The sequence below is a fragment of the Phoenix dactylifera genome, chromosome 14, assembly GCF_009389715.1.
Source record: "Phoenix dactylifera cultivar Barhee BC4 chromosome 14, palm_55x_up_171113_PBpolish2nd_filt_p, whole genome shotgun sequence".
Lineage (NCBI taxonomy): Eukaryota > Viridiplantae > Streptophyta > Magnoliopsida > Arecales > Arecaceae > Phoenix > Phoenix dactylifera.
The window spans coordinates 14,437,215-14,509,303 of NC_052405.1; the positions used below are offsets into that span (position 1 = coordinate 14,437,215).

The 72,089-nt window shown below is 37.2% G+C and overlaps 2 protein-coding genes, 1 long non-coding RNA gene and 1 pseudogene across 6 annotated transcripts; 1 reads left to right on the forward strand and 3 right to left on the reverse strand.

The window, feature by feature from the left end:
* Positions 1-2,264: 2,264 nt before the first annotated feature.
* On the reverse strand, positions 2,265-4,108 carry LOC120113157 (annotated as a pseudogene).
* Positions 4,109-5,722: 1,614 nt separating this feature from the next.
* On the reverse strand, positions 5,723-10,738 carry LOC113461796. Of its 2 annotated transcripts, none has more exons than XR_005514912.1 (6): positions 10,275-10,738; positions 8,165-9,937; positions 7,757-8,068; positions 6,817-7,680; positions 6,204-6,559; positions 5,723-6,002 (listed from the first exon to the last, which is right to left on the reverse strand). It is a non-coding gene; the product is annotated as an uncharacterized LOC113461796 (long non-coding RNA). The 2 variants fall into 2 exon arrangements; XR_005514913.1 differs by having other exon boundaries at positions 6,204-6,688.
* Positions 10,739-14,548: 3,810 nt separating this feature from the next.
* LOC103711596 (protein RETICULATA-RELATED 1, chloroplastic-like) lies at positions 14,549-29,518 on the reverse strand. 3 transcript variants are annotated; one of them, XR_005514914.1, is made up of 9 exons: positions 28,968-29,518; positions 26,481-26,645; positions 26,305-26,397; positions 26,122-26,237; positions 23,732-23,805; positions 18,013-18,100; positions 17,624-17,932; positions 17,354-17,510; positions 14,549-15,125 (listed from the first exon to the last, which is right to left on the reverse strand). XR_005514914.1 is itself a non-coding variant. In XM_039133786.1 (9 exons), exons 1-9 carry the CDS (start codon positions 29,487-29,489, stop codon positions 14,849-14,851), a joined length of 1,809 nt encoding a protein of 602 aa, XP_038989714.1. In that variant the 5' UTR covers positions 29,490-29,507; the 3' UTR covers positions 14,549-14,848. The 3 variants fall into 3 exon arrangements, 2 of the variants coding, with proteins under 2 accessions (XP_038989714.1, XP_038989715.1); XM_039133786.1 differs by having other exon boundaries at positions 17,354-17,518; positions 28,968-29,507; XM_039133787.1 differs by lacking the exon at positions 23,732-23,805 and having other exon boundaries at positions 17,354-17,518; positions 18,013-18,111; positions 28,968-29,505.
* A 17,036-nt stretch (positions 29,519-46,554) lies between these two features.
* LOC103711621 (MA3 DOMAIN-CONTAINING TRANSLATION REGULATORY FACTOR 1-like) lies at positions 46,555-59,983 on the forward strand. The gene is made up of 3 exons (XM_039133987.1): positions 46,555-46,741; positions 57,885-57,979; positions 58,183-59,983. The coding sequence occupies exons 1-3, from the start codon at positions 46,555-46,557 to the stop codon at positions 59,977-59,979; spliced, it is 2,079 nt and encodes a 692-aa protein (XP_038989915.1). The 3' UTR covers positions 59,980-59,983.
* Positions 59,984-72,089: the final 12,106 nt, after the last annotated feature.

The following is a 72,089-nucleotide window of genomic DNA, read 5'->3' on the forward strand; positions in this document are numbered from 1 at the left end:
ATGTCTTTGTTCATTTGAATGAATCTAACCTTGAGATGCAACAAAGTGTAGATTGAGTCGACCCAAAGGATGATTGGGTCGACCCCGGCACATCAAGAAGTCATTTGGCACACTTCTGCAAAATTGGTACAGACAAACAGTGGTTGAGTCGACCCAAGGTAAGCATGAGTCGACCCAAACTTCAAGAACCTCAAAACATGAAAGAAATATGTTCTCTGGATTTACTGAGAGGGTCGACCCAAACAGTGGTTGAGTCGACCCAAGCTTGAGTCGACCCAAACCCTGAGAGGGTCGACCCAAAGGCAAGACAGAAAGGCAGACAGAAAATGGTTCTCTGGAATTACTGAGAGGGTCGACCCAAGAAGAAGTTGAGTCGACCCAAGTGAACTTTGAGTCGACCCAAAGAATGGTTGGGTCGACCCATGGGAAGGAAGGCTGAAATTCAAGTTTCTGTGTTTTCTGAGAGGGTCGACCCAAGGAATGTTTGAGTCGACCCAAGTGAAAGTTGGGTCGACCCAAGGACAGGTTGAGTCGACCCAAGCACGGGCAGAAGCATAACGGCTAGTTGTGCAGAAATGCTTTTTGGACTCCCAACGGCTATAAACGGCTAGTTTCTTCAATCCAACGGTCAGGAAGGACTATTTGGAGGTTGGAGAAGTATTTAAGAGGGAGTATTCATCAGAGGAAGTAAGCTTTGGAAAATACATCAAGTGCATTCAAGAGAGAACCCTAGCAAGGCAAGCTTCATCCAAGTGCTTCATTCAAGAATCAAAAGAAAGTGGTTGAGCAGATTCAAAGAGTCATCAAGAGCTCCATCCATCCTTGAAGAGTGAAGCATCCTTGACAAAGAAGAGAGAAGTCACATCAAGCGATAAATATTCTCTAAACTCTTCTTTGTAGATTATATTGTTATATTTGCTCATCTAGGAGTTTAAATCTTCTTCCTTTGTTTATTAAACTACTTGTAAAGGTTGGTTGGTTAGCCCGCAAAACCAACGGAATAGGTTGATTGGTGAACCCGGAAAACCAATTGTAAAGGTTCATTGGTGAGCCCGTAAAACCAACATAGGTTGTTGGTAAGCCCGTAAAACCAACGTAGGTTGTTGGTGAACCCGTAAAACCAATTGTATAGGTTCGTTGGTGAGCCCGTAAAACCAACATAGGTTTTTGGTGAACCCGGAAAACCAAAGTGTAAAGGTTTTTGGATTGTGAGCCCGGAAAACAATCCAACTGTAATCCGCGGGATTATAGTGAATTCCCAAGGGGTCGCTTGGGGAGTGGACGTAGGTGCTAAGGAGAGCACCGAACCACTATACTTCTTGTTGTTTGTATTGTGATTTGTTTATTTCACTAACTCATCAATTAACATAAGTAAGACAGTTAAAATCAAAGAGAAACCAATTCACCCCCCCCCCTCTTGGCTTGTCACCTTGGGCAACATTATTCATAAGAAAAGAAAAATTGAAAAGGTGCTATTCATGAAATTAAAGTAGGCTGGGTAAAATACAGAAGTACAACTAGAATATTTTATGATCAGAGGATACGTGCCGAGTGAAAGAAAATTTTTTATAAAATAGCCATATGACTAGTTATATTTTATAAGATAAAATATTGGGCAGCTGAAAATAATATATTATCATATGAGTATGGCAAAAATAAGGATATTGAGATGAATGCATGTGATAAAAGAAAAGATGCAACAATAAATGAGGTTATTCATAAAAAAGTAAAGGTAAGACTAACTGAGAACAAATTAAGAGGAGTACATCTTAGATGATTTGGACATCTACAACGTAGGCCAAGAGATGCATTAGTACGAAAAAATAATTTGATACAAATACAAGAAAAAAGAAGTAGAGGTAGACTATAAATTGTACGAGATGAAGCAAAAGGAATGACCTGATATCTATAAATTATTCAGAAATTGTGGCTCTAAATAGAGCGGAAAAAAGATTCATATAGCCAACCCTAACTTAGTTGAGTTGAGTTCCTCATGTATGTTGCTAGCGAAAATCGGTCATAATTTTCTTTGTCGCATAACTTAAAATGCTTTTAAACTTTAGTGTGATTAAATGACTAACTTAAAAGCTAAAAATAATTATCAGTAGTTGTAAAGCTTGGTACTAAAAGTTTCTTTTAAGAAGAAAAGACATTAGAAGTTCCTCTTTAGCATCCCCCTGATCCCAATTCCCTAAAAATAGAAATGATAGAATAGCAAAATCATTAAATAAGTCACTCTATTCCTGGGAAAACCATAAAGCATCTCCACTGTAACTCAGCCTTCCATAAAACGGGTATCATGTTGATACTTGAAAATAAACAAGTGAGGTTCTCATTCCATTAAACCATAATTTATGGAATGCAACTCTGAAACATCTCCACTTGAGTTCTACTTTACATGTAACTCCAAATCACATTACATTTAGAAGCTTGCAGAGGCAGCATAATCTTTGGCCCTGCACCTTCTCAAGAAGTTAGCTCGAAAGGCAACAAAGACAAAGCCCCATGGCCTACACCTTTATAATGGCGTGGCGAGGGCTCCCCATGACTTGGTTTCCTGACATTGCTCGCAACTTCATTTCCTTGATGGTTGGATCCTCTAACAGCAGCACCTTGTCCCTGTCCCTGACTCCCACCATGTGGATATGATCTCCATCCTCCCTCTCCTTTCTCCTGAACAAAAGCCTTTGCTCTCTTAGCTCCAGCCCTATCACCATGGATACAACCATCTTCATCACCCCTGCAGTACCCCATACACCCATGGATTATCAGATGCTTCATAATTAGGAAGTGGATGTTGATCTGGCTTTTAGCAGCAAAGAAAATTTACTCCTATTGCCTAACAATTTTAAGGCACCTTCAGGGTCACAAGGTCAGCATGTTAGGCTTAAGATAAAGATTTGAAATTTAGAGCCAAAAAAAAAATGAAGATTGTACAAAAATGTCAAAAAACAAAAGATATCTATAGATTTTGACAAAAATAAAGCACATAAGATAATTAATATATTAATGTACACATTTGACAGTAGGTGCCGAAGAAATAAGAAAAAAAAATGCTAGTAAAAACACCATTACCAATAACAACAAATATATTTCTTGAATAAACCGAGTCTGGACTAGTATTTGGAGAACCATTTGGATAAGGAAAAAATTGAGAATAATTTTACATTCTAGAAGTAATTTGGAGAATATTATCACGATGCTTCTATCATGTTGTAAACACATATTATGACAATTTAATGCATCATAGCTGTACAACTATATGATGTCCCCATTGTTGTTGCTTAACAATATAGTGTTACAATTTTCAACATAAGAATAAGTTGATGTTAGCTGTATGTAAAATATGTAGAGTGCTGTATTGCTGTTATTTTTTGACAGTTAGAATTTTTAATTTCTCATGATGATGGTTAGCAACAGTTGTTAAGACAAAGCAATATAATACTTATGGGAAAAAAGAGGTGGAAAATTTTCAGCTAGATCATAGATAGGAGCACCTTGTATCAATATACCATTATACAGTAAAATCAACAGGAAAATTTCCATGGTGCAACACTCAGCAACTAAAGCATTTTCTTACCAAATGTGGAGGTGGCTCCAATGGAGATGTCATGCCAATGCAACCCAGTGGAGACTCTCACAGTGATCACCCCTCCTCATCACCCTTTCCTCCCCCTCTCTTCTGAACTAGCATGCCCCCAGGCTGCAGCTCCCACTCAATGTTGCCACCCATGCCGCAGCCTCCAGCGACAACGCTGCTCGAATTGCTGCTCAATTTAGAGCTTCTCTTGAAGAGCCTCTTTGATCTCAACTTCATCATTCTTCCTCTCTTTGTCTCTCTTTCTTTCTCAATGTGTGCAGATTGTTTGGTGTCTTTGGGGAGTGCTGCTTTATAGAGAGGTTGGATAGGCTTTGGAGGCATCCATCAGGATAAAGACTTTATTAAGAGACAAGTGCTGCTTTATGTCTAAAGAAATGGGAAAGTATAGGCTTTGATAAGCTTCTTTTTCTAAAGGGCTTTGTTAAACACAAAAGAAAAGGAAATTTTATTACTTCTTGGTGAGTTTTGTTGGCTAAAGAGATGGTATGCTTTGAATGTCCTATTAGAATAGCAGTGCGAGTGGAGTTTCTTCTGGCGAGTTTTAAGGGGGATTTCAGAGCACCAAGAAGTTTTCATACCAATTCATGAATTAACTCTTTTAACATACTAATATACAATGAGGACCTTGAACCGTGAAATCCGATATGAACCGGACCACTATTTAGCAATTATTCTATTGCTTTGCATATTTTAACATGTTCCTCGATTTTCCCTTAGTTATATAGATGTTAATGAATAAAAATCTCGGGTATATTTGAATGCACCCTGTAGACCATCCCCATGGGGGCGGTGAAGGGAGAGCACCCAACTTGCTTAGAAAGACCCTATTTCTGAGCCTTCCCCTCCTCCTTTTGAGTCATCTTGGATGAGAAGAAAGAGACCGACTTCATCGACTTCCAATGTCCGTGTGGAATGCAACTTGTTCGCTGAAGTGGAGGCGCTTTCCCCCCATGCCGTGACTTTGACTTTGAGTATGATGAATGAGTGGAAAGATCTTTTATAGAAGTTCCCTGTCCGATCCAACCAATGAGTTCGTATCGAAAATATATCCCTTCTGCACTACAAACGAAACGAAGGGTGCCGTTACAACACAAGAACCAGACAAAAATGGAGTATGCTTACTTACCAAATTATTTGTCGGGTAATGAGTTTACTGACACTTTTATTGGACACAAACCCATTGTGACTATTTACTCATGTGTTCAATGTATTTCTAATTCTTCTTTATCACAAAAATCGTAGGCAATCTTAATGCATGTGTTACTTTGCATAGGAATCGTTAGCATTAGATGCTTAAATATATTGCACTTTATTTTCTATTTATGATAGGGATATATAATGTGAGGGATAATATACATACAAGCTTATTATTGAATAGATCCATTTTAACCATATTTTGGCATGTGTTCAACATGTCTCTAGTTTTTTCCTTAGTTAAATAGGAATTAATAATGAATAACAATTATGAGCATATACAAATTCACATGGTACTTTGCTTATGAATGGATGTCATTGGATGCTCAAATATCATGTTATTTCTTGATAGCTAGGGATACAATTAGGGATGGCAATCGGATCGAGTCAGACATAAACAGGTCGGGTTACATACAGATCGGGTCGGAAAATCATAAACCTAAACCTGACCTGTTTATTAAACAGGTCAGAAATTACAACCTGAATCCGACCTGTTTATTAAATAGGTAACCCGACCCGATCCGTTTAACTTATTTAATAAACAGGTAACTTATTTGCCCAACCCGACCCGACCTGTTTAACCTGTTTGCCCAACCTGACCCGTTTAACCTGTTTAAACCTGTTTAACCTGTCCAACCTAACCTGTTTAACCTGCCCAACCCAACCTGTTTAACCTGCCCAATCCGACCCGTTTAACCTATTTGGACCTGTTTAACCTGCCCAACCAAACCTGTTTAATAAAGAGGTAACCACTAACCACTTAGGCTCTTAGCCTTAGACCTTAGCCCAATCCAATCCGACCTAACCTGTTTTATACATTAAGCAGCACTAGAAAAAAAAGAAGGTAAATATAGAAAACATTACAAAAATCTTGTCCCAACATTATTGACATTAAAAAAGCATTCAATCTTTACAAAAAGCTGAACATAAGGAATACAAGTTATTTATTCATTCATCTAATACCAGCAATATTCAAAAAACATTTAATCTTTACAAAGACAAGGAATACAAGTCAAATCATCCAAATTTACATATGGAATAGCCCGAAAAGAAAATCTGCTTCACATAGAACAAATGTCAATATACATGATTGCCTCTGATGCTGGGAAAGCATGGTACTTCTTAGCAAGCTTTTTGACCAGCTTCTTGTTTTTGTTCATTTTTTTAGTGCTTCAACATCTATATAGTCAAGCCCTATTTTCTCTGTCTGCAGAAGACATAATCAAGCATTAGTATAATATTTTGTTGCTGCAAATTGCAGTTAATGAAAATGAGCTACTAGATGTTTTCATTTTTCTTCATACATTGTTGATCAACAAATATAATGCAGATGTAGTTTAATGATCTTGTCCCTAAGTTATTTAAATCAATAATATGTATTTATGAGCTTTACAAGTGATGAGCTTACCAGTATAGGCGAGTGATGAGTCGCAATTCCTCCGGTTCCAAGAATGCTTGTTGAATTTGAGCTCTGGCACACCTTTTTGTATTAAGAAAGGTCCAAGTTCCTCTGCCTCTTCATAGCCAATAGAAGAACAACCAGGCCCTGAATTCAAATGCATAGGACAAGTTATTTGTATGATGTTTGCCATTAAAAATTATATTAGGTAAACATAAGATCTACTGGAATGCTTATCTTTTTGGGGGTCATAGTTTTTCAGACCAATTTGTAGCTCAATGGTTTCAGAAAAATTGCGCTTCTTCTCCCGAGAATCATTTGCAATATGAGAGATTGCTTCCCTCAAAACATCACTCTGTAACTTACTGTAGAAATGGTGAAGAGAACAGATAGTCAGTTTTCAATCACAAGAATATAAACACTGACAAAAATGTGGTTGCTAAAACACGACATTTTCATAACCCAGAAAGCAGCAGCGTATCACAGAAAAGAGCCTGTATCGCAAAAAAGTTGATTAATACAACTTGATTAATACAAATCAAAGAGCCCGTATTGCAAAAAAGTTGCTTCAACAGATGGCAGAAAATTAATGAAAAGATAAGGAGAGAAAAGAGTTTGGTACCTCAATATAAGGGGACAAAAGTTATGTGATCGAACAGATCAAGTACCAGTTGCCTGCACCAACTTCAGATCACAAATTAAGTTCATATCGGGCACAAGAGAGCAATAGCAAAGAGCTGAACATCATTGCATACAACCAAGAATATCAAGTACCAGTTGCCTGCACCAACTCCATGCGTCCCTAACAAACAAAACCAGGCCAATAGAACTACAACCAAGAATCATAGACCCAGATCATCAGACCAACTGAACACCTAATATCTTCACCTCTTGCCCCTCCGATGATGGCTATTAGACTATTATTGAATAAAAATAAAAATAGCATTGCATACATCAAGATGAATTTCCTTTTGCTTGGCAATCTCGATCTCCAGATGAATTTTCTTGCTTTGTCCTAAAGTTACAAACTTACAATAGCAACCTGTGCAAAAAAAGAATCTAGCAAAAGAAACTATCAAATAGCTATATTGAATAACATAAGAATGAACATGTCTCATTATAACATAAGAATGATTTCAAGAAAACAGCAAGATTCATAGTTTCTATAAAGCATTCATATATTGAATAAGAAACTACCAAATAGCTATAAATATCAACTTAATATTGAATAACCACCATCATAAGGTCCATAACTCCATAAATCCAATGACACCATCCATAGTCAAAGCAAAACTAAAAAAAAGAGCGAAACAATAACAACATCCATATTTAAACCAAAACCAAAAAGGAGTATCCATGATCATGATTCATCTCACTATGAATTAGATTCAACATTGGCCGAGCATTGAGTTGATTGAGTTTCATTGTAGGAACTTGAGTTTATGACATCTTCTACAGTCTCATCTAAACTCGGCCTCCTCAACATCTACATTGAAATATTGCAATAATTAATAATAAATTCATTCAAAAAATAATAGAAATATAATTCATAAAACATATACCTTTCTTTTCAAACACCCAATCTCGAGTACAAATCAAGGCCTCGGCAATATCCGATTTAAGAGCACTATGATACTTATCAAGTACTCGCCCACTAATACTAAAAGCAGATTCAGAGGCAACCGTAGATATTGGAATAGTTAGAATATCACGTGCCATAAGAGATAGTTGAGGATAATGAGACTGCTTGGTTTTCCAAAAATCAAGGATATCCAAATTGGATATCCTATCAACTCTAGGCCCATCCAAATATAATTCCAATTGAGACTTCTGTACAGTAGTAGCAAAACCAAAGCTTTCAAATGTATCAAATCCTACATTATTGAAAAAATGGAATAAGTTATTTATAAGAAACAATACCATATACAAGCACAATACATTTATTTTAGATTTTAAAAAAAATATATTACCTTAAAAGCATCTGCTTTTCTAAATGCCTTAGAAGTTTCAGAAGAAGTACCGATCTCCATATCTCTATGAGTTGATGTGATAGCAGTTGGAGTTTTAGAAGAAGCAAGCATATACTGATTAAAGAGAGAAAACATACAATCACGGATGTGCATGCTCTCAGTAGAACCATACCCATTCAACTTCTTATAACAATACTCCACAAACTGAAATTTGTACCGAGGATCCAAAATAACTGCCATGGACAAGATTAAGCTATGATCCGACCAATACTTTTCAAATTTTTGATACATCTGCCGTGTCATTCTTTGTATGAAAGCATCTGCACTCTGCATCTCTTGAGGAAAATATTTAGCTCCGGAGAATACTAAGTAGCATCATAGAATGCACTCAACAACTTGCTAATCTTCCCAAGTTTACCCCACTCCTCTTCAGATGGACAATGCTTGTAATTAGAGTCACTTAATTTCAAATGAAGAAAGGCACGACGGTAAAAGAGAGCACTATCTAGCATCGAAAAAGTTGAATTCCATCTTGTAGGAACATCTTGCCTTAAGTCTTTTTTACTTTCCAAAGAAACTTGTCTAACACATTCCAAAATTTTTTGTTTCCGAACTTGTGAACCTCTCACATATTTAATACTTTCACGAATTTTAGAGATGGGTTCATCTATCTCCTTTAATCCTTCTTGTACAATTAAGTTAAGAATATGATCACAACATCAGACATGAAAGAACTCACCATCCGAGTAAAGTGCATTGTTCAAATTAAGTTGGATCTTTAGCATGTCAACAAAAACATCATTTACGGATGCATTATCTAAAGTCATGCAATACAATTTTTTTTCAATCCCCCAATCAATCAACAAATTGTAAATTATTTCACATAAAGTTATGCCACTATGTGGAGGAGGCATGAAGCGAAAGTTAAGAACTTTCTTTTGTAACACCCATTCATCATCAATAAAATAGGCAGTTAAACATAAATCGCCATCGGTAGTAATGGAGGTCCACAAATCCGAAGTTAAACTTATCCTAGAAGGAATTGAATATAGCCACAGTACTAATTTTTCCTTATCTTTTTTATATAATTTCAACAAATCAGCCTTTACAGTATTCCTTGATACTAACTTGGCCTCCTCACGAACATAAGCAAATAAAGATTTAATGCCTTCATACTCAACAAATTGAAATGGTAGATCATGCTTAATAATTGCAAGTGTTAGCAATTCACGAAATTTGTCAGGATTAAACTTAGTAGAACACATTGATATGGATCCTTGAGCTTGTGATAAGATCATCTGTCCTATGTCACGGTTCTTTCCGCAATTCTCTAAATAACGTTTTAGATTTCCGGTCTCAACCTTACCACCAAATGAATATTCTGCACCACACTTTATACACTTGCATTTTTTAGTTGCTTCATTTATATGATAATATTGATAAACAGGAGAAGTCAATTTTCTTTTACATTTTCCATGTGTGGAGTCACATACAACTGCATTAGAACCTAAGGGCGTCGATTCATTTGCCCTATCACCATCACTCTCTAACTCTATATTCACGAATTGTTTATCCATCTATATCATATAATTTAAAATTATATCAGAATACCAATTTAGAAAAAAATAATTTGAAAAGAAAATAGAAATATAAAGCATTGAGGTTGAAACCATTAGGTTATAAAGCATTTACTTTTGCTGAGTCAGATTTATCAAAATAATCTCCAATACTTAGATGTTCGACTGCTTATATTTTCCAACAACTGTAAATGCACTGCAAAAAAACAAAATAATAATGTTAAAAATAGTTAGAAAATCACTGTAAACGCACTGCAAAAAAATAAAATAATAAAAACATGAATCTTCGGAAACTCTTATCAAAGTTAAGGCCAAAGAAAGCCCCTCTTACTAAGAGGATCAAAGCTTTAAGCATAAATCTTACTATTATTTCCCCAAAAAAAGTGACGCTCTCATTCTAAGAAAGCTACAGGATTTTGTATAACATGACGACATGCATCTTGGGGTTTTACCAGCATTCAAAAAGAAAGAGAAGAAGAGAGGAAAGACCGAAAGATCAAAGGAAGAAAAAAGAATAGATGGATCTTTCTTACCTCGGTAGAGTAGAGGATCCGACCTCTTTATGAGCTCTTCCGTTCAACCTTGGTTCCCAGGACCCGTCGAGCCGCCGCGGTCGCCGTCGACGGGGAGGCCGAAGTTGTCGGCATGGGGGAGGAGAGGGCGGAGGTCCAGAGGAGAGGGCTCGGGAGGCGAAGAATTTGGAGGAGAGGAGAGGGGAGAGACTCGAGAGAGACTGAGGGAGGGAATAGAGCTCGGGTGGCGCACAAACCCGAACCCTAAGTCCCTAACTAAGGAGAAGTCGCGGACGGTGGAGTGTGGTCCTCAAGCCGCCGCGGTCGCCGTCGACAGGGAGGCCAAAGTTGTCAGTACGGAGGAGGAGAGGGCGGAGGCAGAGGTCCGGAGGAGAGAGGAGAGACTCTGAGAGAGACTGAGGCCTGAGGGAGGGATAGCCGAATTGAGCTCGGGCGGTGCAGCACAAACCCTAAGTCCTAACCCTAAGGAGAAGAGTAGAAGACGGGAAGTCGCGGACTGTGACTTGGAGACTGTGCGGACGCGATGAAATTGGGCTGACGCGGGGAGTTGGGCCGAGGCAAATAAAACGGGCTGAGGCGGGGAGTTGGGCCGACCCTAGGTTTTGTGGGTTGTGGCCCTTGTCTATCAGCCCAAAAAGTAAACGGGTTAACGGGTTACACGGGTCAGACATCTAAAATCCGTATCCGACCCAATTAATAAACAGGTTAAACGGGTCAACCTGTTTACGACCCGAACCTGTTTAGGCCAAATCCAAACCTATTTATGGCGGGTCGAACATGGGTTGGGTTGGCGGGTTGGGTCACATTTTGCCACCCCTAGATACAATTTGATGGTTCATAAGTATAATTTTTATTTGAGATAAACAAATTTGATTTTGTCGTTTAAGACAATACCTATGAGAAAAGATCGATGAAAGATTGTCTCTTAAATAAATTTAAAAATATAAAGAAGTGAGAATATTTTTCAAGCATGATTTGGTGGTACAAACCACACATAATACTTAAGCATTTGATATATGATAGAGATTGTAAATTCTTTTTACTGATGAATATTTCAAATTCACTATTGAATGTATTCTCCAATATGCAAGGATGGGAAAAATGATAGCTAGTCCAAATATTTCTTACAAGATGGAACTTCTCTTACATACACTTTTTTTTAAAAAAAAATACATATACTTTAAATTAATATTTTTTCTAACTTGCATAAGTCATCGGTGAGATTCTACACCAAGACACTAGCCTGGTCCATAAAGATGCATGCACTATTGAATACCTAATAGAAATCATTAACATAACTCCCTTATTGATCATTAGATGTCCACATTCTTCAAGTAATCCAATATTTACTCATAGTTGTGGTGGTAGTGGGGGTCTAGACTTAATCTTGAGTTGGATTACAATTTAAAAGAGGCCTAACTAAAAGGCTAACCCAGACCAAATCACATTCACTCCATATTATAGAAATGAGCTTTTATGCGCTAAGGTTAACCTATGTTCACACTAGCTCTGACCAGCCTATATTCAAACTACAACCTAGGATTACAGTTGACCTCTTTTGACTGGCTCTAGCCATAAAGTAGCTATTTGTTGGTTCCAACTAATTTTGCCAATTCTTTTCTCATAAAAATACTTGTTTTCAGAAAAAATGAATCAAAGAGCAAGTTCTCTCCACTAACGAGCTTGGATGAATGCAGAACTCTTTTGTTTTAGTGGGTTGGTGATGTAAAATCACTTATTTATCCCATTACCATGGTTCATTATGGTTTCTCCTTTCTAAAAAGATTTTACTATCATTTAGACTAGCAGGTCATGTTAGAAATCCCCCATTGCAAGGATAAAAATTCATGTAGGCCTACTTTTTAGAAAGCCGCTATCAACTTTGATTTCTATTAAGGTGAAACAGATTTGGGAGAGCATTGTTCTGGCCTTAGATAGCATTTGATTACAAAATAAAGTTTGAAGGGATAAAAAAATCTAAATAGTTTCTTATGTATTTGAATTTTATTATAAAATAAAATGGCTCTGCTATTTTCAAATATTTTTAAAAATATTTAAAAAGATGCTCTATTACCTACCAAGCATTTGATTTTATTCCATGACCCTGGTGCCATTTTAATCACCTTGCCATGTAGGTGATATTTTTCTTTGATGTCTTGCCAAGCTATAATATTATCTTGCTGGCCAAAAAATTGTGTCTAGCAGTATAATCATGAAGCTATGTGCCATGCCATGTGTTATATACTACCTATTAAACACTGCATTGGTTATCAAAGGATATTAGATGCATCCAAAGAATTGATTGATAGGATTTGTAGCATCAAAAGGGTTTAGCTTAGGGTGGAGCAAGAAGAGATACACACATTGTGGTACCAATGTACCCAACTATCTGAAAGAAAGAATTTCCTAATATCAACTTCGTAATTTCTAATGCTGATGCATATTTATTAGAAGCTTAAAAAAATTAAAAATGAAGAAAAAGAGGCACACCAAGACATTGCATGGACTTGGATAATAAAAGAGTTACATAATCATTCATTTCATTAAGTAGTAGTAGTTTGATCCTCAAATGCCATACAATTTGCCATGGAGAAGATATTAGATTTTCATACCCTAGAAATGGTGGTTATAATGCTCTTGAAGGTTCATACAGGATAATCATAAAGGCCTCCAAGCATTTTTCAATTAACACTTTTTTAATTTAGTAAACATTAATAATGGAACAATATTTGGAATTAGGTATTGCTTATAACTCGATTATCCATTAACAAGATATTAGACTTGAAAATAAGCAGTACATTTTTGTGGACTAGGAATTTCTCTACATTTGTGATTAATCTTTTATAGGTTGATATACGTTTGACTATTGGCTCGAATGAACCTAAAATTAATTAAATCTTGCACTCATTTTCAAGTTCATCTCTCGTTAAAGTGCAATCTAGTTTGCACCAGAAAACAAAAATTTTTCATTTTGAGATCAAGTGAGATACATGATGGTATTTAGGATCAGTGATCAGCGAGGATTTATTATACCCACTGTTGGCCATCTTGGCCAGTTCAAATAGATTTGGATGATCAGATAGATTTGGAGGAAGATTCACCATATTGAGTACTCAATCATGAACCAAGACTTCGGGAGGCTATAAGTTCTAATCCTGGAGGAAAATAATGATGCAACAAAATGCTAAGTAGATGGAGTCGAGATCTAACTTCTATCCTAATTTGAAAATATTCACTATTTTTTATTTTAGAAAAAAAATATTTCAACTAGAAGAGGAATCCAACCTTAAGGGCCTTGTACCATAATTTTGTATACATGATTAGGAGAAAGTAAAAAAGGGTATTACCTTGCACTTCCCTTTTATTAACTAGAGAAGAATTTCATTCAGATTTGGAACTCAAAACTCACTAGCATAAATAGATGATATGTTATTTTTTTTAATAAAAGTGAAAGGCTTAGAATCCTGCTTCCGAAATTCTATTATTTATTATTATTTTTTGAAAGGTCCGAGTTAATCCGATTGAAAGAATTGCAATTACTATTTACCAATTGCTGGTAGCCCTATAATTACATAGCCTGCGCAATACACCAGCCATCCTATGGATCATAATAACCTCGGTCATCCTCAGAACATGAAGATCGAACTTCTGGAGTACCGCATTTCTTTTTTATTTAATCCACCTAAAACAGTATTTATGACCATACGAAACTCCATCGAAACAAAGGTGCATTGGCTCTGTAAACTTTTGCCACCCATTGTAACAACTGGCTATGCACAAATTAATGTCATTTGCATTACTGAAGACTTGCAGAAATAGGCAGGTATGTCAACTGTGTTGTCATACATGCAGCAGAAGTCTTCTTTATACCTGTTTATCAACAATTTCCAGCATCCAGACCTCTGCAATCCAGGAACTGGAATGCCTACCGGAAGAAAATGATTTGAAACTCTGATTCTAAACTATCACCGTCTTGGCCAACCTATTACTTGGAAATTAACACTGCATCATACTGTCTGATACTAAATAAAAATGTACTCATTGAAAGCCAAAGAATAACATCATCTGTGTGCCTTGTAGGCAACCTAATTGCCTCCAGCTTTATAGGACCTGCAAATGGTCTCAAAATCAAGGAAGCATGTCCCAAAAGATTGAATTTAAGCCCGTATCAATGTTTCATGTTCTGAATTTTCCATCAATGGAATCTCAAAGCTAATGCATGGCTTTCCAAAGCAGTCATACTTCCCTGCACTCTGCTAGTTAGACTGTGTCAGTGAACAGAACAAATTTCAATCTTATTAATTTCTCTAACAAATTATATGTATACAAGAGACCAAAATCTGGAAGCAAAAAAAAAAAAAAAAATAATAATAATAATAAATCTTAGTGCTCAAAATTAAAGAAATCTAAATCTTTAAAACTCTTCATCAGACGCCTTGCAATTCCAAGATCGCATCTTGATAACACTGCCAAAGTTGGCAACAAGAATCTTCCCTGTTCACTTGCATGGCAGTAATCAGCATCCAGAATTGACCTCACATGCAAAATTGTTTCCAAAGTGATGAGAACCACGGTTATGCCGAAGTTGTGCTTGCTTTTTTCCTAACAATTCTCTTTCGGTGTGCCTTTGAAGGTTTAGCCTCCGGTTTCTCGCTGCCTTGCTTAATACCAAGTAATCCAAGGCCAGAAATAATGGTGTTCTTGGATATGAACCACTTTGCACTCGGACTATCAGTGGCCTCTGAGGGTCTGTTATATGCTTTCAACAGATTGTCTGACTGCAGCAGTGGATCAGCTTCCACCCCGAGCCAAGCAGGTCTGGATATCTCCCCAATCTGAATATTCAATATTCTGCACACAAATGTGAACCAAGGAACAACATATTAGTCGATTCAGCTACCAAACAGGAAACCAAGTTCACAGGAAGAAACAACATCAAACAACAAAATTTATGCAAAATGCAGGGGCACATACTACATGTCAGAATAAGCAAAATTTGAAGCATGTAACTTGCTTACCACACAAAAAAAAAATGCAGCTCACTCTCTCCTAAATTACTGACTTCCTGCACATGATTTATATTTGAACTATGGTTTATATTGTACAACTGATTTTGGCTAATTGATAACGGCATCCTTCTGAGTATAAAATTCAAAGCCTTTAAATCACGAACCCAAAATGAAAATAGAAGTGTTGCTTTCACTTTCTGCAACATATCAGGAAATTTGGAAAATCAGAATGGAAAGAAAATTTGTTTGATGAATATGACAATATACTTTTCATGTACCCAAATATAATAATTTTTGTACCATATAATATTCAGCTTTAAACAATCAAACATGGATTCTTCAAATGGTCAAGACCACAGTTTGCAATCTCAGTATCGGACCCCCTTACCAGTATCATCTTGGTACAATATCGGTACACTTAGTATGGGGGTCGGTCTAGCATACCGATACTCAATATGCCTCCTATATCGTATACCCGTTTGGTACTGGTAAGGTACAATATGACCGGTAAAGACCGGTACGGCATACCATTCACTCAAGGGTCCAAGTTCCATGAAGCATACATCAAGTCAAAATATTGAGTATCAAGCTAAGTGCTTGAATTACCTGTTGCATGCATTATCGGGATGATAGAAAAAGAAACCATGTGACAAAAGATAGATAAGACAAGGACATGGTGATGGCAAAATAGAAGTGGATTTGAAACTTTATTGGATATTTCAGAGGCAAGAGCCAACCTATTTAGCAGAGGGAAAATATGTTCGACTCAAAAAGTTAGCATATCCTTGCAGTATCACATTTGAAAATCCTGACATACAGACACCTCACCTCCTTAAAACATGTTACATGCCTTTAAGTCAAGGAGAAAATCTACTTCCCCATTGTGCATAAAGGCAAGCCGAGGGTCTTCCAAAGATGGAAAATATAGGAGAGTATCTTGGCATTGGTTGCAGTTCACATATGGTATTAACGATTAAGGTTGGCTGTATTGTCCTAAACCGCTTGGTTTGGGAAATACTGAGGCATATCAGGGGTGTAACGACACAATTCCACTCCCTGGTTTAAGAAAACGACGAGGGAGAAGGAAAGAGAGAAACAGTGAGAGAGACAGAAAGGGAGTTTGCTGATTTACTTAAAAAAAAAAAAAAAGGACCAAAGCCCTTGCTTTATTTTGAAATAGGAGCTTCGCCCCTATTTCAATGCTGCAGAGGGGAGAGGGCTTCGAAAGTCCTCTTCCCCACCTCCCTCCACCTCTCTCTCTCAGCCACCCTCCCTCCCTCCCATCCTTCTTCCCTCTCCGTCTCTCTCTTCCTCTCTCTCCTTCTCTCTCCCTCCCTCCACCTCTCTCTCTCTCTCTCTCACCGCTGCCCTCTCCTGCTCTCTCCCTCCCTCCCTCCCTCCCTCTCTCTCCTTCTCTCTCCCTCCCTCCACCTCTCTCTCTCTCTCGCCGCTGCCCTCTCCTGCGATCTCCCTCCCTCCCTCCCTCTCCTGCTCTCTCCCTCCCTTCCTCTCTCTCTCCCCCTCCCTTGCTAGTTTTCTTTTGTCGATATGCACTAGAATGGCACAACATAGTACCATACCATATTGTAATGCCAGCCTACCGGCATGGGTGTCACTTCTGGTATTGCAGACCTTGGATGGTATTTATGCATCTTAATAGCCAAAAGTTATATGGACTTGTCTTGTCGCAGTATGATTCAAAATAAAAAAAAAAGGGTGATTTGAATACTTATTGGGCTGATCACAAAGGGACATCATTAGGTTTCTCCCTCAAAAGTAGGGAATTGAGTACTAAAGATTTTGAGGCAAAACTTTCAACTAAAAGGACTCATCGAAAATATATAAGCCTCTCAACCATTGAAGTTAAAGCCACATTAATGAAGTAAGACCAAAGACAACGTGAATATTCACAATAAAGAAGACAAGAAGGTAATACAGGCTTCGTAGTAGTTATGGAAGACCACACCTAATGCATTAGAACAAGTTAAGATCTGATAAGGCTATGAAAATAAAATTTTAAAAAAAATACTGACCCTATAGAAAAGTTACACCAACAGGATGGCAACCTACCTCAGTGCTGTGCTGAAAAAGATCGGCACTCCTAGAACATCAAAGTGATTGAACATAAATCTATCAATTCCGCATAACAGCTGATACCGCAGGTTTGCATAAAGCCCCAAGAAAGAACCATAGCCAAGAGCATTGGTAGTGACAGATGGTATGGTCACTGATAACCTACGACACAATGCAATCAGTTGAAGGACATGCTGTAGGAGAAACTTGAAGCAACTCGCACAAGAACAATATTAAATAAGGAGACAAAAGGTGGTGTACACTAACCTCCCCTCCTTTTTCGAAGAGGAAACTTTTGACAAGATACCTTGAAGAGATCCAGCAATTACACCAACGAGACATAACTCTGGAACCTTGTAAAGGAAGAAAGATTGAATTCTTTTCTGTAAGTCAAACTCTCTCAGAGGATAAGATTTTTCAAATATATTATTCGGAAGTTTCTGGATTGTATTTTGCAAGTCAAAATGGAATGTATTCCCATAGGAACGACATGGTGCAAGCGACCAGACAATAAATGCATTGCAAGCCGATGCTGTCAGAACATTTATGAGTGCCAAATCCCATTCTTGTTTAATCCTGAAAACAACAAATCAAATGAATATAATAAACAAAATAATGCACATTAATCTTCTATCTCCATGTAATGGAATAAACACCTTTCTTTGCGATTCTTCAACTCCCACCAAACAGCACAACCAATAGTAGCTGCCTGTTCGAGGATTAATTTACATAAGAAAGAGGGATCTGCAAGCATCCTGCAATCAAAGTTGTAGTTAATGACATTTGAAGTAGGTTGAGCTCATATAGGAGAGGAAAAGAAGGAATTATGAGCATCATCTACCAATATAAAGTTATACTAGATGGATTGCAGAATCATTCTAACCAATTTAGCAGTAGTAGACAAACCGAAATAAAGGTTATGTTGAGATGCTAGCATGGTAAAACCTTTTTATGTGGAAAAGATCCGTATCAATAATTATGATCTTACATATGGACAATTCCTCAATAAATACGGTACGCGCTTTTTTGCAAAGATTAGGTTCGGGATTATTAGAAGAATTTTTTATGAAAAGAAGAACAGTAAAGGAGGGGGGCAAGGAGTGGTAATAGTTGACATATTTCAAATCTGAGAATAGTATATAATAGGTGCTTACAAATACACCTAATGTAAATATATTCTACATTATTGACTTGTCTCAAATGTTATAGGACCAGATCATTCTCACAAAACTCCTTGGGCACCATAATGCCCTAAGCATCCCAGGAATTATGAATAGATGCATTTCCTACTATTAAAACAGCTATACTTCATCTACACAAAATACAAACAGCCTAAATCGAACTCCATAAATAGGGCAAAAGGATTAGAGTCCGGCCACACACAGCTGGCCTCAAAAGTCCTTCAAATGGGGTTTTCTTCCTTGAGTGTTATATTTAGGGCTGTTGATGGACCGACCCTAGGCAAACCCATCATAACTGACCAGAATAATGAAAGAAAAGCAGGCCTGGCCAAGCATAGGTCCAAAACTTAAGATTTTCTTTAGGCCCAGGCCTGGAACAAATTTGGCCCAAGGCTCAAATGCTATTATAAATAAGAATGCATTTCCTTTCACAAGAGTCCCAGGGGAAAAAAAGGAAAAACAATCCTGAGCTATCACATCAAACCCTAACCTGAAGCATGATGTCAAATCCGACCCTTAATGCTACCATCTATCCTTCCTCCGTCGCTCACCCCCGCTCATCACATTCTCTATGCTGGTTTCCACCATCCACCAAGTTCTCTCCTCCACTGCTCTTAACTGCCTACTGTTCATTGTATCTTTTCTGCCGCTCATCATCTCCCACTACCCGTCGTGCCCTCTCCTCTTCGCCTCGCCACCCATGACGTCGTCCTTCCATCTCTCCGATAACATAGAACATGGTGATCAAAATGGCATTGAATGGCAGAGGCAATGGATGACAGACAGTGGTGGAAACTGAAGGCAACAACAAAGGACTCTGGTGACGGGCATTGGATGTTTGTGGTGACAAATAGCAAGGGATAGGCAGTGGTGTCAAATGTGGGGAAGAGAAGCAATGATTTTGGAGGAAAGTTAGGGTTCGATATTATAGACCCAATAGGGAGGGGAGGGGACTCATCACCAGCCCTAACTATAATGACAGAATCGCAATACTTCTCTTAGTGATAAGACTTTCTAATGGATGTGTCCATCACTGCAATCAACCATGGTCCCCCTCTTGATACTAACTTAGAAAGTAGCAGAAAAAAAAGTTCTACGCAAATTGGAATGAAAAGCACATAATATTAACTAAAAAACCATAAGCCATTATCCATACAAGCATCTCTCTGCTCATATGGTTTCACATACAAATACATACACATATACTATATATTCCTTTATACAAGTAAAGCATACAGAGAAAATAATATAAATTTCAATGTATGTGAGCTAAATGGCAAAGGTCAAGTGAGCATATCAGGGTAATTCACTTTGCATCCCAACTAATCATTATAAAAAAAACATCAAATAGATTTTTGCATCCCAACTACGTTATTGCTAGGAATCTAAAAGAATACATGTCCGGATTGTTAATATTAGTTAGAGGAACATACGAATCACAAACCTATATATCTTTTACTAATTAGTGGGAGTAAACTCCAAAAACAATGGGATTCTTATGGCTATATAATAAGTTGACATTCAAATCAGTCATAAACAAAGAATAAATAGGACCACCTCCAAAATCCAATTCTGCATGTGACTAACATCAGGTTACAAACATCACTAGTAAGAGAACTTAAAAATCAAGAATTTTAAAATTACAAACAACAAATTTAGGACCAATTGGTCCATTGTCATCTAGGTGTAGGTTTATAATTACTGACTATTTAGTCATGATTAAATCTCTACTTTGCAAAAGGGATGGGCTAATTAATGCAGTACCCAAGGTTACAATATATATTCTAGCAAATTAGAGGCCATCTTCTTTTATGTAACCACCCTTCTCTAGTCACGTGAAATTAGAACTATAACTTGTGTTATCGTCAAGTTCAAGCAAGAACAATAAAAGTTTTAAGCTATTATTGAGATAGACGATGATATTCTACAAAATAAGTTAATGGAAGTTGTAGAATACCATTGGGCTATTAAAAATTTTTATAAAAATAGTTGGAATTTGATCTCCAATACTGGGCAAACTTAAAATATGCTGAGACAAAACTACCACCATGTGAACAAAGGTTTAACTAGATTTACACTAATGACTATGAAGGTTGAGATTATCAAGCCTCTCAAAATTCTGTAATCAATCCAAAATATTCTTATAGCGGCTAGAATGCGGTGTTGGTAGTAAAATAAATTTTCCCATATGAAGTTCCAAATAGAAATACATACCCTCCCTTAAAAGAAAAAAGATGGATGACTTCATGAAGACACTTTATGGGTGATTGAATTGCAACAGAAGTTGTCGGAATTTGGAAGAACAACACAAAATTTAACATGAATTTAGGTGCCTCCAAAGGGCTTCTGTTACATAAGTGCTGACTAGAAACTTCAGTGAGCCCGAGGCAAAGAGCTCCTTATAAGACAGTTAGGAGGCCCGGTAAGATGCATTTAAAATGTTGAGGTATGCCACACCAATTGCATTTTATGAAACAAAAGAAGAAACTACTGATCAACTACTTAAGCCACATCCTGAAGTTCAAGAATACTGTTTGTAATGTCTGAAAAATTGTCGGTGGTAGATGAGTGGCTAGGGAGCTGTTAGGTTCCTAGGCACCAACAAATGCCTAAGCACACATGGGTCAAGGTGGCAGATCTGGAAAAATTAAAAAAACATAAGACAAATTCTCAAAAAGTAATTAAATCTATGAAAATGAAACATAGCATACCAAGATGGCAATATTGAATAATAAATAATAGATTATTTTCATTCCCCAAATTCAAGCCTGATGTATAGTGCAAGCCATGGTTCGCCGAACCAGCCGAGCAATATTGAATAATAAATAATAGATTATTTTCATTCTCCAAATTCAAGCTTGATGTATAGTGCAAACCAATGTTCGCCGAACCGGCCCGTATCGGATCGGTCCGGCCAGCTACCGGTACGGCGGAGCCGTGAAAATCGGTACGGGCCGGTTCTGTGCCAGAGATGAAGAAGACGAAGAGGAGAGAGAGCGCGGGGAAGAGAGGGAGGGAGGAGACTTATGGCCACCATCGGAGAGCCGCGGAAGGGCGGCGGAGGTCGGAGGGGCGGCGGAGCCTGTGAGGGGGCGGGGGAACCCGCAAGGCCGAGGGCACGCATCTCCTGTTTCGAAAATTGGGCGATTTTATGTGAAGTCGACAAATCAAGTGCCGACTTCACTTAAAAATCTCCGAATTGAAAAGCCGTGGCCGCGTCTCCTGTTTCTTTCGAAATAGGGGACGCGACCGCGACCTCGGCCACGCCCCTGCAGGTTCCCTCGCCCCCCCCCCCCGGGCCTCCGCTGCCCCTCTGCAGCTCTCCAATGGTGGCCACAAATCTCCTCCCCTCTCTCTTTCCCGCGCTCTCTCTTGTTCTCTTCTTCTTCTCTGGTTCCGGCGGAGAAGAGCTGGCCGGTTCGTACCGGCCGGTTTCGGTACGACAGCTAGGCAAAAAAGCAGCATTTTTTTAAGTATTGAACTATTTCTTGCATGAGAACCTATAGTTTGAGACTGCAAAGGTTTTTGTTGCTTACTTCAAGCTCCATGATGTGCAAACCATTTTAGGGACAAGGAGCAAGAAACAAAGAAAATAAGAGGTTGGATAAGATTTTCACAGGTCCCTCAATCACCATTGACCAGCTGAAAGTTGATAGTTCGATTACAGACATGATTGCTGGATTCAAAGGAGAGTGCCAATAAGTGGTGAAATATAACTTTTCGCATGCTGGGAACCTAGTCAGCATCTCAACATAAAACCCTTAGAGTAGCCACAGAATCAAGATTTTTACTTTGGGGGCACAACAATAAGACCATGTCAATCATAAAAATACCCAAAAAAGTAAAATATGCATGCAATATATGACGCAACGTTACGGATGAATATAGGGTTCACAGAAACTAAATAAATGCAACTTGATTCGGATCTGGATTAATCTGAATTTTATTGGTTGTCAAATCTTGGCATCCAAACAAAGCCTCATCCAAGGTATCAACAGAGATTCAGTTGCCAATATAAGATAGTTCTGAAAGTGTTCAAAGACTGCATTTAATAGCAGTGAAGATGCAGTAGAATAAACATAATAGATAAAAGAATAAATATCATAAGAGGAAGGAGAAAAGGAATAGAAGTGAAAAGAAGGCACTAGGTGGCCATCTGAGAGGAGTTGTATCTTTATTTCTAATGGTCTCAAAGAACTGCATTACATATTTATAAAAATGGAAAAGACCTGACATAATCTTAAATCCCCAAATAACCCCTAGTAAGCATCAGTTACTTTTCACAGGTACTGTGAAGTACTGCTATAGTACTAAGGTCTAGCATCAAAGTAGGTCAAAAAATCTTCTAGTCATCCATTTATTTGATAAAATCTCTTTACAAATTAAAACCTCCTGAAATAAACAAGAAAATAAAGGAAAACATCAAACTAAATAATTAAAATGAAATTATTGAATTTTAGAAATTGTGATGTGGCTGTTATTCCATAGAAAGTTGTTTATCCCAAGGTATGTTGTGCCGGTACCAGGATCCATACCGGTTGCCCAGTGGTACAGTACGGTACCATGCCATTCTATTTTGGGCTCATACCAACACAATAGAGCCGAGAGGGAGGAAGAGGGAGAAGGAAAGAGCGGAAGAGAGAGAGAGGGAGGGAGAGGGAGAGAGAGGAAGGGATGAAGAGGCCGAGAGAGGGAGAGAAGGGGGACTTTTGGGCCCCCTCTCTTCCCTGTTACCATATGGCTGAAGGAGAGGGTGGCTCGAAAACCCTCTCCTTCCCTCTCCCTCCATTCCTCCCCCTCCCTCCCTTCCTCCCCCTGCCTCTCCCTTTGCCTCTCTCCCCCCCTCTCTTGTTCTCCCTCTCCTATGTTTTGCCAAATTTCTCGAATTGAGGGGTGAAATTGTGCCGGTCCATCTCTGGTATGGCTCAATACACCCCGAGCCGAATGGTTCGAGGTGGTACAACATTCCATGATTTAACCCATATGGATCTGAAAGATGACCAAAGATGGAGGTTGTCGATGTTATTATAGAGTATGGGCATATTACATGAAAAAGCATCATCCCAAGTAATTTTTCATATTAAAAAATGTATCTACTTTTTATTACATATATGTAAATATATATATATATATATTATTACTAATCCTAGATGTATATTATCCTATTTAACCTAGATTTGTAGCAACAGCTTACCTGTATAGATTTGTCGCCACCATATCTCTTGGTAGTGTCCTTGCCTCAGAGTCCTCAATCCTATATGCGAATCCCTAGCTGACGGAATGACATCAACCCAGTATCAGAGTTAGAACTTTCTGCAGCTAGTTTCAGATATATCAATAGAGCTACAACTTTGACAGACTATATTGATCCAATAACAGAAGATTCATCCATCCAGCAATTAAGTTAAACCCTAGTATTCTTACCAAAAACTCCCATCTTAAAACATCTATTTCCCCCTCTTTTCCTCATTGTGTCTTCAATTTTGTATCAGATCTGTAATCAGAATCTGCTACCCTCCATTAGGGCCTAATTCCACCATGCGCATATGTCCATCAAAGTCACAGGCCACATTTGCAAGGTATGTGGGCCGATTTGAGTGGCGGGTGATCGCTATGCAGCCTGTACACATATAGCAGCCAACTTTGTCCAGTTTGGACCTATGGAGGGTAACCAGGGGCTCTTTGCATATTTAGCTATATATGCCGTTTTTCAAATAGTGGTCTTGTTGCTTCTTTTAACCTTCCAAATGAATTCAATCCACCTCCCATCTTCAGTAAACATTACCTTAACATTTTAATAAGAGTATTCCATTTTTTTCTATCCTACAATTGGTAACCTTTCCTTGATGTGATCATACATTTCCCACATCTGCCAAGCAGAAAAAATCACGCTCGCATCTTTTCTTCAACAATCGACCAATATTGTGATTAAGGAAATGTTGCTTAATGCATAAAGAAACTAGTAGTTAAGAGGAGAAACATGAGAAACAACATGAGGATATTCTGTTAGCGTTCAATCAAATTCCAAAAGGTAGGAAGTAATATATATATATATATATATATGAATCAGCACTAGGATAGCTATCCACCCACCAAATCTTTATTATTTACGCAAATCAAGTGACTTGTATGATTCATGAGAAAGCACAGCACTTCATTCATACAATTCTCACCAAAAGTGTATCTATCAAATCTACCCATCACAGTTATAAAGGCCAGGAATCAAGCCTCAGTGCATTATATTGTCACCCTCAACAAATGGAGGCCTACTTTCGGATTCAAGAATGCTATAAGCAATTCTATCAAAAGGAGAATATACAAAGAGAAACTAGAGACATGTTGTAGGATATGGGAACATATGCTTTAAGAATAAAGAACTCTTTTTCCAGATCTCCAAATTTTGACTAGTTTGTTTAGCTTTAAAAATGATAACTTGAATGCTATTACATTGCTGCTTCATATAAAAACATCCAACTGCGATCCTCTCAGGTAGGCAATGTTTTTAACAAAGATAACTAAAAAATACAAAAACTATATTATATTACCGAAGACATCACACTTAGAAACACAGACAACAATAATTAATGAAAATTAATCTCAAAGAAAAACATCTATTTTTTCGAGTTTGAGGGATAATATTAACCAATTGCAGCCAAGCATTATAATTCTATTATAGTTTGCTTCATATAAAAGCATCAAGCTATAATCATCTCAGGTAGATTGTTGCTAACAAAGATAACTAAAAAAATCCAAAAGAATTACCATATTACTGGGAAAAAACATCTAGAAACACCAACAACATTAACAAATGAAAGCTAATCTTAAGGAACATCCATTTTTTTGAGTTTGAGGTAAAATTTTAACCAATTGCAGCTAAGCTTTATACTTGTAATCGCAACATACTAGTTGACATGCCAGCTATGGAGGGATCCTAGATGATATTAGATCAAGACATATCAATTGAGTAACTGTTGAAAAATTTAGCGAGACTGTCTCACACCAACAAGGCAAGAACGTAGTAACATACATAAATATGAAGCCTTAAAACCATGAAAAATATAAAGAGATGACCTATTTTTTGTCTTTCCACGCATCGCAAGTGTACATAATAAGGTCTTGTTACTTTAATTACCATTCAATACTCATAACCTTTTTTGCCTTCTTTTCTTTTGCATTCTTTATCCTTGAACCACTAGAACTAATTGCACTCTTCCCCACCTTAACCATAAACAGTAAGCTAGAAGTTCTCTGTTTTCTTCCTAAAGATGATCAAAAGCCTGCAAATAATGAAGAATGCATAAATAACTAAGCATGATTGATGCCTGTATACCCATATTGTACATTTGAATATCTATCAACTATAAAACAGATCTATTAGTAGATCAACAAACAAATAAATAAAGTCAGTGTCTCAACCTCTAGGATTGAAAAACTAGGCATAATTACATGTAGAGAGAAAGGATAGGGCCCTTTACAAATGAATGAAAGTCAAATGTAAGCCTACAGACCAGGAATATGTGAAGGAGTCACTCAGATACATTTAAATATATTTCTCAAAAAACTGAAAGCTTCTTATTACTTTACCTTCCAATGAAAGCCCTAGATAGGGATTGTGGAAGAGCCCGAGAAATGAACCTAGATGTTGTTGGCCTTGCATTAATTGACAAGAAGCGTACCATTTGTGCAGAGCTCACCAAACCCTATAATTCAGGTTATATTTGTTTAGTGGCCTAGAATTCTAGTTTAACAAGATAAACACGAGGATACCATTTCATAAGCTTGACGCAGTCCAGCAGGCAAATTTATCATGGTTTTGTACCACTCTTGAAGCACCGCATCCACAAACTTCCTATCAAAGAGCTGCAAGAAGTACAGAAATGATTACTGCAAATAGAAGTTTTTCACCTTCACTTTGCTTCCAACCATAGAATAAATCCACCAACCTCTTGAAGGACAAGGCGCCTTCTAAATAATCCACCTTCATCTCCTTCATCATCTTCGTCAAAGTCATCAAAGTAATCATCATCGTCGCCGCCATCATCGCCACCGTCACCCCCACCATGGAAATTTTTCTTTCCAATATCTCCACCTCCTCCACCAGTTGCTGTCTGCACCAATAAAATAAAAATAGACAAAACTGGTTAAAAAGTATTAGAAGACATATGACATTATCGGGGTAAAACTGTTAAAGTTCAGCACATAGGGAGGGGGACTCTATATTCTACTCAAAAGAAGTGGTACAAACTCTGAACAAATACAGAAGTAAGCACGAAAAGGAAGTTTATCTATTTAGGTCACAAGGGCAAAGCTGACTTAAAGAAAAAAGAGGGAATTCATTAAGTAATATATTTTAACTCCAACAGAAAAAGACCAATTAAACCAACAAATCTCAAAGAAAACCCAATAATTTCTTGGCAAACGCGAAGACTCTGAAAAGATATATGAAAGCAGTATTGATATAGCCAAATATTCAACTCCTGTCTGCTGTTTTTAGCCTCACACATATACAAGTAGTTCACTTTACCTACAGACCTTCTTTATTAACTCACAAGTGACTGCAAGTAACCAACTACTCCCTGCATTCTCAGTTCAATGCAAATAGAGGTATTATAGTGCATGAGAACTCATAATATAGTAGGAGGGAGCCCCCTCCTTAGAACTACTATGCTCAAACATGCACATACCATCCAAAATATAGACACCTCCAAATGAGCTTCACATCAATATCCTCAAGAAGTCGCACTTGAATGTATGTCAATGGAGGTGCCTAGACCTTAAAAACGAATGAATAGTTCACGCACATTTCATCTACAAAAGACCGTCCCAACCACAAGTAAGGCCCTATTTGGCAAAGCTTTTGGGGAGCCAAAAGATACTTTCTAGCCTTCCAAAAGCACTTTTGAATAGTATAGTGGTATTTACTAAAAAATCTGAAAGTTGTTTTGGTTTCGCCAAAAAGCTGAAAAGATCTACTAGGGAGAAGCACCATTTTGGAGCTTCTCCCTAAAAGTGGTTTCTGGCGGATATAGAAAATTTATTTTGGCTTTGATAAACAAAATGCCCATGAACAAATCTCATATTTAATACTAAAAATATAATATTATATTACACTATCATAACTATATTATATTATATTATATTACAATAATAATATTATATTACATAATAAATACAATAATGAATTATTATATTACATCATATCATATTATATTATTATACTACACTATATAATATTATAATAATATCATAATATGTAATAATAAATTACTATATTATATTATATTATATCATATTATGTTATATAATTATGCTATAGTATACAATGTTATACTACATGATATTAAAATAATATTTTATAACATTATATTACATTATAATAATATTATTCTATGTAATAATATTTTAATATGCAATAAAATGTTTACGTCATATTATACTTTATTGTACAATACTATGCAATATCTTTTATTGACATTTTGTCATACCTAAAATACTTTTCAGTTGAGCACTTTAGAAATGTGGTCACCAAACAACAAACAACTTTTTGTAAAAACTCTGCTTCCAACAGCTCTACTACCAATAGCAATCCCAAATAGGACCTTAAGTTAGAGATGGAACAAAAATCATCTCCTCTAATTCTACATCATATAAGTTCCTCCATTTAGTAGGTAAGCTCACTCTCGACAAATAACTCCTCCCTCCCAACCCATAATGAAGGACAAAAGCAAAATAAAATTTCCCTAGCAGATATCCTTCTTCCTCCACCAAGACTTGAACCACCATGTTAATAAACATCTGGCAGTCAATACACCAGACAGGAAGAAGAACCTTGATAGCAGATATCCTTCCAATGCCTAATCTTGGGATCGATCCTTCGAAGAAAAGTTATACTTGCATCATCTTATTCTTGTTCATCATTACAACTTCCTTCTCTAGTAACTCACAGGGTTAAACCCTTCAAATATCCATTGACATAACCAACCGCAACCAAAATTACAACCTTTCGTGGTGCTGTTCTTACTCCCCTAACGATAATTTCTTCACCATTAATTTATGAAGCAGAGTATCCTGAACGCTAGGTAATCTCAGAAGTTCATAATCATATTTCAAACTTAGCAAAATTCAATGGGAAACCGTAAATCTCCATTAAACTGATTGAAACGATAGAGACAGTAGGCATAAAAGAGAGCAAAAAGCTAGCAAAATTCACCAATTCTTCTTTAGCAAATCAATAGACATACAAAACCTTATCTTTCAAGGGTTTCAAGAATATCATATAAAATAAATCAAAATCCATGGAGAGACGAGTATTACCAAATTTCATACCCACAAACTAGAAACGAATAAACAATCTCAATAATAAACGCAAGAAAGATGAAAAGAAGCTAAGATAAATCCAAATTCGAACCGCAAAACACTTCTCCTCTTACCTCAGCGCTCGACTTCGTAGTCTTCTGGGAAAGATCGAGCTTGGATTTCTCCAGCGTCACCCCCCCAAACGCCCCGTACTGTCCCTTCATCACCGGCGCCATCGCGGCGGACGCCAACAAAGACGACGGCGAGGAGGAGCAGGAGGGCGGATCGGAGACCGGGGAGGCGGCGAAGCAGCGCTCGAGGGCGTCCCACTGGCCGGGCTCCACGGCTCCCGGCATGGCCTCGGGGGCGGGGGCGGGGGCGGCGGCGGCCCTGACAGCAAGGCGGTGCTTCCGCGGGCCGGCGAAGCCCGCCGGCGGGAGGAGGGGGCAGTGGCAGCGGCGATGGGGATTAGGATTTTGGGAGAGGGAGAGGTCATTGGGGGGGAGGCGAGAGCGGCGGTGGAGGGCGACGAGAGGCTGCGGGGTCGCCGCGTGGAAGACGGCGTGGCAACCCATCTCTCTCTCCACTCTCTCTCCCCCCTCCCTCGTTCTCTTATATATCTTGCGGCCTCGCTGGAAATCCCAGCCTCCCTCCATCTCCAGGGCTGGGGTGCTGCCCTCCGTACCACTCTCGTTTGCAATGCGCTTGTGGAAACGCTTCCCAGCGTGTAATTTTAAGAGACTTGGCTGTGGGGCCCGTCTACTGTGTCCAATAGATGGATGTTGCGTGGTTGGAGGAACTGGGTATGGAGGGGCTTGCGGGAATAGCATAGCCATGGGCGGCTTTTGTCGGTTGTTGCCCTATCTTAATATGTACTCCTTCCGTATCTCCTTTTCTACTCTGCCTTCTTTTATTTCAATTCACGGATTTTTAACTTAATTCACGTCTAAAAAAAAAAAAGAAATTGTTGCTTAGACTAAATATAATAATTTAAAAATATAAACTAAGTTTAGAAACTTAAAAATACAAATAACTGATAAATAGTAGATCAATAAAAATATGAAAATACTATCAATTAAAAAATATGATTATCAACCATGAGCTTATACTTTTTAAACAATAAATTTTAAGCTTGTTTGTTAGTTCATGCTTAGTTCATCTACTTTCGAAATGGGTTTGATTTGAAGTTTTTCTCAAATCGAGCTCGGGCTACTTTGTTGGTTTGATGATCTTAAATATATTCTTACGACAATAATAAGCCCTAAGTGAAGGCTCTACGAGTCTTAGCCAAAAAAAAAAAAAAAGGCTCTACGTCAAATGAATAAGATCATAAATACTATATCTATATATCACACTCTCGAACCGAGAACACAAGCCAAGGATCGCCGCAACCGCCGCATACTCATTGGGACTCTCCCCACAAGCATACAAGGTATTTCATCATGATATTATAAACATACAACGAAACAACCTTAAATGATAATATGTAACTTTATTTCAATAACTAACTTAAAATTTAAATATCTCACAATTCTAACAATATTTTAAGGTAGTACATCAATTTAAATAAACTCTAATCTAAGATAATTTGTGTCAAAGTTTTGCTAGTCGCACTCCTATATTGAACTCCGATTATACTAGTTTTTCGGATCTGTAAAAACAGTAAAAAATCGTATAATGAGCTAGACAACCCAGTAAGCAATGACCACTTTAGCTAAATAATTCATACATTTAAATAGATAATTATTTACAAAAAATAAACATATATGAAGTACTATCATGCGAATCATATCTTTCAAAAAATAAAATTTCTAGTCATGGATTCTATTTTTTTCAATTATTCAATTATCTTATCAATCTTGAGCTATGACCACATCTTTTGTTAACCCCCTAATGGATTTTGATGAATACAAAACACTAGAGTAAAATTCCATTATATCTTAACAATTCAATTGAGAAATTCATGTGTTTTATTTAGAATATTGTTAAGAAATGTCTAGGCAAGTTCCCATAATTTTTATGAATTTATTGAAGAATATTTTGAGCTAAAGAAAAAGTTCAGGGACAGCCGAGACGTCTCCTGATAGTTTCAGAGACGTCTCTGGCACAAGCAGGAAGAACTGGCACACTTGGAGACGTCCCCGGCTCCTGTCGAGTCGTCCCCGCGTTAGCGGAGTCGACTCTCTCAGTAGCGGAGTCGACTCTCTCAGTGGCGGCAGAAAGACGCTTTTCAAGGGATATGCGCGAGACGTCCCCGCTGTACGCGGAGTCGTCCCCGCAAGCAAAAAGGAGACTTCCCGAGTCGTCCCTAAGATGGCGGAGACGGCTCTCTCAGGATTTTCCAGAGAATGGTTTTTTCGGTGATAAGGAAGCGGAGTCGACCCTAAGAAAGCGGAGTCGTCCCCACGCATAAAGTGCAGACAAGCGGAGACGTCCCCTGAAAGAGCGGAGTCGACTCTCTCAGGGAATTCCAGAGGACATGATTTTCGGAGATAAAGAAGCGGAGTCGTCCCCAAAGCAGCGGAGTCGTCCCCACTCAAAAAGCGCTAACACGCCGAGACGTCCCCGTAAAGTGCCGAGTCGACCCCAGATAAAGTAAAAAGTAAAATCCTATAGGCGAGACGTCTCTCGTTGTAGCGGAGACGTCCCCGGAGCGCCTGGGACGCGACTGACAGCTTTTCAGGTTTGATTTGAATTTCAAATCTTCTCTACTTTATCTCTAACGGCTATATTTGCTTTTTGGGCTATAAAAGGGAGCTCTTAAGTGCTTCTCAACAACTCTTAACCAACCAAAAGCAAAATCATTCAAGAGAGAAGTTAGAAAGAAAAGCTCAAGGGAGTGAGTGCATTTAAGAAAGGAAATCAAGTGCTTACAAGTCTCCCAAGCGATTTCAAGCTCAACCACTCTCGTGTGCTCGGGATTCAAAGCTCACACCCAACCCTATGCGTCCCACATCGGAAGAATCAACATCTCCCACGCTTCCAACGGCAAAAAGATTCTTCCGGGTTTCATTGTTCATAAGTGCTATATTTGCTTTCTAGAGCTTTTATATCCTTTTGTACACTCTTTTATTGTGGTGCTTGTTCCAGTCAAGGGACTTGGAACAAGGGAAAGGGCGTCCCAAGCCTAAGAGAAATTGGGGGTTTTGGGTTTGTTGTGAGCCCGGTGTAAAACAACGAGTTGGGTAGTGAACTCGCAAAACTACCGTACTGTAATCTTGGATTATAGTGGAAATTCCCAAGGCGCTTTGGGGAGTGGATGTAGGAGCGGTGAAGGCTCCGAACCACTATAAAACCGTGTGTTTGTGGTTGTCTCTTCTTATCGCTTTATCTTTGCTTTAGTTCATATATTTGTGTGTTTTATTTTTAAATTAGCCAAAAAGTTTTAAAACACCCAATTCACCCCCCTCTTGGGTGACCATCTCTGGGCAACAAGTGGTATCAGAGCCGGTGCTCTTATATTCCTTGAAAGACCTAACCGTCTTAGCCAAAGATCTAGATGGCAACACCCTTTAACAATGTTCCAGCCGAGGGGCAAGCAACCAATAGACCTCCACTCTTCAATGGGACAAATTATACCTATTGGAAGACTAGAATGAGAATCTTCATTCAAGCACAAGACTATGCCTTGTGGAGGGTTATAGTCAAGGGACCACAAGAACCATCACATGTGGTCAATGGCATTCGAGTTCCCAAACCTGAGGAGGATTGGGATGAGAATGATGATAGGATGGCTCAACTCAATTCTAGAGCCATGAACTCATTATTTTGTTCCTTAGATGTAAATGAGTTTAATAGAGTCTCCACATGTACTTCCGCTAAGGAAATATGGGATAGGCTTGAAGTTACCCACGAGGGTACAAATCAAGTCAAAGAGTCCAAAGTGAACATTCTAGTTCACAAGTATGAATTGTTTAAGATGGAACCTAGTGAAACCATCACATGCATGTTTACACGTTTTACCGAAATTATTAATGGCCTAAAAAACTTGGGCAAATCTTACACTAACCCCGAACTTGTGAGTAAAATTCTCAGGTCACTGCCAAAAGCATGGGAAGCAAAGGTCACGGCGATTGTAGAAGCCAAAGACCTCAACACCTTGGGGCTAGAACAACTCTTGGGCTCATTGATGACGCATGAGCTCACGATGAAGCAGCATGAAGAAGAGCTGCCAAAGAAAAGGACAATCGCACTCAAGGCCACCTCAAATGTATGTGAAGAAGAGAGCAGTGAGAGTGAAGAAGAAAGTCAAGATGAGGACTTGGGTTTGATAGTAAGGATTTTTAAAAAATTCATGAGAAGAAAGAAACCATTCCCAAGAAAGAAATTTGGAAGGAGAAATGATTGGGAGAAAGAAAAGAAAAAAGAAAGAGACCCAATCGTATGCTATGACTGCAAGAGACCGGGACATATTCGTTCCGAATGCCCTCAACAAAAGAAGCACTTTGGAAAGAAGAAGAAGAAGGCATTGAAGGCAACATGGGATGATAGTGACACATCATCCTCCGAAGAAGAGAAGGAAGAGACCGCCAATCTATGCTTCATGGCGTTCGAAGATGACGAGGTATGTCAAAACCCAACTATAAATTTTACTTTAGAAGAATTATATGATGCTTTTCAAGAACTTATGGGTGATTGTAGTATGTTGGGAGCAAAGAATAAAGAATTAAAAGCCTCCAATCAAAAACTAAAGGAAAACATTGAAAACCTATTAATTGAGAAGGAGAGCGTCAAAAATATGAACACTACTAACCTAGAAATCGAAAATTCAAGGCTTAGCACTGAAAATGTAAAGGCAAAAACACTAATCAAGGAATTAAATCTAAAAGTAAATTCCCTACTCAAGAATAATACCTCACTTGCGCAAACTGTTGAATCTCTTAAAAAGGATATGGAAGAACTAGTTAAAGAAAACGTGAATCTTAAGAATTAGATACATAAGTACAAGCCAATTGTTGAAAAATTCACACAAAGCTCTGAAAAATTAAATCTTATTCTTTCAAATCAAAGAGCTGTTTTCAATAAAGCCGGATTAGGATATAAAACTAATAAGCAACAAAAGTATCTAAAGAATTTCTTTGTAAAAGCAAAAAATGTAAAAACTGAAAAACCAACATGCTTTCTTTGTGGAAAGATTGGACATAAAGCCTACTCTTGTATTCAAAGAAAAATCCAAACTAACAAGAGTACATTTGTAAAAGCTAAAAACATAACTAAAATATGGGTGCCTAAAGGAACCAACTACACTAACCACGAAGGACCCAAGAAAACTTGGGTACCTAAGAGCTTCACATGATCATTTTGCAGGTATGCCTTGCAGCCGGGAATAAAAGGAGAATGTGGTATCTTGATAGTGGCTGCTCAAGGCATATGACCGGTGATAAGAGTCTCTTCGTCACCTTGGAATCGAAAGAAGGAGGGTTAGTCACATTTGGAGACAATGCTAAAGGCCGAATTATTGGTGTTGGTAAAATCTCCATATCACCCTCCTCATTTATTGATAATGTATTGTTGGTTAATGGACTAAAACATAATTTGTTAAGTATAAGTCAATTTTGTGACAAGGAATTTAAAGTATCATTTGAATCATCACTATGCATAATTAGTAGTCCATTTGACAATGAGGTCATACTCACAGGACATAGGCATGGAAATGTTTACATGGTAGATCTTGATGATCTCACCATGAAGGATGGCCAATGTCTTGTAGCTATGAATCCCAAAGTCAATGAGACTAGTTGGTTATGGCATCGTAGGTTAGGGCATGCTAGAATGGATTTAATTTCTAAATTGATTACAAAGGATCTAGTCAAAGGACTACCGAAAATAGACTTTGAAAAGAATAAAATTTGTGCGGCATGTCAATTAGGGAAACAAACAAGAAGTTCTTTCAAGTCTAAGAACATAGTCTCAACATCAAAACCCTTAGAACTAATTCACATGGATTTGTTTGGACCCACTAGAACTGCTAGTCTAGGGGGTAAGAAATTTGGTCTTGTCATTGTTGATGATTTTTCACGTTTTACATGGGTTTCATTTCTTGCACACAAAGATGAGTCCTTTCCCGCTTTTATCAAGTTTTATAATAAGGTTTCAAATGAACTTAATCTTAAACTAAAAGCAATTAGGAGTGATCATGGTACCGAGTTTGAAAATCAACACTTTGAAAAGTTTTGTGACGAAAATGGTATCAATCACAACTTCTCGGCACCTAGGACACCCCAACAAAATGGGGTGGTAGAAAGGAAGAATCGCACACTAGCAGATATGGCTCGTACCATGTTGTGCGAATCGGATCTACCAAAGTATTTTTGGGCTGAAGCAATAAATACCTCATGTTATATTTTAAATCGTGCTTTAGTTAGATCCATCTTAAAGAAAACACCGTATGAATTGATGAAAGGTAAGAAACCAAATATAAGTTATTTTCATGTTTTCGGCTGTCGATGCTTTATTTTGAACAATGGAAAGGACAATCTCAGTAAATTTAGTGCTAAATCAGATGAGGGGATCTTCTTAGGTTATTCCTCATCTAGTAGAGCATACAGGGTCTTCAACAAGAGAACTCTCGTCGTTGAAGAATCCATTCATATTGTGTTTGATGAAACTAATGGAGATTCTTCTAGAAAAGAAGAAGATGGTGATGCAGGTATACTTGAAGACGGGATCACGGAATTCTCCATACAAGACAAACAACATGAGGATGAGATCAAAGAGGATACAAATCAGCAAGATGAAGAAGATCAACCTCCATCAAGAAATCAAGATCTTCCTAAAGAATGGAGGTATGCACATGGTCATCCAAAGGATCTAATCCTTGGTGATCCTTCACAAGGTATAAGAACTAGATCCTCTTTAAGAAACACTAGTAATTATCTTGCTTTCGTTTCACAAATAGAGCCTAAATCACTAGAAGAAGCTGAAAAAGATGATAATTGGATGAATGCTATGCAAGAGGAATTAAACCAATTCGAAAGAAATGAAGTTTGGACTCTAATGAAAAGACCCCCTAATGTTTCAATTATAGGCACCAAATGGGTATATAGAAATAAACTAGATGAAGATGGGATAGTAATAAGAAACAAAGCTAGGCTAGTGGCCAAAGAATATAATCAGGAGGAAGGAATAGATTTTGATAAAACTTTTGCTCCTGTTGCTAGGTTAGAGGCTATTAGACTGCTTTTAGCATATGCATGCTTCATGGATTTTAAACTCTATCAAATGGATGTAAAAAGTGCATTCTTAAATGGCTACATAATGGAGGAAGTTTATGTAGGACAACCTCCAGGTTTCGAAAATCACTTACATCCAGATTATGTGTATAAATTGCATAAAGCATTGTATGGACTTAAGCAAGCTCCTAGGGCATGGTATGAAAGATTAAGTAATTTCCTAATTGAGAACAAATTTAAGAGAGGAAATGTAGACAAAACCCTCTTTATTAAAAGAAAAGGAAATGACTTATTGCTTGTACAAATTTATGTGGATGACATAATTTTTGGTGCTACTAATGATAGTCTCTGTCAAGAGTTTGCCAAGCTTATGCAGGGAGAATTTGAAATGAGCATGATGGGTGAGCTCAACTTCTTCCTTGGGCTACAAATAAAACAATCAGAGGAAGGCATCTTCATCAGTCAGTCCAAATACATCAAGAAAATGCTGGAAAAATTCAAGATGAAGGATGCAAAGGAAATCAGCACACCCATGGGCTCAAGTTGCAAGCTTGACAAAGATGAAAAAGGTTAAAGTATAGACTGCAAATTGTACAGAGGTATGATAGGCTCTCTACTTTACCTTACTGCTAGTAGACCAGATATATTATTCAGTGTTTGTGTGTGTGCTAGATACCAAGCATGTCCTAAGGAATCACACTTGCAAGCTGTTAAAAGAATTTTTAGATATCTAGTAGGGACATCTTATATAGGCTTATGGTATTCTAAACAATCTGATATAAATTTAACTGCTTATTCTGATGCTGATTTTGCTGGGTGCAAACTCGACAGAAAAAGCACAAGTGGCACTTGTCAATTCTTGGGTGCCAATTTGGTTTCTTGGTTTAGCAAGAAACAAAATTCAGTTGCCTTGTCCACAACTGAGGCTGAGTACATTGCAGCTGGAAGCTGTTGTGCCCAAGTTCTTTGGATTAAGCAACAACTTGAAGACTTCGGTATTAAAATGGACAATGTACCAATTAAGTGTGATAATACAAGTGCAATCAACTTAACAAAAAATCCTGTCCAACACTCTAAGTCAAAGCATATAGAGATTAGGCATCATTTTATTAGGGATCATGTGCTGAAAAATGATGTGATGATTGAATATGTATGTACTGAAAATCAATTAGCTGATATCTTTACAAAGCCCCTTTGTAAAGACAGATTCAATTTCTTAAGGAATGCTTTGAGCTTGTATGATCCTAGCAAATGAATTGAACTTGTATTGCATTGCTTTGCTACTCGAACTAGTAATCCACCTCAAGGCAAACATAAGTGAAAGCATGAATTCATCTAAACTAAATGACGAACTGGTTGACTTTCCGGAGGATGGTTACCCTCCCTTGGACTCTTCATGGAGATATTTTCAGAGCCTATTTCATAGGTATTCGAAATTTGGTCAAACGTTCCTTATTTCAATATTAATAATTCAAAAATCATTATCAAATTATTATAGGATGTATCATTGAGGGGGAGGATCACAAACAAATTCACTCTAAGTTTATCAAAAGAGATCATATTGATTGGGGTGATTAAACAAAAAAAAGGGAGAAGATAGAATACAGTCTGAAATTTTTCAGTGCCGGAGACGTCTCTGGCAAATCGCAGAGACGTCCCCCCAAGCGGAGACGTCTCACCTTAGTCGCGGAGACGTCTCGGGGACCGAATGAGGCCTTTTTAAATAGGTCGAAATCGCTCGAGCCGACTCGAGCTTTCTCCCTCATTCCCGACCAAAACGGAAAGCCCTAGCCTCCATTTGCTCTCCACCTCAAATCCTAGCCTCCATTTGCCCTAAATCACAAACCCTAGCCTCCATTTGCCCTAAATCACAAATCCTAGCATCCATGGCACCAAAGAAAGCTAGGACGACCCGTGGGAAGCGACCTAGAGTAGCGGGCGACGGTGAGGAACGGCGGGAAGAACCCTCCGCACCTTCTCCTCCGGTTGCTCCACCAACCACAACGATTTCCTGTGCAAATCGCACAGTCACAACCGGTAGGTACATAGATTTTGCATTTTTAGATCATGAGGGGTTCTCTATTGGAGAGAGACTCCGAGCCCAAGGGTGGGAGCATCTTTGCACCCTCAATACCTCGACCTACCCCGGCCTTGTTAGAGAAATGTTTAGTGATATGGCTTTAGGGGACTTAGGGTTCACCGCACATGTCCGAGGGACATTAGTAGAAATTAATGAGGACATCTTATCCACTGTTTTGCAAATCCCTAGGGACGGCGAGGCTCCAACCTCACATCCCCAAAGGGAAGTAGCTCTAAACTTAATTTTAGGAAGAGAGGACTGCGGCCCTCTTGATGTTGTCAACTCCCAGGACCTAAATGCAGAGATGAGACTCCTTTTAAGCATTGTCAACCGGGTCCTATTTCCTAAAACCGGTCGCTTCGATTTTGTTTCGGAGCGAGACTTAGTTATAATGCATCACATCCTACTAGGGATCCCTCTAAACCTTCCTAGACTCATGCTAAATTACATTGCCCTATGTCATAGGTATTCTAGATTTAGTATACCCTATGGCATGATCTTTACCTTAATCTTCAAACACTTCAAGGTTTCCATTCCATCAAATGAACCTGCAAAGCCCTTAAGAAACACCGACTATTACAATGAGGGCTCAATGAGAAGAATGGAATTTCACAAGATAGATGGGTCTTGGGTCAAGGTTCCAAAAAGAAAAGCACAAACCATAGAGGCTGAGATCCCACATCATGAGTCTGACCATCACTCTCCTCCACCTAGCAACATGGACATCCCTGATATTCCCTCCAGCTCAGCTGGACCTTCCACATCCATGCCACCACCTCCTCCAGTCAGTGGGCCCTCCTTCCTATCAGAGGAGCAGATGCACACCTTAGCATCTGTTATTTGTCAGCAGATGAGGGAGGAGATGAGATCCATGATGTCTGCAGAGCTGGCCCCCATCAGACAAGAGCTGCAGGAAATTAAGGCTCAAATTGAAGCCCAAGAGCAACAAATAGTTGGGGTGGGTGCCACCCAAACCTGCAGATCATTAGAGCTCAAGGACAGCTTGAAGGCCATTTCCAAGAGCCTCAAAGAGTTGACAAAGCCAGATGGCAATGTGGGCACCTTAGTTGCCCAACTTAGAGGCAGAATTGAGATGGCAACCTTAGAGTTTGAAGCACTTGTGGCAGGTTTCCACAAGTCACAGGGAGATCACTTTAAGACCCTCATGGATTCTATCAATGGTTTCATAGATGCAGCCTGTAAGGCTTATGCACAAAGTACAACTGGTAGGCCCCATGAGCAACGACGCCGATGATGGATATCCTGTAGGATCTTCTTTTTGTAAATCCTAGGCCATTTTGAAACACTTTTGTATTAGAAATCAATACTTGTAATGATTTCTTCTTTTGACTATGTACTGACTTCAAAGATCTACAATGACATATGAATGAATACAATTTCTTTTGAAAACCTTGTGTACATTGCCAATTCTGTGTATGTGTTTCTGTGATTGTGTATGTGATTGTGTGATATGCCATAAAAATCCTACCACATACCTTGAGTATTCAAATTTGATACAAAGAAACAATGCACATAAAACAGGGGAAGCACACCTTGAATATGCTGAATTTTACTAAAAAGGATAATTTGTCCCCTTCATGTTGATGACAAAAAGGGGGAGTAGATATTTGTATATTGAAAGGGGGAGTAGAAATTAGATATTGTATATTGAAAGGGGGAGTAGACATGGATATTGAATATGGAATGCAAATTTTTTAATCATACTCCAAAGTTGATTTAGAAAAGATAAAATTGAAGAATATTGATTTTAAGATAATTGCCCTTCTGAAAAAGAAAGGGGGAGTCAAAAAGAATCTAGCTTTCAATTATCTTCAGCATCAATATTTCATTCTAACTTGATTCAAATTCAGTTCATATGATAAAATCATTTAAGAACTATAAAGATCAATCTTATGCACAAGGAAAGAACTGAAAATTGAATATTTTGAGTGATGCACATTGTATCTAGTTCAAATCAAAACATTATACTTGTATATCTGATCAATACTGTGTATATGTTTAAATTTCAAATTTTGCATATACTCAGTGTTTTGTCATCATCAAAAAGGGGGAGATTGTTAACCCCCTAATGGATTTTGATGAATACAAAACACTAGAGTAAAATTCCATTATATCTTAACAATTCAATTGAGAAATTCATGTGTTTTATTTAGAATATTGTTAAGAAATGTCTAGGCAAGTTTCCATAATTTTTATGAATTTATTGAAGAATATTTTGAGCTAAAGAAAAAGTTCAGGGACAGCCGAGACGTCTCCTGATAGTTTCAGAGACGTCTCTGGCACAAGCAGGAAGAACTGGCACACTTGGAGACGTCCCCGGCTCCTGTCGAGTCGTCCCCGCGTTAGCGGAGTCGACTCTCTCAGTAGCGGAGTCGACTCTCTCAGTGGCGGCAGAAAGATGCTTTTCAAGGGATATGCGCGAGACGTCCCCGCTGTACGCGGAGTCGTCCCTGCAAGCAAAAAGGAGACTTCCCGAGTCGTCCCTAAGATGGCGGAGACGGCTCTCTCAGGGTTTTCCAGAGAATGGTTTTTTCGGTGATAAGGAAGCGGAGTCGACCCTGAGAAAGCGGAGTCGTCCCCACGCATAAAGTGCAGACAAGCGGAGACGTCCCCTGAAAGAGCGGAGTCGACTCTCTCAGGGAATTCCAGAGGACATGATTTTCGGAGATAAAGAAGCGGAGTCGTCCCCAAAGCAGCGGAGTCGTTCCCACTCAAAAAGCACTAACACGCCGAGACGTCCCCGTAAAGTGCCGAGTCGACCCCAGATAAAGTAAAAAGTAAAATCCTATAGGCGAGACGTCTCTCGTTGTAGCGGAGACGTCTCCGGAGCGCCTGGGACGCGACTGACAGCTTTTCAGGTTTGATTTGAATTTCAAATCTTCTCTACTTTATCTCTAACGGCTATATTTGCTTTTTGGGCTATAAAAGGGAGCTCTTAAGTGCTTCTCAACAACTCTTAACCAACCAAAAGCAAAATCATTCAAGAGAGAAGTTAGAAAGAAAAGCTCAAGGGAGTGAGTGCATTCAAGAAAGGAAATCAAGTGCTTACAAGTCTCCCAAGCGATTTCAAGCTCAACCACTCTCGTGTGCTCGGGATTCAAAGCTCACACCCAACCCTACGCGTCCCACATCGGAAGAATCAACATCTCCCACGCTTCCAACGGCAAAAAGATTCTTCCGGGTTTCATTGTTCATAAGTGCTATATTTGCTTTCTAGAGCTTTTATATCCTTTTGTACACTCTTTTATTGTGGTGCTTGTTCCAGTCAAGGGACTTGGAACAAGGGAAAGGGCGTCCCAAGCCTAAGAGAAATTGGGGGTTTTGGGTTTGTTGTGAGCCCGGTGTAAAACAACGAGTTGGGTAGTGAACTCGCAAAACTACCGTACCGTAATCTTGGATTATAGTAGAAATTCCCAAGGCGCTTTGGGGAGTGGATGTAGGAGCGGTGAAGGCTCCGAACCACTATAAAACTGTGTGTTTGTGGTTGTCTCTTCTTATCACTTTATCTTTGCTTTAGTTCATATATTTGTGTGTTTTATTTTTAAATTAGCCAAAAAGTTTTAAAACACCCAATTCACCCCCCTCTTGGGTGACCATCTCTGGGCAACATCTTTTCTATAGCAGGATCATAACATTGCGCATCTTCTTACGGTGGGCTACGCATCATCTTGTAGCAAAATTCTTCGGGACCACGTATCCTCTTGCAGTATGTTATGCATCATTTTGCGACACAACCTTCAGGACAAGTCATGTGCCAACGTATTAGCCCCCATTGGCGAAGTCCTCAACATAGCCATGTTGAAATTCAAATAGTTCTAGATTTTATATTTCAGTTCTAAAATTATTCGGTGTCAAAGTCCATCAATCATATTTATAATAAGATCATATATCATCATAATATTACAAAATAATATATTCTGTAATAATATACAATGCATCGTGAATAATACCACTCAAGAGACATGAATATAATAATTTTATAAATTGCTGATAAATTTAGAAAAAGTAAAATATTACTTATTTTGCGAATGAATCTAAAGTCTCAGTCCAATCAATTTCAAAAAAATTTCTAAGATCTTATTTTTTAAAAATTATAATCTTATCAGAATTTATCATGATTATTTCAAAATAAAAATTCTAGTTCTAATACCCTCATAGGGTTGATCTAATGAAAGTGCCCGACACCTTGGTTGCTCTGATCAAAGTAAAATTCATCTGATTATGCTGACACAGGATATAAGGGTTTCGATAGAGATCAGGGATGACAAATTCTAATAATATCCGAAAAGGGCTAAGGTGGGGGCTGGCACGCCACCTAACAACTATGAATCAAGGCCCTTCACTAGGGTTGATCTAAAATCTCTGAGATGAGTACCTTACTGGATCTAACATCTTTAGAGAGAGCAGAGAGAGAAAGTTCAGGTAGCGAGAGAAATAAGAAAGAGAAATATGAGAGAGAAAATAAGAGAGAATATAGAAGAAAGAAAAAAAAAGAGAGAAGAAGAGAAGAGAGAGAATCTAAACTCTCTCTTTCTCCCTCTCTATTTTTTTTTCTTCTTCTCTTCTTTGGTGAAACAGGGAAAACTCCTCCTTCCACTCCTCTTATAATGGAGGACCATGAGGCCGGTGGCTATGGTGGTGATTGCCGACCAGAAGATTGATTACCGGGACACCATGAACGGCGGCCAATGAGAGCCGGCAACGATAAGTGCCGACAAAAAATGAGGTCGAAAAAGGACACAATTAAGAGGCTTTTGGATCGAAAAACAAGGGATAAATAGAGCCTCTTCTTTCACAGATTTTTTCAGTAAAATCTTGGCCGGCGACAAGGCTGGTGAATGAGGAAACAAAGGAGAAGAAGATTAAGGTGCTTACCTAGGATTTCAATAAGGGATGGGCTACTTTTTTTGAAGAGCATAGAGAGCTTAAGCCATTGGCAATCTAAGAAGAAAGACAAGAAGAACAGCAACAGCTACGACGATCTTCGAGTGAGGAAGAACTAGGGAGCTTGAGGGCTTTAAATAAAAGTAGAGGCTAGGCTTATCCTAGCCTCCGACGGAGTTCAAGGTGGAGAAGGACTCATCATCCTCATCTACCATATTCAACTAGGGCTCTGCCCTATTTTTGGTGCAGACAAACCTTCGAGTCTCAATTTGGATGCTGGGCCAAGCTAACAGGCCGGCCTAATGAGGCTGGGCCTCACACTATATTGTTAGATGAGATAGAAATATGTTAGTTTAGATTGCATATGTGAAATTTTATGACTAAAATTTATTTTCTCTCTTAACAAATATTTGCCCTTTTTATTTATATGCCTCTATTCTTCATCTATATATAGTTTCTCCTAGACATCACAAACCAATTGGATTCCATTTTTAAAAATCTTTCTCCAATTTTTATCTGTATAATTGGTTCGACTCTTTAAATTTAGAAGCAAACAAAACCAATACTCTTTCTTTATTCCACATAGCTCTATGACATCTACATCTCTTAAATTTTTTCAATGTATTATATATATATATATTGCATGTACCTAGTTGCTAGTATACTTTTAATTAAATCCAATACAATACAGATGGAAACCTCAAAACTTATAAGCTAAAAAATAACACCAATTAAGGTAGAAATAGGAAGATGAGATATCAAAATGGACAAAAGGGGTAATACACATGAAGGTTCTATTTGTCATTACTTCCCATTTCCAATTTTTAGTTTTCATAAAACCAAACCAGTTTCTATTGTCTGAAAATCAAAAGGGTTTATTGGTGGAATTGTAATTATTTCATCTAGACTTCATCTCTCTTAAATCTCAAGAGAAACCTTAAAAAAAGGATCTTTCTTCGAGTGCCAATCTGTTGCTACTTAAAATCCAACTTGATAGACGGACAAACTAATGGATGAGTCGCTTAGCTCGATTGAGTTGGAGGAGCATTGCACAATCCTGGAGCTAATCTACAACTACAAAAAACAATCAGGAGATCGCCAGAACGTATCTAGTTGGGGATCTTTCGATGCTTAAGTCAGGCAGAGTTTCAAGAGGAAACGGGAAAGATGAAAAAAAGATAAAAGCATGAGAATATGGTATTCGGATTTTTATCAATACCTGAGAGGGCTCCATGCCTGGTATTTATATAGAAAATAATGTGAATCTGCGTGGTTAAGATCACGCGATTCGCAGACGAGCAGTTGAGCTATTTTCATATCCGTTGATTAGGGCAGTTATGATATTCTTTTTAAGGCGCGCCATGATCGAGCACTTTTCTTATTTCCTAATCTGGTTAGTTATGATTCCTTTTTTGACACATAGAGATCGCGCCAAGATGTAACTCATCATGCTGATCGTTTTGAGATTTGTTTGGCCGTTGATTTTGCTGGATATGTATCCTCGTCTAGTTGACGGGCTAAGCTATCATGCAAAATTTTAGAGATGGCGAATGCAAGCCATATCAACTAGAATATTATTATTTTTGAAATAATTTTCTCTTTTCTTCTATTCTTTTTGAGATAGATTATTGTTGTTGTTGTTGTTGCCATATAGAATGTTATTATTTCTCTAATAAGATTATATGGAGGTATTTTAGTTATTTGGCTTAATAATGCCATCAATGCAGTAAAGATAAAGTAATAATTGAAGCAAATTATTTGGAAAAAGGTTCACTGATGGTATTAATCAAATGACAAAATTATTCTCATGCATGTAAGACTTTGGAATGCCATACATGAAAGGTTTGCAAAAGCATTTCTAATAAATTGCTTAGATAGGAGGAGCATTATTATTTACCCTTCTCTACATGAGGAAAAATATCTTTTAGCCCTCGAACTATTCAAGACAACTAAAAAGATTAATTAATTTTAAACAGGGAAAAAAAGGAGCAACTTCTCGAGTTTCATTTTGCCTCGTTCTTAAAAAAAAAGCACTATAGTCGAAAAAGGAAAAGCACTTTTGAGACTCGAGTCTCCACCACTCTCCAATTCAAATAACTAATGCACCTAGAGTGCAGTTTTCCTTTATCCAATTCTATTGTACTGTCCTTTAATGCTGCATGCACAATTGGCATCTGCAATTAAAACTATATTTGCACACCAAACCATATTCTCTGCATGACTCTTGCCACATACACCAATCATCATATGGTCTATCCACAATAAAACCATGCTTTATCAAGTCATCCAGTCTATTTTTTTTCTATTGCCCTCTACACTTTATGCACAATTGGCATCCACAATGAATGCTCTCTCTCTCTCTACAGAAAGCTGTATCTCAGATGGAACATAAAACCACATGAACTTTATGACCCTTATAGTATATACCAACCATCATAACCATACTCCATAAAGGTCATGTCCCCACTTCCCATCAAAACAACTAGCCTATTTTTTGTTGCCTTCTTTCCAAATGAACAATTGGCATGCAGAGTAAAGCTATTACCTCAGACTGAATACAAAACCACATGCGTTCTCTAACTCCTACCTCATCACATACTCTATCACAAGCACACAGGAAGGGTCACGCAAATTAATCATCCCTAGTAAAAGCCATGCTTCATAAATACCTTCACTCCACCTGTCACTAAAACAGCCTGTTCTAATATTTTGTTGTCTTTTATGCTTTATGAACAATAAAGCCATGAACTGAACACAAAACTACAAATCCTATATAAAGGTTCCCTTCTCAGTATAACTTATTGTTGGTACATCCCGTATAAATTTTTTTCGATGTAATGATATTCTGTACATCTATCGTACTATGTACCAATTCAATAATGGTATGTTCTTGATATTGTGTATCAAGTTGATATTAGTACGTTACTATATGCCTCGTATGCACAGGTACTGACCGATACTGTAGGCTGTAGCACAAACCAATAGCTAGCTGGGAGACGGAGGAAGACCCACATGAATCATCCACAGTGAATATGTCTTCATGCATCTCATGACTCGAGGGGCCACTGACCAAGGCCACCACGTGTGCACCAGCGGTGACGCATGCCAAAACCCACTCGTAACCGTAAACCCTCTTCCTCATAGACACTATCTCTTCCTCCCTCTCTCTCTTTCTACCTTTTTTCTTTTTTTTGCTTTGGCTCTCTCTTTCCACCTTGACGAAGAGAGAAAGAAGCCATTAAGAGCAAGAGAGAAAACAAGCAGAAGAAATTGCCTTCTACTCGAGTGGGGCTTGTTTCCCTGTTTTGGCTTGGAGAATTCCTTCGAGCCAAGGCAAGAGAGTCTTCTTCTCATTCTAGTGAACTTTTTTTTTTGGCGTCTCTTTGGGTTCTCAAGTTTAGTCTTGCATAATTTTCTTTCCTTTTCCTGATTCTTGAATCTTTTCCAATGATTTACAAGCTGCTGCTCCTTTGATTGATGATTTTATTTTTTTCTCTCTCTCTGAAGTGTGGTATGTAAGTTTATTATGTGGAATCGATTTTGTTTGGTTGCCAGGCCGTGGCTATGGCATCTCAAAACGAGAGATTTGCTAAGGATGAGAAGAGGGAGGTACTAGATACGGTGGCACAGAATGCTGGAGTGTTTTCGTTGTCACTGAGATCGACGACTTCTTTGGTTTCAAATCAGCATCACATAGTTGGCATCAGGCATGTCCGCACTCACTCGGGGAAGCTCGAGCGAGTGATGCAATGTAAGTTGATCTATCTTTCTTATTTATTTGCTCTTTCTTTTTTTTGAAGAGTCTATTGGTTTGAAGAAATTTTATGGTTGTCTGTTTCTCTAGATCAGCTTCTATCATTCATTCGTGTCTTTTAGTTCTGCATAACATTATAGTGATCAGGAGGATGATGTTGTAATGCCAGTTTTAAATGCATCTCTTACATATAATCCAAGGTATAAATGTTCAACCTGCTAAAGATTTCCAATGTATATGTGCTATGGCTTTCTATAGATATATATTTTTCCACCAAGCTGCTTTCAGATGAGATCTTGAGACTAGTACTACTAGTCTTTTAACTCATAGTACTGCTAAAAATTTTACTTTCATTATTAGGGCTAGCTCCATCCAAGTACCTTAGGAAATACTAAATATGATTGATTAGGACTGTAAGTTACAACTTATGGAAATCTTTCTAGACATGCCAAGAATAACAGCCCACGGTTGCGTGAGACTTTTGTAGGAGATTGGGCTTTTGAATTCTCTCTCATACTTACTCTCAGTTTTTACCTTTGTCTGCATGCTTGACACCCATTCTCCTTTGGTCCTCCTTAGACCAAAACCCAGCACACTTTGATATGGTGTTTAGATCTAGGACCATAGTTTCCTGACAGACTTGTGCAAGCAACGCATTTTGGAGCTCACCGCTCAGCTTTTGATCGATAAGAGGATGGTGATGACTTTGATCATCATTAGTTTTGCATATCATGCGAAGATATATATTGGTGCATAGTCAAGCCTTATTTTATTCATATCCCCTGCTTGCTAGAAAGTTGCCTTCAACATATATCACTAGCCACCTTCAACTTTTGACTTCCATGCACCACCGATCCTTATTTTGATCTTCTATGGAACCACAAAAGATCTTTTTTTTTTTCTTGTAAGAAGATTATAGAACCACAAAATATACTAAACTTAGCACGGTGAAAGTCACTGGCTAAAGATTGTCTCCTTTATGAGGAGATAAAGTTTTCTCCAATGATATGCTATTATTATCTTAGATTGATCACATTTGCATTCGCTCTTCATTCTTAGGAAAGAAAAGAGGGCAAATTTCTAACACCATGACCATTGATAGAACCTAACATCATCCATTCTTGCCCTCCACAATCTGATTATTTGATTTCATGGGTGCACATTGACTCGACTTGATCTAATCGGAGAGAAGAAAGAATTCTCTCAACTCACTCAATTCGAACCTCTCAAAAAAAATTTTAAAAAAAAATAAAATTAGGACTTAAATCACTTTTTCTTTCACCGATGATCATAAAATTGGGGTACATAGTTTCTATTCATAATGATGAGGTCTGCTCGTACATAATTTGGATCATATTTCTTTCGTAATTCTAATAAAACTTACATTCCTAAAATAGATATTACTAAATTCAGAAAAAGCTATAATTTTATAAGAGGTAGATCTTAATTTCTACATCAACTTTATCTTTTGTCGCTCGCCTGACACTTTTCGGAATGGAAGATTCATCGGTCAAAGTCTTTTTGAAAAAAAAAACTTATGGTTCGACCTGCCCATTTTAAAGCCTAAATGATGAAATTTCGGCCCATTTTAACCCTCTAGGGGCGAACTACATCGTAAATCTTAAAAAATTATCCGCTTTGAGTAAAAAGATCATTTTAATCGGGTGTTGTATGATTAAGTTATAGCTTTTGAAAGTTTGTCTCACAATGCAGCTTCTGAATTTGGTAGATCTCGCTCATAGACCTTGTTCAACCCTACTCATGGTGGCCAAAAAGTGATCCACATCATAAAAGGAAGCAAAATGGTAGTGAAATCTCTTGGAGACAACTTTAGAGAGAAATCTCCATAAATGAATGCTCATAATAAGCAAATATTAATATAATTCAAAAACAACGGTAACTTTTCTAAAAATTTTCTTAAAAAAATCTAACAATGTCCTTATTTGATTCAAAAGTTAAAATCATATATATCAATTTCCTTTTTGGTTGAAAAGGCTCATGGGTAACAGCTACACAACAAGGGTTACCCTTATACAAATATTGATAGCTCCTAGACTTTATTGATCGCTCTTGAAAAAGTACTTTCTGGCCTCCAAAAGCTCTCTCAAATATTATCTTAGTAGCACTACTAAAGAATTTACCAACTTGGTAAGCCTGCACCTTCAAATCATATATAACTTGAACAACTAAATATCTATTGATATGTAGTTTGTGAAGGTGTAAAATTCTCCACCTATAGGAATGCTTACTAAACTATTCCTAAACTAGAATATCTAACATATACTTTACATATCAAATACATAAACAATTGTTTCTTATTTGATTTATCATGCAAAAACATTATTTTAGTACTTTAATTTTCTAACTTCTCTAGTCTAATACAATAAGTTGCCTCTCACAACCACACAAATATAGGTGAGCCTTTTGAATTTATCTTATAGTGGATTAATACCTTACTCATTGATAATAGACTTATTGGTAGTAAATATCCTTTCTCTAGGCATTATAAGAAATGTTGCTATTGTAGAATGAAGTGCAAAGTAACCAACCCAAAAGTCTCTAGTTACCTAAGAGAATAAAATACTAGCATTTATCGAGCCTTTCTTTTGAATCTATAATTGACAAGGTTGCCTTATCCCTATAAATTAATAAAATTATGGGATCTAATTAATCTCTTCCTAGTGATAGTTATAATAATACTAGCCTTCTTACAAGATTTACTATATAAAATATTTACTTTCTCACAAGATTTATGTAATATTTTTAATTAATAATGATATTAACATAAAACATAAACATAATTATTTCTTCGTAATATGCTAGCATATGTATTTCATGAGTTTAACTCAAAAAAACTCCTGCATATAGATCAAGCATCAAATTTGCTCATGTTGTTAACTTGTATAAGAATGTTTGTTCCAAAAATGAAAAGAGAGGGAGGAAAGACAAACTGGATCCAAAACCACATTTATGCATCATACCCAAGAATATCTTCTTTCTGAGATGAGAAATAAGAAGTCAATATATACATAGACTTTTCATGAATCCCAAGCAGCCAATTTAAACTATAGCCACTTCTTCATACTTTTGAACAGTCGGTTGTATTGACACCCTTAAGTTTTGATTGAATAGTTTGCCACTTCTTATATGTTATTCATGATTTCTTTAGGTCTCTTATTTGAGCTATGTAGTAACTATCCCTATTGTAGTTTTTCCTCACCTTTTTCATGCTATTGGCAAATTAGCTCATGAATACATGCTAGAGAAAAGATATTCAATAAAAGAAATTATACAAAGTTAAAAATGAATAAAAAAATAAATAATGAATCTGGTAAATATAAAACATAAACAAAAGTGAAATAAAATAAAAACATAAATAAAAAGTATTAAAATATAGAGTAAAAATAAATAGGAAATGAAATAATTAAAATTAATAAAAATTAAGAAGATAGTAAGATAAAAATAAAATTAGAATACAAAGTGAAAAGAATATTTGATCGATGGATGTGAAGCCATTGACCATTACAATAAATTAAATAAGAAGAAACCTAGAAGATACCAAACTAATTATATGAGAGACATGCATATTCGCAAATGCAAATGATGGTAACTAACTAATTTAGGAAACTATTGAAGACGTTAGATTGGTAAAGTGGAAAAACAAGAGCTTTAAATTGGATTTTGGCAAACATTAGTATCTAAAAGAAGAAAGAGAGAACATGGGAAGGGAAGGGCATATAGAGGGGAGGGGAGAGGGGGGAGAGCGGATTATAATGAAATAATTATAGATATGGTTATATTTTGGAATGGAGAAAATTAATTAGTTGGAAAGCAAATTAAGAGAATATTTGTTTGTTGATTTTATTAGGTAGTATGTTATATATAAGAGAGAGAGAGAGAGAGAGAGAGAGAGAGAGAGAGAGAGAGAGAGAGAGAGATTTGAATGGGCGCCATATCTAATAGGGAATAAAATAGACAACTTGAGCGGCCAACACAACCTCCAACTAACTTGAGATAAGCAGGTTTAGAATTGGCATATATATATATATATATATATATATATATATATATATATATATATATATATATATATATATATATATTATAATATTTTGTATCATAAATAGGTGGAGATGACCGTGCCATTTGTTAAATTAGTTAGATCTAGTTAGGAGTGAACTTCATTGCCCTTTTGCTAAAATTCCATGAGCGATACTATGCTCTTGAAAATCATAATCTTTTTTTTTGTGTTTTGGGTTCAAGAACAAGTTGAGTACAAGAAACAACCTTCTTAAGAAAACAAGATTTCATCTTAGAGGACTTGTGTTTTGTAATGCTCCTAAAGAGTCTATCAACCATCTCCTACGATGGTGTCCTTTGGTAAAGGAGGTCAAGGATAAAAAACTCTTAATGTTGAACCTCACTTCTTCCGCCTTTTGTCCACAACTTTTAGACTGGCTGGAGGAACTCTTCTATACCTAAAACACCACTAAAGCTTTCATTTGATTCTTTATGGGTAGTTTTATTTGGATCATTTGGAAAGAAAGAATAGTCATATAGTTCTCAATAAGATTTTCTTGTTGCATTTCATCCTTTCTACTTCCAATAGCTAGTCAATTCTACGTAATCAAGAAAAATTCTTTCATTTTTCTAGACTTTTTAGAAGCTATATAATCTTTGCACTCCCCCTTTAAGAGGTTGTATTATTCTTTCTTAGTGTGAAGTTGAAAATAAAGATCTAGTATAATTTACAAAATTTATTTAGTCTTAATTTGAAGAATCTAGTAGTTTGCTATATTTGGTGATCAACTATGCGGCAGATGATTGTGGAACAAGATATAGTACATTAACCTTTTACTTTTTCCATCATGAGGAAGTCTTACTCTATCCATCGTTAAATATTCAATATCCCATTGTGGAGCATGATAATTCAAGTCATCAAAATGTTGGGGATGATAATTTATGCCATAAAAGAAAATGATGCATAAATTTTTTTGGGCCATATCTAAGTCATAATATTGTTGTTTTGATCAACTATGAATTGGAGGCTTGACCCTACTGTGTGGGACTTGGGTGCTGCTCAACCAAGCCTAAGCTGGTATTGTTCTAGGCCAAGGTGTAGGTTGGACGTGAGACCCTCCATGAAGGACCTGGGTCCAATCTTGACCAAACCTTAGTTGGCAATGGGCTTGACTCGCATAAGCGAGACATGAAAAACTGATTCACCAATAAGATTCCAAGCCACCACCACTATTTGAATATTACAGTAGTCTCAAATGATATATCCCACCCTTAGCTTCTAGTTAACTATAAAAAATAATTTTGATCCATTTAGGTTGACAAGGAGTCCAAGAAACAAGTTGAGTTATAGACAAGACCAAAGAAAGGAGGGAGAGGATACTCCAGAGACTTGGAGAGGATGCAACATGAACAAAAATAAGATACTCAGAGGACATCTTGAAGGTAGTTGAACAATCTAAGGTGGTAGTAGTATAATATGTTGGAAAATCACCTCATTCATTAACTTCCAAAGACGTGATGGAATATAAGCAAAATATATTATTATAGCTTGATAGTACATTAAAGCTACATTGAAGATATTGCAAATTTATTCACAAACAACAACTTCTTTTAATTCTCTACTTTTCTTGTTCTTTTTAAAGGCAAGCTTTGCTGAAGTGAACAACATATTGAATCTCTGGTCCCATGTCATGAGAGGAATAGGGAGATCTCCTTAGTTCCTATCTAGTCGAATGAAGAAAAAAAAGCCTAGCTTGAGGCACCTAAGACTCTACCTATATTCTTGTAGCGTCTCGAATGGTGTTTATCATTTGGGAGTCTCCATCCGTAAGTTTTCTCAAGGTTAATTTCGATGGTTGTATAATAGATGGTAGCAGGAGGGGTGGAGCAGGCTTTGTGATCAGAGACCTGAACTCTAGAACGGTGGCAGCTAAGAGAAGCATGATCTTCAATATCTCGGTCCTTAGAGAAGAGTTGAGGGCTACCTGCACCGGCCTCAGCCATGTCTGGCGTGTTTTGAAAAACAGTGTCATTTTATTGGAGTGTGACTCAACCACAGTGGTTGGCTAGATTCAGGGTCGTGCGAGTAAGGTATGAATCCATCCCCTGCTTTGGGACATCTAGAGCTTGGCAAGAGGATGCATCTTGTTCGGAGTCAGAAAAATCTACAAGGAGGCGAATGGTGGAGCGAATTGGATGACTTCTTTTGCGGTGGATCACTCTGATGGGATTCTCTGAATCGATGAGGCGCAGTTGCCAAGGGCCTTTTAAATTTTATTATTTTCTAACTTTCTTGGATGTATTTATACTAAAGTAGTGTGAATCGCCCATTGTAGCAAAAAAAAGTCTAAAAACAAAAGCAAGGAGTCAATAAAAGTTCGGTTAAGCTCTCTAAGCTCTTAGCTGCAATTGATCCTATAAGTTCAACATTGCCAATTGAGTTAACACTAGCAAGTTGCCAGTAGAGGAGAATTGACGTGCTACCATAGTATATGTATTGTTTTCAAGAATCATTAATTAGAGGTGGAATTTTGCTTCCAATTTTGTATAATAACCTAATTAAGAAAAAAAGGTTTAGTTTTCAAAACTAACTTTTCAATTACTTAGGCATCCATCCCTTTGCACTTCACCGGCTTTATATATTTGCATGCTAGCAGGTAGCGTCAACCGTATGAACCGCTAAGCTTGCTGCACTCCACTTTGTCAGCTGACTCTATTTTCTACTAGCTAAAAACATGTTTCAAGTAAAACGAACTGCTACACTTTGCTTGCTTCTATATGATAATATGCACCATCATTTGTTGCACTCCTCAAAAAATAGAAAGAGATCAAAGAATGAATGGTTCTCCAAAAGGCAATAGTGATTGAGCTTGAGTAAGTGAAAGGCAGGTCGAAAGAGCTAATTTGACTCAGACAATCCACAAGTGAAGGATTGTTCCTTTAGTGTCAAAATTGTTGCAAAATTGATAGTCAGTGAATCTTGAGCAATATATATGCTAAGGTTGCCTATCACTATTTTGCTCCTTTCTAAAGGCCTCCTGCTCCAAGTTTCATTGAGCACCTATTTCAAGTTTCATTTTGGGCATTTACTAGGTTTGAGATTATTATATGGTCCAATTTATGTGTCTAGACTGTCAACCTTGAAAGGGGCTCTTTCAATACTATGGCTTGGATCAAAGTCTCCAACAATTCCCACAACCCTTATCTAAAGAAGATAGCTTCATTTAGCCTCCAAGGTTTTAAAATAAATAAATTTTAAGGAAAGGAGATAATCAAGCAAACTTTCTTACCAACTAAGCCTCTGATGCTATCAAGCTCTCTTCCACTTGCTGATACTCTCACTTTTCACTAAAGATCTCTTATCACATTCTATTGATGCAACTGCTCAAGTTTTTCTTAGATAGTAGCTATTCTTTTCTGTTTTCACATTTATCCTTCTATTCAATTGGGTTCTAGCCTTTGTCCTCTAGAAAAATAAAAATTATTATACGATCAAAATTTGACTAAATTAAAATGAAATTTTGGTTCTCTTTAACCTTCAATCACCATTTACTCAGTCTAAGTTCTAACTTATCTGTTCATTTTGTGCATCTTGCATTAAGTTGATGCACTTCAAATTCTCTATATACTTAACTTTGATTTATGGCAAAATATCAATCTCATCTAATTGCTCTTAAACTTCCATTTTAGGATATATAACATAGGGACTCTGTAATTTGTAGGAAATGTTTCTTTTAACTAGTAATTCATATCCTACTTTCTAAAAATGAACAAGCAACACTGAGATCATAATTAAAACAATAAGTTTTGAAGAAGAGAGATTAAGCACAACATAATTAATAATTATTAATATTTAGTTAAAGATACCATTTTTATATGATATTTTCTAAACTTTTCTTGAAAAGGCTATTAACATAGGAACAAAATTTGGTATATAATCTTTTTGAAAATTTGGAACTTCTATATTTAGTATAGAAAAAGCATTGTACATAATACACTCTTGCTTTTCCAAACTAAAAGAATGGTCATGTACCTATTAGTACTATATAGGTCATTAAACTAGGGATTTAGATTGTAACTTTTGCGTGAAAGATGGATTCCCCTTCCTTCGTGCAAATCAACTATTGGATTACCTACGGCTCATATCTCAAAGCTCTCCAAAGCCATCATTCATCTATCTGTACAAATTTCAAAGCAGACAGTGGATTCGTGTAAAGGTGAATCCTTCTTTTGCATGAAATATACAACCTGTTCTCTTAAACTAGTAGTAAAAAAGAAAGGTAAGATTGAATTAGGATTTTGAGGAACATGGGTGTAACTAAAATATAAAAGAGAGTGTGGAAAGAAAAAGAGGCTTGTAGAGATACAGTGAGAGAGCTTAGAGTAGGGACTTGTCTTATTTATGGCTAAGTATTTAAAAATAAAAGTAACTTATACCATCATTGATCGATAAATATGTATTGCTATACAAGCTCAACATGAGCTAACAAAGGGCTAGTTCAAATGAGAATAAAAATAGAAAGAAAGGTGTATTTAATAGTAAGGGTTAATTTGTAACTGATGGTGATATAATGGGGTCAGCATAAAATTTGGGGGCACATTGGGGGTATTCTATATTAATACGTGGTAGTATGATACATATAGACTGTATGTACTCTTCAAATCCTTGATAGGGTTATATTAGAAAGTTCATCAAGAGAAAAATATCATAAGTTAGATTGGATAATTAGATTATGTTATACATGACAATGACAAATTTGAGTAGGCAGCATATATGGTCATATTGTCATAGAATATAATAAATTAGTTATGACCTTCCTCTAAATTAAATTTGATCACAATTAATGGTAGAGAGAGTATGGGTAGCTTATAAGAGTTTCTTGTTGACAAGAGGGAAATTTAAAAGAGAGGAGTATAGTTTTTAATGTTTTCTTAGTAAAAGCTCCTATATGATGTTTTCCTAAAGTTTCTTAAAAATGACAACACCCTTTAAGAAATAAAATTTTAATGCATGAAATATTTTAAAATTTAAAATTTCATTTATTAATATAAAAAATGTACCATCTATTTCAATTCCAAAAATATATCGGTTTATAATGCTATAAAAGAGACTAAGTTGGTAAAAAGAAAAAAAAAACATGATTGAAAGGAGATCCTAGAGAGCATTAGCAACCTTAATAGAAAATAAAGTATATAGGAAGGGAAAAGGTATATTGAAAAGAGACTAAAATGAGAGAACATGTATATAAGTAACATATAGAGAAGGTTTTTCTAAAAGAAATGTCTAGAGAATGGTTTCTATTATATCTCTCTTTAGACTTTTTGAGAGAGACATTTCTTTTCTACCATGCCTATAACCAAAATAATATCCCTTACCTTGCTACCAACTTCTTAGGACTTTTGGTTTTTTGTGGCTAGGGAGCCCTCCTCTCTTTCATTATCCTTTTTTCACTCTATCTCCCCTTCCTCTCCTCACACTTTCTCTATTTTTTTTCCTACCTCTTTCTCTTGTACCATAGTGTTCTTCTTAACCTTCGCATGGCTTTGTAGTCAAGCTTTTGACTGCAATCTTGCAAAGTTTTGTCGCATGAGGCCTCTCCTTCTCTAGTTCAAATCTCTACTCTTATGGGGGTCTCAAGTCATTGCATGCTCTTGTCTCCTCTAATGCTCCTCCTTTACTCCACCCTTTCCGTCTCTCTCTGTAGCCCCTCTACTTATCTCTTACCTCCTCAATCTCTCCACCATCCCCCCTCTTTCTCGCTTCTATGTCCTCCCCCTTATCTCTCTTTCTAGTTCTCTTCACCCTTGAATGTTCTTGCATCCTCAATCTACCTAGTCTCCCCTTCTTCCCCACGTGTAATTTTGAAATTTGATATTCACTCAGCAACCATTTCTTTGTTTGGTTGTAAGACATGATTTCAATAGTGGTGGAGTATATTATGGACAATAGGAACCCGATCATAACTGTTTGGTTGTTTTTGTGGCAATAAATTCAAGATAATGATGGTCTGCCCTGTGGGGGTTGCCTTCCCCTAATTTTATCTCTTTGGCTCCATGGCTTATAATAATGGCTCACATGATGAAATTGGATCCCTCCCCATCATAGTCATATATTCATCTTACTAATCAAAGTCTCCATCATGGTTTGAATCTAAATTTCAATTTGAATTTGAATTGTTTTGTTGGGTTTTGGAAAAAAATTGCTTTGGTTTGTTTTCCTTGTTATTTTGGGGTGACATCTATGAGATGATTTTTTTTATATTATCATAGAGGGACTTTATTGGGTTGCATGAGATTTTTTCTCTTTTTATTGGTACTTTATGTACATTTCTAATTTCCCCTTCCACCTTTTTCTCAAAAAAACTCTATAGAAGTGTTATTTTGGGAAATGAAGATAATTAGTAAGCTATAAACTATATTGAGAAAAAATGTTATAATTTGGGCCAAGCAATTAGGTTATTATATTTTACATAAGAAATATGGAATTTAATGGGTAGTTTATGAAGTATGGTACTTTAGGCTGTTAGTGAAGAAATAAATTAGTTGTAAGGTCTCTTGTCAGATATGATTAGATAAATGAGAGGGCAGTTTCTAATAGCCTATTTTGGATGATAGATAGAGAGAGGTTTGAAATGTATAGTTTAATGTTTGCCTAAGGATGCCACTTTTATATGATGCTTTTAGTTTACTTTGAAAATAATAAATGCCTTGTTAGAATAAAGTTTGATATATGGAATTTTGTTGAAAATTGAAATCTCCTATCTTTTCACAAATAAAAAAGGAGTGTACATTAAGCATCTATTATCCCAAATCCAAAGGATGATGATATACTAATTAAGGATACTATAAAAGCGATTAAATTATTAAAAAGAAAAAAAGATAAGATTGAATTGGGATACAAAGGAACATTTGTAGGCATAAAGAAAGAGAGATAATGGGGATAGTAGAAAGAGATATTGAATAACATTAAAATGTTTGATACCACAATCGTTACATGTGAGTACATTAGATACTTGCTCCTACTAGATTATTATTATAACACAAGTACCTGTACTTTGTCTTTTTTGAAGAAATACCTATAATTTGTGTCAATCATATTATATTGTGACATCTGGTTTAGGTAGTCTTGATGGACTGTGCACTTTGGGAGAATTTCTTAATACTCGATCGAGTTCGTGCCTTGATAGAAGTGACCCAAACTATAATAGTGGCGAGGTATGGACTACTTGGTATTTTAAGATCTAAATTTTTGATTTTGGACTAATATTTGTAGATTGTTTGTGGACTATAGTAGGACCTTACTTCCTAGGATTCCCATTAGATTTTAATTATATTTGCAATGATATTTTTGGTTTTTTTTTTTGATAAAGCAATGAATTTTGATTGTCTGGACATTCTTTCTTTGGATTTTGTTCCAGCAGGAATCTTATCATCTAGAAGGTGCTACCATTTTCAACCCATTGGATGACTATAAAAAGTCTGTGACTACAATTATCAAGGAATACTTCAACATTGGAGATGTGGACTTGGTAGCCTCTGATCTAAAAAGCCTCGAGTCCAATGAGCACCATCCCTACTTTGTTAAGAAGCTTGTGTCCATGGCTATGGATAGACATGACAGAGAGAAAGAGATGGCCTCAATTTTGCTATCAACCTTATATGCTAGTGTGATAAGCTCTACTCAAATTAGCCAAGGCTTTGTTATGCTTCTTGAATCCGCAGATGATTTGGTGATTGACATACTTGATGCAGTTGATATCTTAGCTCTCTTCATAGCCCGTGCAATTGTTGATGAAATACTACCTCCAGCTTTTCTTCTTCGAGCAAAGAGAACATTGTTCATGTCCTCTTTAGGGCTTCTAATTTTACAAACCACTGAAAAAAAATATCTATCAGTTCCACACCATGCAGAGTTTGTTCAACAACGATGGGGTGGTAGTACCCATGCCACTGTTGAAGTAGTTAAGAAAAAGATTTTAGACCTATTGAGAGAATATATTCAGAGTGGAGATGTGAAAAAAGCCTGCAGGTGTATTAAGGACCTAGAAGTTTCATTCTACCATCATGAGGTTGTGAAACAGGCTTTGATCCTTGCCATGGAGATAAAGACTTCAGAGAAACTGATATTGAAGCTACTAAAAGAAGCTACTGAAGAATGTCTAATCAGTTCTTGTCAGATGTTGAAAGGATTTTCCCGAATCATTGATAGTCTCGATGATTTGACACTTGATATTCCCTTAACCAAAGATACCTTTCAGTTACTAGTTCCAAAAGCAATCTCTGAAGGATGGCTTGATTCTTCATTCTTGGTCACATTTTCTAATGCAGCTGGCGAAAATAGACATGAGAATGAGAAGAAGTTAAGGCATTTTAAGGAAGAATCTATAAAGATAATTTGTGAGTATTTTTTGTCAGATGATATACCTGAGCTTATCAAAAGCCTTAAAGATCTTGCTGCTCTAGAATACAATCCTATTTTCCTCAAAAAATTGATAAGACTTGCAATGGATAGGACAATTAGAAAAAAGGAAATGACTTCTATTCTCCTATTTGAACTTCATCTTGAGGTCTTCTCAAGCGAAGATTTTGTGAATGGATTTATAATGCTTTTGGAGTCTGTGGAGGACACTAGACTAGACATTTTAGATGTCTCAAATGAGCTAGCTTTTTTCCTAGCTAGAGCAGTGATTGATGAGGTATTGGTCCCATTCGATTTAGATGAAATTAATAGTAAGCTCCCACGCAATTGCAGTGGTAGAGAAGTTGTTCGGATGGCTCGCTCACTTATTTCTGCACGTCATGGTGGAGAGAGGATACTAAGATGCTGGGGTGGTGGCATCGGTTGGGCATTGGAGGATGTAAAGGACAAAATTGCAAAACTTCTAGAAGAATATGAGAGTGGAGGTGATCTAAGGGAAGCTTGTCATTGCATTCGTAACCTTGCTATGCCTTTCTTCAATCATGAAGTAGTAAAGAGAACTTTGGTTATGGCAATGGAAAAGAAAAATGATGGCCTCCTATTTCTACTAGAAGAGTGCTATGGTGAAGGGTTGATTACCATCAATCAGATGACAAAAGGCTTCTCTAGGGTCAGAGATGGCCTAGATGATCTAGCCCTTGATATCCCAAATGCAGGACAAAGTTTTGACTTATATGTAGAGCATGCCATGAAGCATGGATGGCTCTTACCATCCTTCAATGCTGGTACACTATAGTCTCCTGTTGATACAGGCACTTGAAGATTAGAATATTGGTTTCTTTATTTCATTGCTTCTGTAAGCTTCCAAATTTCATTATTAAAAATAAAATTTGTATGCAAAATACTTTTGAGTAGAGTTATGTCTATTTAAAATATCTTTTAGTTCACATGGAATATTATAAAAAGATCTTTTGTATAAATGAAGGCAAGCTCCCTAACCAATGATCCTCCCTTTATATTGCACTACTGAGAGAAGCATTCTTGAAACCTTGTATTAGCCATTTTAATTTAATTATAAAAAAATAATATTAGTTGGGGAAATTTGTGTTGATCAACTTATTTTTGTTTTTACAGATGTGGTATTGGTGAGAGAATAGAATATATAGTCAAGGTAGTTTTCAAGCTGATAAAATATTAATTAAATCAATAGGGTTTGATAGAGGACCACATGCATATAGGATTATCATAAGTAGTAACTAATGTTTGGGATGTCCTATTCTCACATATTTATGTCTATTTCACTATCAACATATGCCAAATTAGGCGTTCCTAGTATATATAGCCTACAAGGTAGTGGTACTGAGACTTGCAATTTTGTTAATCAAATGTTTTAACTATGTTGTATTGAAAGGTCAATTTCCTAAGGAGCCTTTTAAATTTTGTTATATAGATTTTGAAAATTTTGTTGTAAACTATCCTACCTTGTATATTGGGTCTAGATCTAATGGTGTATTAGCTTCTACTTGGCTTAAATTGAAGTGCACATTGCTTGATAATTATACTTAATTTGATTGTTCTTGTAGTCTAATTATCATCATGTGGAGATGCTAAACGATACATCATAAATAGCTACTTATTTCACAACTCTAAGAGCCTTGTAACCTTTTATAGTTGGTCTTACATGAAATATATTTTCATGTAGGATGATTCGAACTATCTCACTCTTAGAGTTATAAACCTTGGACAACAAATTCATGTAAGTAGACATGAATGATTATAAAAGATTCTAGTTCAAGATATGGAAAGTTTAAAGTTTTTTGCACTCAAATGCCATGTCATAACTAAAATAAGACTATAGATGGGGCAGATACAGGATAAATCTAAGCAAGATTTAAAATATATTTTTGGAATCTATTTGGATTCGTATGTAGTTCTGAGTTGGATTTGGCTTTAGACATTATTAGGTTGGTAGATTTTTTACTTAATTTTTTTAATTATTTTGAGTATTTACCTTAAGAATCGCTTTCATGAGAAAACAATCATGTGACAAAACACTAAATTACACTATCCATGGTGTCCAATCTTCTTTTTACATGATTTTAGTTCTCGCTAATTAAATGTAGCTCAAATGTTTCTTTCTCTATATATAAATGCCAAATCTTAGTTCAGTTTAATCTTAGCCATGAATGGCTATCTTTACATCTTCTATACTTGGATATACGTGACATGTAGCATGCAAATATGCATATAATTATTTAGAAAATGTTATTTGTGTTATTGGTTAGTACATAAAGTTTAGCAATGATTATACTTCTAGGATTTGAGTTTAAAATATATCAATAATATAGAACATGTGAACTAAAAGTTTGACCATAAATTATTTACAACATCTAAAATTCATGTTGAGGAATTTTAACAATAATTGACTTGGTAAAAAATGAGTGACTTCTAAATGTGGGATCCCAAAATGCATGTTATGCGATATAAATCCATTAGCAATCATTCAAGAGCAGCTAAGAAGAGAAAGCATTATCTATCCAGTAGACATCATCAATTAATCTATAACCATGCTTCAATTGATAAAATCCTGTTTGTATAATGTTACAAAGCTAGAGTGCTAATACGCATAGCATGTCATATAAATTAATGCTTACATATTTAATCAATATTTGCATGTTAGTGTCGTTTCACTTCAAGTCTATGTTAGTTATTACCGAGTATGTCTTTGAGTTATTTGATTCAAGTCTAAACATATTCATGATCAAATCAGTAACAATTTATATCATATAATCAATATTTGAGACCATATTTGGAATTTTCTAATTTTAGAGTCATGATTTTATCCTTTTTAATATATTTTTTTTAAAATTTTGAGTGTGTCTTCAGTGAAGAGAGAATATTTAAAAATAGAGAAGCATAAGATAATGATGTGAGAAAATATGGATTTGGAACCTTGAAGTGGAAATTTCCAATTTATGTTTAAGGTTTAATTGCATAATCAAACACCTAACATTTTAAATCATAACTCATGATTTTAAAAATATGAGTGTCACGAACTATCATAATTTTGTGGTACATAGTATATCCAAACATGTCATAAACTTGCATCAATAATCCTGTCAAACTTCAATTTTGAGATAGAAACCTAGTTATCTTTTTTCCAATGAGCAAATTAGTGAGTCATTAAATATCATTTTCAGTCGTAACATGAAAAGAGTAACCCTTAAAGTCATTTGAAAACTAGCCAACAAAAAAGATGTGAATAAACTTCCAACCTTCAGAAATGATCTTGAAGAAAAGTATATTTTTTTCTCATGAAAATATAACATATGCAAAAGGAGGCAACATTGCTTTTGTATATTTTTGCAATCACTTAGTAGATGAATATAAATGCAAATGCTAATTCCCATGGGTTTTAGTGATTGAGATGGAACTTAAGAAATTCCATAGTTACTTGCGGGAATTATCTTCAATGGGGCAAATGTAGTTTAAGACAAAATAAAAAAAAAATAATGATGGAGCAACTTTTGATACTAAAGCATTAAATATTTCACTCCAATTGATTCCATGAGTTGTTCTTTTTGAGGTATCATTTCTTGTTTCTATTTGAAGATGATAAAACATATGATATGAAAATTATGTGGACTCTCACAAATCTAAAATTATATATGATGTGTCAATCAACAACATATATACATTTGGGTTTAGGTAGAGGTATTTTATTATTTTCAATCAACCTTTCAATTCAACTTTTAGACACAAAAACTAACTATTTAGCAAACTTTATTCCATTAACCTATAAAAGTAGATGGACTTTGTCTTTATTCCATAGAAGCTAAACTTTCATTATGTTGAGAAAGGGTAAATATTTCAAAGGAGGGGAAGAGAAAGTGCTAAAATTATATTATTTAGAAAGATAACAATTGGAGGTCACCTCTTTCTCCCTTCATTTGTTTTTGACCCTTAATACATTGTGATGGTAGGAAAATAACCGTATATGATGTTAAGAAATTCAAAGTAATGGAAGAATCCAAAAAAGTGTCAAAAGTTGCATATCCTTAATTCGAGACTAGCTAATATTGTTTGTGAATCCTACCAAAAGGACTTATAATTGTAGTGGGTGATTATAAAATCAAATTCTTCAAGTAATTGTAATAATGGCTCTATAACTCTTTCTCAAAAAATAATGGTTCAACAGCTATGTTGTGGTAATCCAACTTTATTAAATAAAAGGGAATTCAAATACTTTTCTAACAAGCAAGAGTCTAATAAAACTCTATTGTCATGTGCTTGGGTTTGTCCAAAAGGGGGTGCTAATTAGGACTTGTATAATATTACTGTTACAAAGATTACGATGTGGCAATATAGCAAGTGTTCTCTTAGAAAATGATTTAAATTATTGTGATATTCTCATTATCCTTTTGGTCATAAACAAGACACTAATTCTTGAAAAGCTTTCATGGAGAGCCAATAGATTGTTTAAGTTAATGTTAAATTGGGTCATTGTTTAGTCAAGTTAAATTTTACAACTAATTTAGTTAGCAGTTTTGGTTACAGGATGTGGAGTGATTGATTAAAATCCCTATTTGATTTTGATGAGCTCAAAGCATTTGAGTATATCTTATGTTTACTAATGAATTCAATTAAGTGTTTCAGTGAAAATCGTGTCTAAGTGTTTCTAGACTTGGTTCAAGATATTTTGGATAAGGTATGAAGTCAGTTTGAACCAAAGTCTGAGACTCGAGTCGACTCCAGGATATTACGAGTCGACTCCAAGCGTATCAGAATCACTGGCACGGGCTCGAGTCGACTCCAGACCAGTACGAGTCGACTCCGACTGAGAACAAACAGACGAACAGAAAGCATCAACTTAAAACATGTCAGCGAGTCGACTCCTGAAGTGCGCGAGTCGACTCCGATGCTTACCGAGTCGACTCCGGAGTAATATGAGTCGACTCCAAGAAGCTACAGACAGAAAAGTCAGAGAGCGTTATTTCGACCCTGAGATTCGAGTCGACTCCTGTGGAACGCGAGTCGACTCCGATGGTTGGCAGGTCGACTCCAAAGAAAGCGAGAGTCGACTCTCAGTGGTACACAAAGAAAAAGTCAGAGAGGAGTTTTCGGACTCTGAGATTCGAGTCGACTCCCGCAATACACGAGTCGACTCCAAGGCAGCGCTCCACCAAAAAGACAGAAGGCCAAGTTTCGGAAACTGAGAGCCGAGTCGACTCCAGAGAAGTTCGAGTCGACTCCAAGACTGGACGAGCCAAAAGACAGAAGATCGGGAGTTCGGGCTCTGAGCGCCGAGTCGACTCCCAGGATTATCGAGTCGACTCGAGTGGGCCAAGTTGAAAATTGGCTCCGTGGATTTCATGAGATGAGCCGACTCCGAAAATGCCAAGTCAGCTCCAGAAGTTGGCGAGTCGACTCCGGGTCAACACGAGTCGACTCCCAGTCGAAGAGGCTACCTTAATTCAAATCCGGAACAGTTGCCGAGTCGACTCCAGAAAAGCATGAGTCGACTCCCGCTACAGCCGAGTCGACTCCTGATCGCGCGAGTCGACTCCGACCCCCCAACGGACATATTGTCAGGTTGTGCAGAGTGTGCAGAACGGGCAGAAAAAGGTCTCTAACGGCTAGTTTCCGTGGGGGATGGTTTAAATAGCCACAGAGGACTGTAGCAAGGTAGAAAACTACCATTCCATTCAAAGAGATCAAGCTTTCATTCTCTGCAAGTTGGTTTTCAACGAAAAGAGGGAAGAGCGGCATTAACTCCATCCAACTTCCTCTTCCCAGCATTTAAAGAAGCCTCCTCCTGCATTCAAGTCGACCAGACATTCAAGAGGAGACCCGAAGTTCAAGAAGCCCTACTCAACTCCAACTCAAACGTGTTTGAGGGCTTCTAACCTCTCTTCAGTTTATATTGTTATTTATCTGCTTTTGAGAAGCTTTGTTTTCTGTTTGTCCCTTTTATTTACATCTTGTATTTGCTTGGTTCAATTGGGGGATTGAATCAAGGGTGTAGAGGTTGGTTGGTGAGCCGAGTGTAAAACCAACGTGTGTAAGGGTTCGATTGTGATCCCGGAAAAACAATCGGGGTGGTTCTAGTCGGTGAGCTAGGGAAAACCGACCGAGTTCGTTGTGAGCTCGTAAAACAACAAGTTTGGTTGTGAGCTTGTAAAACAACCGGCTGTAATCCAAGGGGTTATAGTGAATTTCCAAGTGAGACTTGGGGAGTGGACGTAGGAGCAAGGGTTAGCTCCGAACCACTATAAAACATTGTGTTTGTGATTGATTGTCTCTTTCTATTTCTCTCATTTCATTCACAGCACATATAAACGAATCAATCATCACGCTAAAGCATTAATTAGTCATCCACAAACGTTTTAAATAGCTAAGTTATTTTAAAACCCAATTCACCCCCCCCCCCCCTCCCTCTTGGGTTGTCTATCTGGGCAACAAGTGGTATCAGAGCCTAAACTCTTCTACCTTAGAGTCAAAGATCAAAATGACAACCCCATTTGGATCTTCCCACATTGAGGGTCAGTCCACCCAAAGACCCCCTTTCTTTAATGGATCCGACTACTCATATTGGAAGGCTAGGATGAGAATATTTATCCAAGCCCAAGATTATGAGATGTGGACCATTATAGTGAATGGACCATACATCCCATCCATCTATGTAGAGGGTGTCAATGTACCCAAACTAGAAAAGGATTGGGATGACCATGACTTTAGGAAGGCACAACTCAATGCGAAAGCAATGAATGTGCTCTATTGTTCACTAGATAGAAATGAATTCAATAGAGTCTCTACTTGCAATTCTGCAAAAGAGATTTGGGATAGACTTGAAGTGACCCATGAGGGCACGAATCAAGTCAAAGAATCCAAAATAAATATATTGGTTCATAAGTATGAACTATTTAAAATGGATTCTAATGAATCAATCACATGCATATTCACTAGGTTTACTGACATTGTCAATGGCCTAAAAAGCCTTGGCAAAAATTATACTAACAGTGATCTTGTCAGAAAAATTCTTTGCTGTCTACCAAGGTCATGGGAAGCCAAGGTGACGGCAATCCAAGAAGCTAAGGACTTGAACAAGCTTCCACTTGAAGAGCTCCTTGGATCCCTAATGACTCACGAGCTAACAATGAAGCAGCACAGCGAAGAAGAGTCCTCCCATAAGAAAAAGGTAATAGCTCTTAAATCTACATCATCTAACAAAGATCTGTCTTGCAGTAGCAGCAGTGAAGAAGAAGATCATGAGGGAGATGATGATGAGGCTCTCCTCGTGCGCAAGTTCAGAAAATTCATCAACAACAAGAAGTCCTATCATCAAAGGAGAGGCCCCTCAAATTCCTATCGGAAGGATAAAGGTAAGAAAAGGAAAAATGAGGGGATTGGGTGTTATGAGTGCAAGAAACCGGGGCACATCCGAGCTGAGTGTCCCTTACTAAAGAAGCGGAGCAAATACAAGAAGAAGAAAGCTCTCGTCACCACCCTATCGGACTCCGACTCATCATCATCATCATCGGATGATGAACAAGAAGAAAAGGCCAATTTCTGCTTCATGGCCAATGAAAATGAGGTAACGTCCGAATCGCATCTAGATTTTACATTTGATGAATTGTATGATGCATTTAATGAACTAATGATTGAATATAAGGCCATAAATCTTAAGAATAAAGAGCTAAAGATAGCTAATCAATCATACCTACATAAATATGATAAATTAGTTAAGGATAAGGACTCTATCACCAAAGAAAATTTAGAACTTAAGACAAGCAATCAACTCTTAACTCAAAAGACTAATACCTTGAGTAAAGATAATGAAAAATTAACTAAAAAAATTTCAGAACTTAAAAACAATAAACAAATCTTAAACGAGAATCTCATAAAAGATTTAAACATTCTAAAAACCGAAAAACAAACTCTAACTAAAGAACTTGAAAAGTACAAACCTTTGGTTGAAAAGTTTACATATAGTTCTGAAAAATTGAATATGATACTTAATAGTCAACGAGCAGTATTTAATAGAGCGGGTTTAGGGTATAAACCAAAAAATAAGCAAAAATTTCTTAGTAACTTCTTTGTTAAAGCTGAGAAAAGTAAAACTAAGAAAATAACCTGTTTTTGTTGTGGAACCTTAGGACATAAAGCAAATGTGTGCGATTATAGAAAAGGTAAAACTAAAAGAAAAATTAATAGGGTATGGGTTCCAAAAGGAACCAACATGACTAACCATGAAGGACCCAAGAAAACTTGGGTACCTAAGATTACATGATTTGCTTGTGTAGGAGTGTCTTGCAGCCAAGGTTAACAAAAATTGCTGGTACTTGGATAGTGGCTGCTCAAGACACATGACGGGTGACAAGGATCAATTCTTCACCCTTGAAGCTAAGAAGGGAGGTGCTGTGACTTTTGGAGACAACAACCAAGGTCACATCATTGGTATAGGTAAAGTACAAATTACCCCTTCTACTTTTATTGATAATGTTAGGTATGTTGACGGTCTTAAGCATAATTTATTAAGCATTAGTCAATTATGTGATAAAGGTTATGATGCTATGTTTAAACCATCACTATGCATCGTAACAAACCCAAATGACAATAGTTTAGTTTTTAAAGGAATAAGACGTGGGAATGTGTATGTTGTAGATCTTGAGGATTTTGCCAAACACAACCCATGCTTAGTTGTTAATGAAACTAAGGACAATGATGCTAGTTGGCTATGGCACCGTAAGTTAGGTCATGCAAGCATGGACACAATATCTAAATTAGTTAAAAGAGATTCCGTGATAGGCTTGCCAAAACTAAGATTTGAAAAGAATAAAATATGTGAAGCTTGTCAATATGGCAAACAATCTAGGAACTCCTTTAAATCCATAAAATGTGTCTCTACTTCTAGACCTCTAGAATTATTACACATGGACCTATTCGGACCAACTAGAACAACAAGCCTAGGTGGAAATAAATATGGTCTAGTTATTGTAGATGATTATTCTAGATACACATGGGTCATGTTCTTAGCTCATAAGGATCAAGCATTTTCTGTTTTCAAGAAATTCCATAAAGAAGTAACCAATGCTAGAGATACCTCAGTAATAGCTATTAGAAGTGACCATGGTACCGAATTTGAAAATCATTTATTTGATGAGTTTTGTAGTAAAAAGGGAATAACACACAATTTTTCTGCACCTAGGACACCACAACAAAATGGAGTTGTGGAAAGGAAAAATAGAACTCTAGAAGAAATGGCTAGAACTATGTTATGTGAAGGTAACCTCCCTAAGTACTTTTGGGGAGAAGCCATTAATACTTCTTGTCATATATTAAATAGAGTTTTATTGAGACCCATTATAAAGAAAACACCTTATGAACTTTGGAAAAACAGAAAACTAAAGGTAAATTACTTTCATGTTTTTGGATGTAGGTGTTTTGTTCATAATAATGGAAAAGATAATCTAGGTAAATTTGATTCTAAATCTGATGAGGGCATATTCTTGGGATATTCTACAACTAGCAAAGCCTATAGGGTCTTTAATAAAAGAACCTTAGTTATAGAAGAATCTATACATGTTGTATTTGATGATTCTAGTTACATTTATTCTAGCAAGAGAGTTAATTTTGATAATGATGCTGAAATTCTTGAAGAAAAGATAGATGAGATGACATTACAAGATAACAATCAAAAATTAATTGAAGATGCATCATCAAGCCAAGAGACTATAATAGATCATGGGCTAACTAAGGCTTGGAGGTATGCTCACGGGCATCCTAAGAAATTAATTCTAGATGATCCATCACAACCTGTTAGGACTAGAGCATCCCTTAGGAACTTAAATAATCATCTAGCCTTTGTTTCACATTTTGAGCCCAAACACATAGAAGAAGCCGAAAATGATGTAAATTGGGTAAATGCAATGCAAGAAGAATTAAACCAATTTACTAGAAACAAAGTATGGAATCTAGTTGAAAGACCATCTGAATATCCAATTATAGGTACCAAGTGGATTTATAAAAATAAACTTGATGAAAATGGAATAGTTATAAGGAATAAGGCTAGACTAGTAGCAAAAGGTTATAATCAAGAAGAGGGTATAGATTTTGATGAAACCTTTGCTCCTGTAGCTAGACTTGAAGCTATTAGATTATTATTAGCATATGCATGCTCTAAGGACTTCAAACTATTTCAGATGGATGTAAAAAGTGCATTTTTAAATGGGTATATCAATGAGGAGGTATATGTAGAACAACCTCCTGGTTTTGAAAATCATCAATACCCTAATCACGTATATAAATTGAACAAAGCACTTTATGGTTTGAAACAAGCACCCAGAGCATGGTATGAAAGGCTTAGCAAATTCCTATTAGAATATGAGTTCTCTAGGGGTAATGTAGATACAACACTATTTCTAAAAAAGCAAAACAAAGATATGTTGTTAGTGCAGATTTATGTTGATGATATCATTTTCGGTGCTACTAACAATTACCTCTGCGAAGAATTTGCTGATTTGATGCAGAGTGAATTTGAGATGAGCATGATGGGAGAGCTGAACTACTTCCTCGGGCTTCAAATCAAACAGTCCGAAGGAGGCATCTTCATCAATCAAGCCAAATATATCAAGGAGATGCTCAAGAAGTTTGATATGGAGGGAAACAAGTCAATCAGCACCCCCATGAGCTCATCATGTAAATTAGACCAAGATGAATCTGATAAATCTGTAGATCAGAAACTATATAGAGGTATGATAGGATCTTTATTGTATCTTACTGCAAGTAGGCCTGATATCATGTTTAGTGTTTGCATGTGTGCAAGATATCAGTCTAATCCTAAGGAATCACATCTAATTGCAGTTAAGAGAATCTTTAAATACCTAATAGGAACTAAGAACATAGGTTTATGGTATTCTAAAGAATCTAGTCTGAACTTAATAGGATATACAGATTCAGACTTTGCTGGATGTAAACTTGATAGAAAAAGCACCAGCGGGTCATGTCAATTCCTAGGAGAAAACCTAATCTCATGGTTTAGCAAGAAACAAAACTCGGTTGCATTATCTACTGCTGAAGCTGAATATGTTGCAGCCGAGAGTTGTTGTGCTCAAATCTTATGGATCAAACAACAATTAGAAGATTATGGCATTAAACAAGATAAAATACCTATTAATTGTGATAATACAAGTGCCATTAATCTAACTAAAAATCCAATTCAGCATTCAAGAACTAAACATATTGAGATAAGACATCACTTCATAAGAGATCATGTACTGAATGGTGATGTGACACTTCAATTTGTTTGTACTGATGATCAATTAGCTGACATTTTTACAAAACCCTTAAGTGAAGAGAGATTTAGTGTGCTTAGGAGGGGATTAGGAGTGATTGATCCATCCTAGTGGTAGTTTCCACTAGATTCATTGATTTTGATGATTAGATTGTGGTTAAAATAGAGTTTCTTTTCAATGATCATCAAATCAGATCATAATTTAGTGATTTTCCCTCATTCGGCACGAATATAGCATGATTTTAAGGTGCGTGCCAGGGTTCGAGACGACTGAGCATGTTTTAGAGTCGGCTCGTAAGGGGGAGTCGACTCGCACATTTACGGGAGTCGACTCGAGATCAATGGCCGCAGAGGGTGAGTCGACTCGCATACAGTCGGGAGTTGACTCAAGGTCAATAGGCGCATAAGGAGAGTCGACTCGCGCATACTTTGGAGTCGACTCGAGGTCGAGTCGACTCGCGACTCAGAGGAGTCGACTCGCAGTCGGGATCCGACTTTTTAACCCTAACTTCATCGCTTAGAAAACATTTCTTTTCACCGCCGCCACTGTTCAAAACCCTAGAGTCGACTCGTAGATCGTCTCCGGCCGCCCCTAGGTCCTTTTCCCGTCGATTTTTCATCGCCCATTAGGTTTTCATCCCATTCTAGGTCAACCATGCCTCGCAAATCCGTTGTCTCAAGCCGGAAGAGGCCCCATTTCGCGACCGGTGCCGAGCGGCGTTCCAAGGCTCGGAACGACCCCGTGAGGCCACAACCTCCGGCTCGTTCCCCGCCGAGGGCGGTTCCCGCGAGGCCGTGCGCCGGGAAGGCGGTCTCCACCGGGAGATACGTCGAATTCGACTATCTCTCCCGGGAGGGCTTCACCATAGGTGAGAGATTGCGTGTCCAGGGCTTAGAATATTTTCTTACGTTAGATCTCCCCACATACCCTGGATTAGTTAGAGAGTTTTACGGTACCGTCCATCGGGGAGATGGGGGTATAGAGGGCACGGTAGCCGGTGTCCCTTTATTCATTTCGGAGGATATCATTGCCCACATCCTCCACCTTCCACAAGTAGGGGTGGCTCCCACACACCCCGAGGATAGGACTGAGGCCCTTACGGCCATTCTAGGATACCCACCTTAGTCCCCCTTAGATGAGGTGTCCGCTAGCTCACTTCCTGTTGAGGTGCGGATCCTCCTGAGCATTTTGTCTAGGTCCATCTTCCCGAAGACTGGGCGCTTCGATTTTGTTTCTGAGAGGGATCTCGCCCTTATGTTTTATATTCTTCAGGACACCCCAATCAACTTCCCCAAACTCATTTATAGGTATCTATGTGAGCCACTAGATAGACCTAGGCTCACCCTTCCCTACGGTATGTTGTTCACTCTTTTGTTTAGGGAGTACGAGATTCCTATTCCAGAGGGAGAACCCTCTCGCGCATTGCGATGGACAGATCGCATGCGTCCGGGGACCCTACACAGGATGGGGTTTCGGAAGGTCGACGAGACATGGGTTAGGAAGTCTTCTACCTCCACACGTACCATCAGACACTCTCCTAGTCCTGACCCAGACTCTGATTATCCCACTCAGCCTTCCACTCCAGTACCCTCCACCTCAGCCGGACCCTCCT

Excerpts from the sequence above, each read along its gene's own strand:
- LOC103711596 (XM_039133786.1), bottom strand. The coding sequence starts at position 29,489 with ATGGAGGGAGGCTGGGATTTCCAGCGAGGCCGCAAGATATATAAGAGA. Across the intron at positions 26,646-28,967 it reads CTACGAAGTCGAGCGCTGAG|ACAGCAACTGGTGGAGGAGG; the intron begins GTAAGAGGAGAA and ends TTATTGGTGCAG. Across the intron at positions 17,933-18,012 it reads TTGAAGAATCGCAAAGAAAG|GATTAAACAAGAATGGGATT; the intron begins GTGTTTATTCCA and ends TGTTGTTTTCAG.
- LOC103711621 (XM_039133987.1), top strand. The coding sequence starts at position 46,555 with ATGGCATCTCAAAACGAGAGATTTGCTAAGGATGAGAAGAGGGAGGTA. Across the intron at positions 46,742-57,884 it reads GCTCGAGCGAGTGATGCAAT|GTAGTCTTGATGGACTGTGC; the intron begins GTAAGTTGATCT and ends CATCTGGTTTAG. Across the intron at positions 57,980-58,182 it reads CAAACTATAATAGTGGCGAG|CAGGAATCTTATCATCTAGA; the intron begins GTATGGACTACT and ends ATTTTGTTCCAG.